The sequence below is a fragment of the Pongo pygmaeus genome, chromosome 9 (assembly GCF_028885625.2).
Source record: "Pongo pygmaeus isolate AG05252 chromosome 9, NHGRI_mPonPyg2-v2.0_pri, whole genome shotgun sequence".
NCBI lineage: Eukaryota > Metazoa > Chordata > Mammalia > Primates > Hominidae > Pongo > Pongo pygmaeus.
In genome coordinates, this window is record NC_072382.2 from 1,085,186 (window position 1) to 1,155,253 (window position 70,068).

The following is a 70,068-nucleotide window of genomic DNA, read 5'->3' on the forward strand; positions in this document are numbered from 1 at the left end:
ATTTGCATACAGTAAAATTCACTCTTGTTAGTGTATAATTCTGTCCAATTTGTTGTCTATGGAATCGGCTGCAGTTTTCTCTGGGGCCTAATGTGAGATTAATTTTGTGGCTATGGTCTCTAACAAAATACAACTGAAAATCGGTAACAAACATGTGAATAAGACAAAAGAGGCCGGGCGCGGTGGCTCATGCCTGTAATCCCAGCACTTTGGGAGGCCGAGGCAGGTGGATCATGAGGTCAGGAGATTGAGACCATCCTGGCTAACACGGTGAAACCCCGTCTTTACTAAAAATACAAAAAATTAGCCGGGCGCGGTGGTGGGTGCCTGTAGTCCCAGCTACTTGGGAGGCTGAGGCAGGAGAATGGTGTGAACCCAGGAGGCGGAGGTTGCAGTGAGCCGAGATCGCGCCACTGCACTCCAGCCTGGGCGACAGAGCGAGACTCCGTCTCAAAAAAAAAAAAAAAAAAAAAAAAAAAAAAGGCAAAAGAGCCTAAGCGGCTGGGGGTGGACCCAGCAGGGCTGTCTCTGGCCTCTCTCCTGTCTCTGGCCTCTCTCCTCTCCCCTCCCCTGGACCCTCCTTAGTCTGCAAAATGGGCCATGGGCACTTTCTGGGAAATGTCACTTTGCTCAAACGGTGTTTGCAGATCCAGGACCCCTTAAGAGATGTTACTTTGCATAAAGTGTTTGCCACTCGGGTTTTCCCTAAGGGATGTTGTGTGTTTAAGCTGCCGTTAAGGTGGAGAGTGGTAAACCTGTTACAGTCACGTGTGGTCGGCAATCGTGACCAAGACTGTCCTGGCTGTGTAGAGCCTGGCTGCTGCCCTGGCAAAGGATCACAGCTCTGTGGCTGAGCACAGCACGCTTGCGCCATGCGGCCCGGGGGTGCTAAGTCTCCAGGGTGCCTATGTGTATGCAGGTTGTATGTGCTTGTGTGTTTGCATGGTGTGTGTGTGTGTTTGCATGGTGTGTGTGTTTGCTTGGTGTGTGTGTGCTTGTGTGTGTTTGCATGGTGTGTGTGTGGACTGCTACTGCTGCCATGTCGCAGTTCAATGGGTTTGTGCGTTGTGATCACACAGTCCTGCCCGCAGAGCTGAATGGGCTATTGTGGTTTCCTTGGGCAAGTCCCAGGCTGTGTGTGGGGTGAGTGTGGGGCCTTTCTTGCACCGTTTAGCCTGGCATGCGTTGCCCTCTGTCTCTCTCCCAGGACAACATTCAGGTGCCAGGGCCTTTAATCCTGTGTCCCTCATCCTACTTACTCCCTCTCCCCAGACTGCAGGACAGGCACCTGGAGCGCACTGTGGGGGCTCCGAGATGCAGGTGGGTGGGCCAGGCCTGCCAAGGGGAGGTGAGCCGAGCAGAGCCCTTTGAGGGTGATGGAGCTTGGCTGGCCCCACGGCCCGAACCCACCTGGCCTGGGGCGTGGCTCAGAGCAGGTGTACACAGGGCTTATTCACCTGCAGATTCTTCAAACAGTCCAGGTGTGAGCATGAGGCTGTGAACACACTGGGGGTGTGTCTGCCAGGCGGGGCCCTGGGCGGGGTGGTCCCCAGCACCTCTGGGTTTCCAGCCCCCAAAAGTGGGTGTCTCTGGGCCCACCTGCTCCTGGAGCTGGGCTCGCACCGGCCCTGGGAAGGCAGCCTCCCCTGGGCATTTTGGGGATGCTGGGCCCAGCCCATGCCTCATGGCTCAGCTCCCCTCAGCCAATACTTTCGAGACATGTATTTTGAGACATCCCTGGAGACATGGCCAGTATATTTGTATTTTATATGAACCCGGAAGGCTGGACCTGAAGAGGCCCCCCTGGGCGAGGGGGCCAGGCTGAGCTCGAGTTCCCCAGGGCCTCCAGCAAGAAAGGCACCCAATGCCTCCTTACAGGAGGAGCAGGCGCGTGTCCACAGAAGATCTGAAAAGACACCATCAAAATATTAGCGGGTGTCTTCCTAAGACGAGGGAGGCAATTTTTGCTTTACATTTTGTTCCAATTTTTTATTGTTGTAAAAAACACAGAACATAAAGTTGACCATCTTTGCCTCTGCAGTGCTGTTAGGACATTCACACCTGCCGTGCAGCCCGCAGAGCCACCATCTCCAGAACATCTTCGTCTTGCACAACTGAAGCTCTGTGTTGTTAAACACCAGGTCCCCACTCCCCGTGCCCAGCCCCTGCCCAGCCCTGGCAGCCACCATCTGCTTTCTGTGTCTGTGGATTTGGCGGCCCCAGCCCCTGGTGTAGTGGAACCGCGTAGCGTTTGCCCTTCCGTGGCTGGCTTGTCTCTCTGAGCCAATGTGCTTGGATCCGCCTGTACTGCCACCTATGCCAGGGTCTCGTTCCTTTCGGGGGCTGCCTGGTGCTCCCCGGCACAATGGGCCTCACCTTGTTTTCCCCCAGATCTGTGGACAGACACCAGGCTGCTTCCGCCTCTTGGCTCCGGTCAACAAGACTGCTGACCCTGCTTTCAATTCTTTGTGATTTTGCACTGAGAAAAATACCTTTTAAATGCACAGTCAGCATTTGGTGGACAACATCCCAACCTGCACATGCATTTGGGGGACACCCCACCCTGCGTATGCATTTGGTGGACAACGCTGCACCCTGCGTATGCATTTGGTGGATGATGCCCCACCCTGTGTTGATGCCCCTCTGTCCTCTCAGGGGTCAGAGGTGCTAACCTGTGCCCCAATGCCCTGGTTGGTCTGGGACCCTGGAAACCACAGCGAGGGCAGCACACTCTGGCTGGTCCTCTCCCCGAGGCCGACCTGGATGGGGATCCATGGTGCGCACGGCCTGGTAGGACCCCCTACCCGGGAGGGGCAGCATGTGCATGGCGGAGCAGGGGGGCGGGGGACTAGCTGGCAGCGTCCCCTGACTCTCATGGGCCTTTGGGGCTACCGGGGTCAGGGGAGGGGCCCAGGAAACTGGCTGGGCGACGGACTGAAGGGGATTTGGGGTCCACAGATCTGCCCCAGAATCTGTGATCCCCCGAGTCCCCAGCCCCAAATTACTCACAGGTGCATGTGCACTCAGGGGCCCTGCTGAAGGTGCCTGGGGTCCAGGAGATGTGACAGCAATAGGGGAGCCACAGGCATGGGGGCCGAGGGGCGGGGGAGGGGGATGAGGAGGCCGGGGCTCCCAGGAGCTGAGCTGGACCCAGGCACAGGAGGGGCCCCAGCACGGAGCATCGCCACCCGGCTGCCCGCCCGGGAAGATGAAGACGGAAGCAGGTGCAGATGAGCGGCTCTGCCACATGGGAAGTCCACGGAGCCGACAGCCACTCCTGGGGGTCAGTGTGGCCCTTGCTGTGGACATGGGTGCAGGGAACTGATGCTTTGGCCAGAACCGTGGGCCTTGGGGGCCAGAGCTTCAGTAGCCCAGGCCAGATCTTGGGAGGAATTCTGTTTGTCCAGTGATTCAGAGAAAATAAATAAATGTAGGGAGGCTCCAGATCACGCAGCCCCGCCACAAAATCAAATTTACTCTGCCCCTCCCCGCCCAGAGGGCCCAGCAAGATCTCAGCTCCCTCTGGGCAAGGGCCACCCAACCCCGCCATGGGCACGTCCGCCACAGCTCTCCCTCGGGCCCCCTGGTAAAGCCGGGAAGAAATTTAAGCCTCCTTCCTCCTTATTGTGTAAGATCCTGCCTTGGTAAAAATCCGCCGCCGAAGCCTGCTCTTTGTGTCAACAGCCTCTGATAATTCGTGTGTCAGTTTCCCAGCCCCGCCCAGGGCGCCTCCCCTTCCAAAGCTGGAGCGTATCCTGGTCCCAGCACTGAGAAACTCTATTGTCTTTCTGTGAAATCATTCTCCAATTCCCACACGAAGGCTAATCAGGCTTCCTGATTCTGCCACGTCCCCCAGAACATGGGCTGTCAGAGGCCCGGCCAGGGGCTGTCCTGGACCCCACGGCCCACCCCGGCCTCGGCGAGACTGAGGGTTACAGGTGCTAAGCTACCATCATTTTCTGAACCACCAGGCATGAGAGAGGCTATGTTCAGAGCATGGAAGTGGCAGAAATGGCAGAACATGGCGGCTCCATCCTGTTTTGTGGATGAGGACACAGGGGCTTTGCAGGCCCCCAGTGGCCCCAAGTCTAGGAGGAGGGTGGGGCGGGCTGGCACTGAGCTCCCCTCTGGACCCAGCATGCCTGGGCACTGTAGGGGTGCATGGCTGGGTTCCTCCTAGGGCAGCAGGGCTCTGAGCAGTGGGCTCTAAATGAGCCATTTAACAGATGGTACAGGAAGGTAACGCGCGGGCTCAGGGCCCCACAGCGGGCGCTGCCGGAGTCCTACGCCACCCGCTGCCTGGAAGGGAAGATGTCTGCTCCACAGAGCCCTGGGGTCCCCTGTGGGCAGGGTGTGTGGAGCTGCGCTCCCCTGGTCTCCTGGGGACAGACCCCCGCCCTCCACCCCAGGTGCCTTAGGGTGGGCGTGGCCTTCCCAGGTCCTGCCAGCCAGAGCCAGGCTGACCCCAGCAGCCCTGCAGGTCACCTCCTAGGGGCTGTGCCTGGAAACTGGGATGGAAGCGACAGGCTGGGGGCAGAGTGTGAGCCTAGCCCAGGGCTTGCAATGTTGAAACCAGTGGTTCCCTCCCCTGCTCACCTTGCCAGTAACCACCGGGCTGGGGGTCGTGGCCGGGCTCAGGCTGGGTTGGGGGCCTCTCCTGATGCTGCTGGAGGGCAGACTGGGCCAGGTGCCCCCAACAGTGTGCGCTGGGCCTGGTGGGGCTAAGAAACCTGGAACATACACACCTGTGGGGGTGTCCGAGGGGCTCCCAGGGAGTTCTGGGGGGTCCTGGGGAGTCCTTGGGAGCAGGACCCTCTTCACTCTCTCCTCCAGGGGAAGTGGCCCTGGGATACCCCAGGCTGTTCCCCCAGCTCTATGGGGCCGAAGCCATCCACAGGGGTCTTTCCCCACCGGATGCGGCGCGGGCTGTGGTTAATCTCACTTGAGTTAGTCACCCAGGACAAACGGCTATCCGACGCGATTCCTCCCAAGTCCAGGGGGCCAGAGGCGGGGTCAGCACCTGGCGGCAGGAGACAGCGCTGCCCTGGGATGCGGCCAGGCCTCCCTCCGTTCCCAATCCCATTGTCTCTGTGGAGCTCCTATCAGGCCCGCGACCCCCGCCCTTTCTCCAGTGCCCTCCTGTCTGCATTCACCTGTCAGATCCCAGGGAGAGAGAGGCACTGGCAGCCGCCCAGGACCAGAGCTATGGGGCCTCCCGCATCACAGTGCAGTGAAGGTTTGTGGGCTGCGGTCCCGGCGGAGCCCACGTGCCACCCCCATGCACAGCCTTCCTCCTGCACATCCCACAGAAGCAAAAGCTCCCACCCTCCCGGCACTGTCCCCACCCTGGAGACCCTCCTGTAAGCACTTTCCAGATGACAGGCAGCTGCTGGTCCCAGGCACACACCTTCCCTGAAGGTGCCTCTCACCTGAGCATGCAGGTTCAAGTCAGGAGGGTGGACTCCTGCCTGGTGGGGTCATCACCCTTCTCAGGGGCTGAGGCAGGGTCTGCTTTAAGGGATGCACCTGCTTTTCAGACACCGGCCCCCAGGCCCCTGCTGCAGCCCCACCCGGACCACACGTGCAGCCGTGCCGGCTAAGTGTTCAGCGCCGCAGGCAGGGTGGACGGGGCATCAGGGTTCCAAGATGCAAGTGCTGTGCTCGGCTACCACGGGGGGTCGGGAGCTCACGGGGGAAGAGTGATCCTGATTTTGAGGCCAAGTCGCTGGTCTTACACCTGTCCTGGCTGCCGGTCTCAGAGCTGACACTGGCCCCAGGCTGGGGGAAGGTATTCAGCCGGCCTGGCCAGGGCCCCTGCTGGGAGGCAGCAGGAGGAGTTGTTGTGCTGGATGGGGGCTGGGAGCTGAGGGGGCTGGAGATGGCATGGAGCCCTCCAGTGGGTGGGACTCCCGGGCATATGCTGAGAGCTTTAGGCCTCAGGGAGGGTTCCCAGGAGCCAGGTGGCTGCACCACGGCTTGGCCGGCCCTGCCTGCACCCTGTGAGAGCCCCCAGCAAGCCTGCAGTGACCACCACCTCAGATTCCCCTCTGAGGCCTGTGGCGTGGCCGGGACCTCACTGCCCCTGGGGACACACAGGAAACCCCCACAGGGCTCAGAAACAAGGCCCAGTGGGTTTTCTGGAAAGTTCTGGGTGTGTGGAGCCTGGGGCTGTAGGCTCTGGAACTGTAGGCACTGGCTTCAGACCTCCTGAGGCCTCGGCCTGGTGGGGTTTTCATGGGACCAGGCGGTCAGCTGAGACCTCGGCCAGTGGGGTTTTCATGGGGCCAGGCGGTCAGCCCGTGGCCCATGCCCAGAAGTTTTGGGTGCCTGAGCCCAGGCCCCAAGAGGAAGCCCAGCACAGCCAGGGGTCACCAACACTGGCTGGGGGAAGTCACCCAAGCCTGGACCCCAGCAGCGGCCCTGGGTGACGTCTGGCTGAGGGAGGAGAAAGCTGTGGCTGGGACGGCAAGGCCTGGGTGGCCAGTTGGCCAGGTGCCTCGGGGCTTGGCCCAGCCTCAGACACGCAGGGGGCACTCCCCTCTGAGGGCCAGGCTGGTGACTCAGACTGTTCAGAAGTCACGGTATGGACTGGGCCAGTGACTCAGGCCTGTCCTCTGCTGGGGGCTGGACACTGACTCACCCGTTGCCTCCTGTCTATCTGAGGCGTAAGGAGGGCAGGCCTGTGGTCACTCACATGTGGCCCTGGCCAGGGTCCCAGTCACACCTGCAGACCCTCGAGCCCTTCCCTATGCCCCACTGACATAACCCCCTGGCCCTGGGATCTGGTCCCACCACGGTGCCCATTGTCCACTACCAGGATCCTCCTCTGCCTTCATCAGCACCAGACAACCTGGTGTCCAGTCCTGGGCCAGGGCAGGGGAACCCTGGCTACACCTGGTCGGGTCAGACCTCCTGAAGTACCAGTGGCTGGGGTGGTCCACCTAACCCTGTCAGCCGCTCAGCCTCCAATGTGATCACTCGCTCAGTTATCCACTCACTCACTCACTCACCCACTCACTTATTCACTCACTCACCCACTCACTTATTCACCCATTCATTCACTCACTTATTCACTCACTCACTCATTCATTCACCCATTCACTCACTCACTTATTCACTCACTCTCTCACTCGTTCATTAATTCGCCCATTCACTCACACATTCACTCACTCACTTATTCACTCATACACTCATTCACTCACTCATTCACTCATTCATTCATTCACCCATTTACTCACTTATTCATTCATACACTCATTCACTCATTTACTCACTCATTCACTCATTCATTCACCCATTCACTCACTCACTTATTCACTCATAGACTCATATACTCACTCACTCATTGACTCACTCACTCATTCACTCACGCATCCACTCATTCACTCACTCATTTACCCACTCATTCACTCATTCACTCACTCACTCATTCATTCACCCATTCACTCACTCATTCATTCACCCATTCACTCACTCACTGACTCATTGACTAATTCCCTCACTCATTCACCCATTCACTTACTCATTCACTCATTTCCTCACTCTTTCACTTATTCATTGACTCACTAACTCGTTCACTCTCTCATTCACTCACTCACTGACTCATTCACTCATTCACTCACTCACTCATTCACTGGCTCACGCCTTCACTCACTCACTCATTGACTCACTCATTCACTCATTCACTCACTGACTCATTCACTCATTCATTGCTCACTTATTCACTCTTTCACTATCTCTCTCATTCACATTCATTCATTAACTCACTCACTCATTCACTCTCTCATTCACTTACTCATTTACTCACTCATTTACTCATTCACTCACTTGTTCATTCACTCATTCACTCACTTGCTCACTCATTCACGTTCATTCATTTTAACTCACTCATTTACTCATAGACTCACTCATTTATCCACTTACTTATTCACTACCTAATTCATTCACTCACTCAATCATTTTCCCTTTCCCCACACTCCTGCCACATGTGAAGTGCTCTTTTTCCAGGCACCTGGGCTGAGACAGGACATGGGGAGGGAAAGGCACAGCAATGGAGAAGTAGGCGATCATAAGGAGCTTGGGATGGGTCCCTAGAAAGCTGGAAGCAAGTGCTCAGAACAGCCTTGAGGCACCTCTTCGACCCTAATCCCTCTGCAGCAGGGCAAAGGGCCCAGCCCAGCCTCTCCCTTTCCTGCCATTCCTCCCATGGGGGACCTTCTGGTTGGACCCTCCATGTGGGCAGTGGAGCAGCCGACCTTGGCTGGGGAGTGTGTGGCTGCCTGGGAGCGAGAGTCCCGCCCCAGTGTCCAGCCACACACCCGTGGTCTGGGCAAGTGTTCATCACACAACAGCACCTTCTCAGCCAGAGCCCTTCAGGCCAAAGACGCATTGAGACCTTTCTGTGCTGGGACTGCTTGGACCAGTCAACAGCTTCCTGCCCGGAGGGCACTGAGCATTTCTGGATCTTGGTGGCCAGAGACCATCATGTGAATTGAACCAGCCCTGCCCGCCTGGGGCCAGGAGAGAGAAGCACAGGTGGACTCCTGGGCAATGCTGGGAGGGGGCTGCATGGTGAGGGAGGGGTTCTGTCACTTGCCTGGAGGCTGCTGCCAGGATCCCCTCTCCAGGGAGGGTGAGGCTGGCTGGCGCTACTTCAGTGGCAGCATGTGGCTGGCCTCAGGGATGCCTTGGCTCACTCACTCAATCACTCATTCACCCATTCATTCACTCACTCAATCATTTTTCCTTTCACCACACTCCTGCCGCATGTGTGCTCTCTCCAGGCACCTGGGTAAGACAAGACATGGGGAGGAAAAGGCACAGAAATGGAGAAATAGGTGACCATAAGGAGCTTGGGACGGGGCTGGGGCTGGCCTCTCCCTCCCAGGCAGCCACACGTTCCCCAGCCAAGGTCGGCAGCTCCACCGCCCATGTGGAGGGTCCAACCAGGAGGTCAGCTATGGGGGGAATGGCAGGAAAGGGAAAGGCTGGGCTGGGCCCCCCGTCCTGCTGCAGAGGGATTAGTGTCAAAGAGGTGCCTTAAGGCTGTTCTGAGCACTCACTTCTGGGCACCAGGAACTCACAGGCTGCCGGGCATGGCACGGTGCCCGGGGAGAGTCTAGGGTGGGGTATGTGGGGAGGACCCCTGCAGGCCAGAGCTTGGGGGGGCCCTTGGAAACTGGGCTCTACCCAGCAGACACACCCATCTCCGCCTGCCACCGGCCACTGGCCAGCCCGCAGTGAGCACCCACTGTTTACTTGGGTGAGGGGGAACCATAGGCCCCGCCCTGCCCACCCACGTGAAGCACGGGGCCGGAGCCAGCTCTGGGGCTACAAAAGGCTCCTGTCACCTCGGGTCCCTCCTCAGAGGCTGCCGAGGGACAGGGCACTCTTCCCCGCCGTCCACACGATGAGTGTTGGCCGGAGGAAGCTGGCCCTGCTCTGGGCCCTGGCTGTCGCTCTGGCCTGCACCCGGCACACAGGTACGGCTCAGCCCCTGGCCGCTCTACTGGTCCTGGGTGGTGCGGTACTGAGTGGGCCTCGGGCAGCTCAGTCTTTGCCCTGGGTTCCGGGCAGGCTGCATGTGCCATGAACGGCTCCCAGCAGCATAGCCCCTGCCTGTGGCCTGGCCGCCAACGAGCAGTTTCCCCTCGTGGGGTTGGGAAGGGATCTCTGGGCTTCCGGGACCTCTGAGGCTGGACCATTCCCTGAGGCAGGGAAGTAGGAGCTCAGGTCTCCGGCTTTCCCTCCCGGCCTGGATCCCTGCACCTGTCCCCAGAAGCCGACAGCACCTGGCCCACAGTATCTCCAGCTGCTCATGGCCCCTGCTGGGCCTGGTCAGGGCATCAGCCCCAGGCACCTGCCCTTGCACACCCCACATGTGCCCAGTTCGCCAGCTCACGTTCCCTGTCTGGGCCTCGATGGGGATCTCCCTGGGGGAGGGTCTCAGCCTCTGAGCTGGGATGTGATGGTGAGGTCCACAGGGGAACTGTTTCACCCCCGGCCTGAGGCTGAGAGGGTGATGGGGGAGGCTCCAGGTCCTGTGGTCTGGACTGCCCCTTGCTGGGCCAGCAGGTCCCTTCTTCTGCTTCTGAGGGACACCTGGGCCCAGGTCTGCTGGTGACCATGTGCCCCCATGGGGTAATGCCTGGGGTTGGAGGGGGGTGGGCGCTCCTGGGCTCCTGGAACAGCAGGGCAGGGACCTCAGCACTGCTGAGACTGCCACATGGCCCACCCAGGTCCCTCGCCCAGCTCTGTCCCCAGCCTCTGGCCCTCTGCCAGGCAGTCTCAGAGCAAGAAGAACCCTCTCCCGGTGTCTCCGTGCCACCCTCCGCTAGGCAGTGGCCTTGTCGGACTCTGCCCCGCCGTCCCTCGTCTGTACCACCCTCATCTCAGAAGCAGGAATTCTGTCCCGGGGCTGCTCCCAGGAGAGGGCGGGGCTGGGGCTGGGGCCTGCAGGGGCTCAGAAGGTGGGGGCAGGCCTGGGCCGGGACTGGATAAGGGAAGCTCAGGCCGTCATCTCCGTCTCCCGCACTGGGCTTGCAGATGCTAACGCCCCCGGCGCCCACTGACGGATTTGATGCAGTGGGCCCCACTGGGGCGAGAGGGTGTGAGGGCGAGGGAGGTCTCCCAGCCTGGCCTGAGGACCCCTACGCCAGTTGCGGGAACTGGAAAGCTGGGGCTGGGGTGCAGGCGAATCACAGCTTTCCCCAAGACCCCTCTCTGCAGGGTCCTGGGCTGGGCCAGGCGCCCCTCCCACCATGCTGGGGCTGTGCGGGGCTGTGCGGGGCTGTGCGGGGCTGTGCGGGGCTGTGCGGGGCTGTGCGGGGCTGTGCGGGGCTGGGGTCCGGTCCCACCCTACTGGCTCTGTGCAGGGCTGTGCTGGGCTGTGGTCTGGTCCCAGCATGCTGGTTCTGTGACGGGCTGTGCGGGGCTGGGGTCTGGTCCCACCATGCTGGTTCTGTGCAGGGCTGTGCGGGGCTGTGCGAGGCTGGGGTCTGGTCCCATCATGCTGGTTCTGTGCAGGGCTGTGCGGGGCTGGGCCGGGCTGAAATCTGCTGACATTCTGCACGTTGGCACAGTCTCTATGGACCCTGGAGATCAGCCTCCTGCAGGGTCTACTGCTTGTAGGGAGGCAGGGTCCTCCAGGTGGTCTTGGGGCCGACCCCTCCCATGCCTTTGACTGCTCCAGCCCCTCAGTGGGATCACTGTACTGGACAGGGGTCCCGAGCGTGGGAGCATGGAGGCCAGGGCCTGGCACGCTCGGCAGTGAGTGGGAATGAATAGATGGGGATGCCAGATCGGGGCGAAGGGTCCTGACGCCACCAGCTCCATGGGGCCAGGCTGAGGGGATGCTCCTGGAGGGTCTGGGCTCAGACTTCCGACTCACATGGACAGAGGCCTCCTAGGACCCCCCAACCCAGCACAGAGAGAGCCCTCGCCACGGGCCACCCCCACGCACTGTGGCCTCCCGTCTCTCTGGTGTCCGTGCTGCATCTATGGCTGCAACCTGAGCCCCCTCAGCCACCCTGAATCTGGGCTCAGCCCCCCTCCTCTTTCTGCAGGCCATGCCCAGGATGGCTCCTCCGAATCCAGCTACGAGCACCACCCTGCTCTCTCTCCTATCGCCCGGGGGCCCGGTGGTGAGTCTGAGCGTCTGGCCCCCACCCTAAGCCTGTCAGATTCCACCCTCCACTGCGTGGCACGGCCCCCAGGGCCACTGGTCTTAGGGTGGCTCCCCAGCGGGCCACTGCTGAGGACCAAACCTGGGGGGACAGGAGGACACCCCCACGTCCATGGCCCTGCTCAGTCACACTACCTGCCTCTCCTTGGGCCAGCCCCCTGCAGCTCTCAGGCTCTGAAGGAGCTGCAGGGCGGGACAGACTGGCTGTGCCCATGTCCCGTGGGAGCCGGTCACCCTCCGGGGATCTGGAGCTGGGTCCTGCCTCGGTATCCCCCCCGTTCACCTCCTGACGCTTCAGCAACACGGGCATCTCCCTTGGCGCCAGCCGTACCCGTGTGGCTCATGCTAGCGGGAGCCCCTGGAGGCCCGGCAGCCCTGGCAGAGGCGGGGCAGGCGAGGGCAGCCAGGGCAGGGGGCTTTGGTCAAACTCTCAGATTGCATTTCTCCAAATCGGGCCAGACATGCCTAATCTCAGCACCTAAGAGATTGTCTTGAGCCGCTGATGCAGACTCAGGTTCTGAGGCCCCACAGGCGTGTGAGAGCTGGCAGCCCCTGGGGGCTTCTACCTGGTGACAGCCGGGAGGAATTAGAAAGTCACCAAACGCAGGGTGTGTGGCCACAGGCACACAACGTGCAGATGGTGGGTGGGTGGGAGGGGGCCCAACACGCAGCAGAATCCAGAGTCGGCTTTGGAGCCAGGAGCCAGGACCTGCTGACTCTGGAACGTCTCCTCTGGCTGCGGAGCCCCCGCCCCACATGGGGCCGTGCGTGCATCCTACCAGCCCCTGTCTCCGCAGGGGTCCCACTCCGTGGGGTGACTGTCTTCCCATCTCTGAGGACCATTCCTGTGGTACGAGGTGAGTGGAGCCCGGATGCCTGGGTGGGGAAGGGGCATAGCTTTGCTGAGCTCCCCGCTCAGGCCTGGAGGTGCCGGGTGGAGAGGGGCCCCAGCTTTCTGGGTGGCCACTGGGTCGGTATTGGAGCCAGAGGGCCCAGCATCTCCCTGCACACGTTTCTGGGACTTCCCAGACGCAGGAAGGACCCCTGGGTGCCACATCCAGGGCAGCAGCACCTCCTGCAGGACCCTGGGGAGGGGCAGAGGTACAGGGCAGGGGCAGGGGGTGCAGGGCGAGGACGAGGGCGATGCCCCCAAATGCCATGCTGCTTCCACTGCAGCCTCCAACCCGGCGCACAACGGGCGGGTGTGCAGCACCTGGGGCAACTTCCACTACAAGACCTTCGACGGTGACGTCTTCCGCTTCCCCGGCCTCTGCAACTACGTGTTCTCTGAGCACTGCGGCGCCGCCTACGAGGATTTCAACATCCAGCTACGCCGCAGCCAGGAGTCGGCGGTCCCCACGCTGAGCAGGGTCCTTATGAAGGTGGACGGCGTGGTCATCCAGCTGACCAAGGGCTCCGTCCTGGTCAACGGCCGCCCGTGAGTCTGGGCTCTGGGATGGTGGAGGCCACGCGGTGTGTGGGGTGGCATTTCCGGGTGGTCACGGGGTTTCGCGGTCCTGGGAGGGATGTGGACTTCTCAGGAAGCCCCTGAGAGTGGAGCTGGACATGGGCCCTACCTTGTCACCCGAGTGGCCCACCTGCCCCTCCTGGGGTCCCCAGGCTCTTATTCTGCCCCTTCCTAGCTCCTCGTGACCCCAGAGCTCCAGAGGTCAATGTCCCCATCCCAGATGCGACTTCACAGTCACGATGACCGTGTCACATTTGCGACCACAGGCATCTGCCCTGCCTGGGGTCTCTCCTCACTGTGCTCCCAGCCCCTCAGCCCTGCCTTCCTCCGCAGGGTCCTGCTGCCCTTCAGCCAGTCTGGGGTCCTCATTCAGCAGAGCAGCAGCTACACCAAGGTGGAGGCCAGGCTGGGCCTTGTCCTCATGTGGAACCACGATGACAGCCTGCTGGTGAGGCTGGGTGGGGGTGTCCCAGTGTGCAAGTCCAGCCCTCGAGGGCTGGCCTGCTCCCACAGCCTCTCCAGAGAGGGTAGAAGGTGCCCTGGGCCCAGTCAGGGTCAGACTCCACCTCACACAGCAGGCAAGAACAGGTGCCCAGACACCAATGGTGTCCCGGGGTCTGTGTCCCCAGGATGGAGACTGCTTTCGGGGGTGTCTCTTCTGTGGACCTCGGCCCCTCCTTGGAAATCTCAGGCTCGAGCCTCATCTGTCCATCTGCCCCTGGTGGGAATGGGTGTCTGATGTCTCTCCCATTGCAGCTGGAGCTGGACACCAAATACGCCAACAAGACCTGTGGGCTCTGTGGGGATTTCAACGGGATGCCCGTGGTCAGCGAGCTCCTCTCCCACAGTAAGGCCCCACGGCGCCATCAGCCTCTTCTTCAGTGTCCCCTGGGGGCTCAGTGTTGAGCCTCCGACACTCTGGGCACACCCTCTGACACTCCGGGCACACACATGCACAGATGCACGGATGCAGCTGCCCTCCCTCCCAGCACAGCACACGTGCACACACGCGATCCCGCAACCCTGGCCTGTCTCAGGGGTGCAGGCGGGGAGCAAATTGCCCATTGCGCCCCTTGCTCTGTGTGGCTGCTCTGGGTGGCGACCCCTGACCACATGCCCTCTCCTGAAATGACAGACCTGCCTCCTTCTTGATCTTTGAGTCTCTGCCACCAGGCAGTGGCCTTGCAAATGTGACCTGCACCAGCCAGGGCGCCACTCCCCGCCTCCCCCTGCCAGGCCCATGAAGCCCCATACAAGCTCCGAGTACGGGGTGTCCCTCTGTGGGGAACTGAGTCTGCCTGGGTGTCCAGCAGCCCTTGGCGAGGCAGGCCCAGCGCTGGGTTGGCTGGGTTCTGTGGACTGGGAGGTGCTCAGGCTCCAGCCAGCCTGGCAGGAGAAGACCAGGGTCCTGGGTCAGTTGAAGCTTCAGCTGGTGGCACCCTGTGGCCCGGACACCAACCTCCTGGGCTGTTTCTCCCCATCATTCCAGACCCCCTGAGGGTCCCAGCAGCATGCATGGGGTGGCCAAGCGGGTGCAGTCAGGACAACTCAGGCATCTGGAGGGAGCAGGAGCCACCGATGGCCCTTCAAACCCCACCCCAGGGACCCGGCCCTGGGGGCTCTGCTGCTCGGGTGCTGGGCTGACAGGTACCGGGACCTGCAGGCAGAGTCTGCCTCTGTGCTTCCCGCAGACACCAAGCTGACACCCATGGAATTCGGGAACCTGCAGAAGATGGACGACCCCACGGAGCAGTGTCAGGACCCTGTCCCTGAACCCCCGAGGAACTGCTCCACTGGCTTTGTAAGGCTTGGAGGGAACAGAGGGCCTGGCAGGTTGAGCAGGAGGGGTTGTGAGCCTGGGAACCGGTCCAGATCCCCCACCGAGGACTCAGACGGGCTGTGGCCTTTGTCCTAGGGCATCTGCGAGGAGCTCCTGCATGGCCAGCTGTTCTCTGGCTGCGTGGCCCTGGTGGATGTCGGCAGCTACCTGGAGGCCTGCAGGCAAGAACTCTGCTTCTGTGAAGACACGGACCTGCTCAGCTGCGTCTGCCACACCCTCGCCGAGTACTCCCGGCAGTGCGCCCATGCAGGGGGGCTGCCCCAGGACTGGCGGGGCCCTGATCTCTGCCGTGAGTGTCCCGGCCCCCTGTCCCCCAACCCCTCTGGCAGGGAGGGCAGGGGCGGGCGGATGTGAGCCGTCTCTCTGCCTCCCACAGCCCAGAAGTGCCCCAACAACATGCAGTACCACGAGTGCCGCTCCCCCTGCGCAGACACCTGCTCCAACCAGGAGCACTCCCGGGCCTGCGAGGACCACTGTGTGGCCGGCTGCTTCTGCCCTGAGGGTGAGGCTCCCCCGCCCCTGGGAAACACAGGTGCACCCCAGGAACTAGAAGGCTGTGCTCCCATGGCCAAGCCTCGAAAGAAGGACCCCAGTCCTAGTGTCCCAGGCCCCTGAGGCTGGGTGAGGACCCTGTCCTGGGCCCCCGAGGCTGGCTGAGGCCCCTGGCCCAAGGTGTCCCAGGCGTCTGAAGCTGGCTGAGGCCCCTGTCCTGGCCCCTTGAGGCTGGCTGAGGACCCTGTCCTGGGCCCCTGAGGCTGGCTGAGGACCCTGTCTTAGGCCCCCTGAGGCTGGCTGAGGCCCCTGGCCCAAGGTGTCCCAGGCCCCTGAGGCTAGGTGAGGACCCTGTCCTGGGCCCCTGAGGCTGGCTGAGGATCCTGTCTTGGGCCCCTGAGGCTGGCTGAGGCTCCTGTCCTGGCCCCTTGAGGCTGGCTGAAGCCCCTGGCCCAAGGTGTCCCAGGCCCCTGAGGCTGGGTGAGGACCCTGTCCTGGGCCCCTGAGGCTGGCTGAGGCCCCTGGCCCAAGGTGTCCCAGACCTCTGAGGCTGGGTGAGGATCCTGTCCTGGGCCCCTGAGGCTGGCTGATGCCCCTGGCTTGAGGTGTCCCGGTCCCCTGAGGCTGGCTGAGGCCCCTGTCCTGGCCCCCTGAGGCTGGCTGAGGTCCCTGTCCCGGGCCCCTGGGGCTGGCTGAGGCCCCAGCTTGCTGTAGGGCCGCCGTGTTGTTCCCCTGCAACACCCACTGCGTGGACACAGCAGGCGCCCATCATAGGCCTGCCTGACCCCTGCAGGGACGGTGCTTGACGACGTCGGCCAGACCGGCTGTGTCCCTGTGTCAAAGTGTGCCTGCGTCTACAACGGGGCTGCCTATGCCCCAGGGGCCACCTACTCCACAGACTGCGCCAACTGGTAGGTCCCGGCCCCCCTCCAGGTCCCCAGGATGTGCTATGGGACGGACCCGATGGGGGCTGTGACCCAGGCCGGCAGGCGCCCTCGTCTGGGCTGCGGTGTAGGCAGGCCTGGGTGAGACCCGGTCAGCCTCCTGATGCGGAGGCTAGAGGCTGGTCTCCTGGGGCCGGCACCCACGTGGCACCATCTCTTGTTCTCAGCACCTGCTCTGGAGGCCGGTGGAGCTGCCAGGAGGTTCCGTGCCCGGGTACCTGCTCTGTGCTTGGAGGTGCCCACTTCTCCACGTTTGACGAGAGGCAATACACGGTGCACGGGGACTGCAGCTATGTGTTGACCAAGGTACGGCCTGGCTGCCTGGGGTGCTCGCCGGACAGAGGGGGCCCACGGCCAGCCTCCCACAGGCTCCCCCAGCTCGGTTGCATGTCACTGCTGCCCCTGGGGTGACCGTTGGGGGTCCCTGATGGTGAGATCTCAAGGAAGCACTCCAGCTCCCCAGCGCTAGTCCTCATAGGACCATGAAGGCTGCAGATCAGAGCCGCCAGCACCCACCCAGCACTGGGCCCCACCCAGCACTGGGCCCTCTGCACCTTGGGCTGTTTATTTAACAGACTTTACTCTTGAGAATAGTTTTAGGTTTACAAAGAAATTGAGCACAAAGCACTCCTGCCCCAACACACAGTCTCCCGGATGAGACACTGCACCCAACACAGTCTCCCCCGATGAGACCCTGCACCCAACACAGTCTCCCCCGATGAGACCCTGCACCCAACACAGTCTCTCCACAATGAGACCCTGTAACCAACACATAGTCTCTCCCAGATGAGACCCTGCACCTAACACACAGTCTCTCCCAGATGAGACCCTGCACCTAACACAGTCTCCCTTGGATGAAACCCAGCACCAAATGACACAGTCTCCCTGAGATAAGACCCAGCACCCAATACACAGTCTCTACCAGATGAGACCCTGCACCTAACACAGTCTCTCCCAGATGAGACCCTGCACCCAACACACAGTCTCCCCAAGATGAGACCCTGCACTGGGGTGGAGGCTGCACTGGCACCCTCACCTCCTAGGTCATGGTTGACATCGGGGCCCCTCGTGGTGGTGAAATTCCACAGGTTAGGACGGATGTGCAGTGTCTTGTTCCTGCCAGGCAGTTTCACGCAGACGGCTCCACTGCCCTGAAACCCCTTGGAGCTCCTCACCCCTCTCTCGCCCAGCCTCTGGCAGCTGCTGGCATTTGCACCTTCCGAGTGCTGTCTTTCCCAGAGGGTCCTGTAGTTGGCGTTGCAGAGTGTGGCCTCCCCAGGGTGCATGCAGATTTCTCTGTGTGCCTGGGTGTCCACACCTGGGGCCCTCCTAGCACACCTCCCTCTCGGGGACTGGGATGGTGGAGTGGGGGTTTCTAGTGAGGGAGAGGAGCACAGCCGGGTGGAGGGGCAGGGCCAGGCGGGCTGGGCGTTGGGTGGAGCGTGAGGATCCCTGGTGTGTCCTGTTCCACAGCCCTGTGACAGCAGTGCCTTCACTGTACTGGCTGAGCTGCGCAGGTGTGGGCTGACGGACAGCGAGACCTGCCTGAAGAGCGTGACACTGAGCCTGGACGGGGCGCAGACGGTGAGTGGAGCCTGGCAAGGCAAACCCCGGGAAGGGGGAAGGGGCCTGTCTCTTCTGCAAGTCACCTCTGCCCAAGCCCTTCATCCCTGGCGTGAACAGCGAGAGGCGGGGACCCTCCGGCAACACTGGCTGTGTCCATTACTTATGGGTCCATGTGACTGTCCCTAAAGGGACCAGATCAGGGCCGGGCCGCCCGGGCCGCCATACCTGGCCCGAGGGGCCCCAGGAAGGAGGGACTGGGCGCATCTGCGGCCAGCATGGCTTCTCCACTGAAGTCAATTTATTTTTAGTTAATAACTTTGGTTTTTACTAAAGAATAAAAGGCATGGTCCTCACAGAAAATTCAGAAAATCAGGGTAAGCACAAGGCCACCTTGTAGGACCCACAGCCGCAGGGAAAGGCCTCCCAGGCACCTGCAGGCGCATTTCACAGCCTCTGCGGGGCTGAGGTGCCGCAAGCCTGCCCCGCGCTCACACATCTGTCTGGTTGTCCTCAGGTGGTGGTGATCAAGGCCAGTGGGGAAGTGTTCCTGAATCAGATCTACACCCAGCTGCCCATCTCTGCAGGTGAGGTGGCAGCCTCTTCCCCACCCCGGGGCTGCCTGGGGTCCCGCCCCACATCCCCCCAGCAAAACCCTTGTCCTTTGTGTCCCCAGCCAACGTCACCATCTTCAGACCCTCAACCTTCTTCATCATCGCCCAGACCAGCCTGGGCCTGCAGCTGAACCTGCAGCTGGTGCCCACCATGCAGCTGTTCATGCGGCTGGCGCCCAAACTCCGCGGGCAGACCTGCGGTAAGAGGGCTGCCTTCTGGGCCTGGAGCCCACCCACTCTGGCCGGGGCACATGGTCCTCAACCTGCCTAACCCGCCCCAGGTCTCTGTGGGAACTTCAACAGCATCCAGGCCGATGACTTCCGGACCCTCAGTGGGGTGGTGGAGGCCACAGCTGCGGCTTTCTTCAACACCTTCAAGACCCAGGCCGCCTGCCCCAACATCAGGAACAGCTTTGAGGATCCCTGCTCCCTGAGCGTGGAGAATGGTACGTGTGTCCACGGCTCGCCTCTGTGCTGGCCGCCTGGCGCTGGTTCACCCGCTTCTATTTGGCGCTTCAGGCAGCGAGGCCAGCCCTGCGTGTGCCTGTGAGCCGGGTGGCGTGGCTCACGAAGGGGCCCAAGGACAGGCTCATGGTGGGCGCCTACCCAAGCTTATGTGGAGCTTCAGGAATGTGGGGCATCTGCTTCAGGGTCAAAGAAAGGGTGCAAGTCTCTGTTGGTCAACATCGGCCCTGACCGCCTACCCCTGCACAGCGTGGGGTGGTGGGGACGTGGGGAATGGATTCACCCACTCACCCACTCACCCGCCCATTCACCCATTCACTCACTCGCCCACTCACCCACCCATTCACCCACTCACCCACTCACCCACTCACCCACTCACTCACCCACTCACCCATTCACCCACTCACCCACTCACCCATTCACTCACTCACCCACTCACCCACTCAATACTCACTCACCCACTCAATACTCACTCACCCACTCACCCATTCACCCACTCACCTACTCACTCACTCACTCATCCACTCACTCACTCACTCACTCAGTCATTCACTTCGCCTTCAGAGCTTGGGCGCCAGCCATGGGGAGGTGGGACCCCATCTTGCTGGTTCTGGCCTCCTTCCTGCAGCCTGGGAAGCCAGGGTTCAGTGAGCCCAGTGGAGGGGCCAGAAGGGCCTTGGTTTGTCTGTCCACAGTGGTGGTCACTAGCGTCCCTGGAAGGTGGCACTGTGAGAGGCTGTGAGGGGCTGGGTGGGACATGCAGGAAATGAGAGAAGCCTCGGCTCTGGATGTCGTACCCTGCGTTTGGGGGAGCTTTCCCTAGGGGAGGGCGCCACACCACCTGGGCTGAGTGTGTAGCAGGATGAAGGGCCCAACGTCAGACTGCCCAGAGAAGCTGGCACCCCAAACCCCACACCAGAGGCCAAGGTGGGTGGGATGAGTGTGCTGCCTGATCCTAATCCTAACCCTATCCCTCCTCTGTCCACAGAGAAGTATGCTCAGCACTGGTGCTCGCAGCTGACCGACGCCGACGGCCCCTTCAGCCACTGCCATGCTGCTGTGAAGCCGGGCACCTACTACTCGGTAACATCTGCCGCCTCCTGGCCCAGTTGGGCTCTAGCCACTGAGCCTCACTGCTGCCTCCAGGAGGGCTGGGAGGGCACTGGGGGGCTCAGCAGGCAGGACTAACCTTTCTAGGCTGTGATGGGCACCAGGGGCTGGAAACCAGTCTGTCTGTCCAGCTCCATTCCCCACATCCCCACCCACCCATTCACTCATTCACACATTCACCACTCACCCACACACTCACCCATTCACCTACTCACTCACCCGTTCACCCATTCACTCTCCTACTCACTCACCCATTCACCCATTTACCCACTCACCCATTCACTCACTCACCCACTCATCCACCCATTCACCCATTCACTCACCCATTCACCCATTCACCCACCCATTCACCCATTCGCCCCCCCACTCACTCACCGATTCACCCATTTACCCACTCATCCATTTGCTCACTCACCCACTCACCCATTCACTCACTCACCCTCTCACCCACCCATTCACCCACTCACTCACCCTTTCACCCATTCACTTACCCATTCACTCACTCATTCACTTACTTACTCACTCACTCACCCACTCACTCTTTCACTCACTCACTCATTCATTCACTCGTTTCTTCACTGACTCATTCACTCATTTACTCACTCACTAATTCCTTCACCTACTCATCTACTTACTCATTCACTCATCCGCTCACTCATTTACTCACTCATTCACGAATTTCTTCATTTACTCATTTACTCACTCACTAATTCCTTCACTTATTCATTCACTCACTCACTCATCCACTCACTCATCCACTCACTCACTCATTCACTCACTCACTCATCCACTCACTCACTCATTCCCTCATTCATTCCTTCACTCACTCATTCACTCATTTACTCACTCACTAATTCCTTCACCTACTCATTCATTCACCCACTCATCCACTCACTCACTCACTCATCCACTCACTCACTCATCCACTCACTCGCTCATTCCCTCATTCATTCCTTCACTCACTCGTTCACTCATTTACTGACTCACTAATTCCTTCACCTACTCATTCATCCACTCACTCACCCACTCACTCATCCACTCACTCATTCATCCATTCATTACTCATCCACTCACTTCCTCATCCACTCACTGATTCCCTCATTCATTCCTTCACTCATTCATTCACTCATTTACTCACTAATTCCTTCACCTACTCATTCACTCACTCATTCATCCACTCATTCACTCACTCACTCATCCACTCACTCACTCATCCACTCACTCACTCATCCACTCACTCACTTATTCCCTCATTCATTCCTTCACTCATTTGTTAACCATGTTTATGGCGTTTTTCTTGCACCTCCATCCCTACACTAGGCCCAGGGGCTAAACTTCAGGGGTTTGTTGCCCACCTGGACCCAGGGGCCAAATGGGAATTAGGCCAAGGCTGAGCTGATGCACTGTGTCTGAGGCAAGCTGGGCATGGCTGGACCTGTTGGGTCACAGAGATGAAGGACCTGGTCCTCCCAGTAACCCCTGCTCTGCACAGTGGTTCTGCTCCATGACATGCCAAGCAATTTTGCTGAGGGGATGGGATGCCTGTGAGGACTCACAGAGGGGTCCTGGAGGCAGGAAGACCTGGGATGGGAGGACCCTGGCTGCTGGATGTGTGGCCTGCAGGGTGTGGGGGGCCACCAGGTGTGGGCTGGGGTCTCTGATGCCCCGATGACCCCCTTCCCCGCAGAACTGCCTGTTTGACACCTGCAACTGTGAGCGGAGCGAGGACTGCCTGTGTGCCGCGCTGTCCTCCTATGTGCACGCCTGTGCCGCCAAGGGCGTGCAGCTCAGTGGCTGGAGGGACGGCGTCTGCAGTGAGTGCCCGCCAAGCCCAGCCCCTTTCCCTCGCTGGGTGGCCGCGGGTCTTGGGGTGCCCCCAGTGTGCACAGGTGCTCTAAGGGCCCCCGTCCTGTGTGCTGGGCTTGAGGGCAAGGAGCGCCCAGATCAGTGCGGCCTTGGACCCGGCCGAGGAGGGGAGGGGAGGGTAGCCGAGAGGGCTGGGCTCACTCACGGCTGGCTGCCCACCGCCAGGCTGTGTGTCCTGAGAATCCCCTCTTCCTGGCATCCCACAGCGAAGCCCATGACCACTTGCCCCAAGTCGATGACCTACCACTACCACGTCAGCACCTGCCAGCCCACCTGCCGCTCCCTGAGCGAGGGGGACATCACCTGCAGTGTTGGCTTCATCCCCGTGGATGGCTGCATCTGTCCCGAGGGCACCTTCCTGGACGACACGGGCAAGTGTGTGCAGGCCAGCAACTGTCCCTGCTACCACAGGGGCTCCATGATCCCCAATGGGGAGTCAGTGCACGACAGCGGGGCTGTCTGGTAAGAGCTCCCGTTGTGGACTGGGGGGTCCCTGGCGCCTCCTGGCCTAGGGTGAGGCTCTGACCACCATCTCCTCACAGCACCTGCACACAAGGGAAGCTGAGCTGCATCGGAGGCCAAGCCCCCACCCCAGGTGAGTGCCAGAAAGGAGGCACTGTGGCCCCCAGCCTCCTCATCTCCATAAGAAATCCTGAAAAATGGCTTCAGGGTTAGCCCCACCACAAGTCAACGGGGCTGGTGGCTGTCGATCAGCTGCTCAGTGTCAGGCATGATTTGTGCCCTCTAGGCAGCAAGGGGGAAGAAAGGAGGGTGTGGGCGCACACATGACACTCACACCCACTCATGCCCACTCATGCACATGCTCACACACCCACTCAGGCACATGCACACACACACATTCATGCACACACTCTCACACTCATGCACACACACTCACATCCACTTATGCAACACTCACACGCCCACTCATACACACGCACTCACACCCACTCATGCACACACTCATACTCATGCACACGCTCACACACCCATTCATGCACACACTCATACTCATGCACACGCTCACACATCCACTCATGCACACACTCATACTCATGCACACGCACTCACACCCACTTATGCAATGCTCACACACCCACTCATGCACATGCACTCACACCCACTCATGCACATGCACCCACTCATGCACAAGCACATGGCACAGACACATCCTCCCTGAACATGGTTGAGGCACCGCAGCAGCCTGTGGCTGGGCCCCCTGACGGCCCCTCCCTCCCCAGTGTGTGCTGCGCCCATGGTGTTCTTTGACTGCCGCAACGCCACGCCCGGGGATGCAGGGGCCGGCTGTCAGAAGAGCTGCCACACCCTGGACATGACCTGTGTAAGCCCCTGAGGACTCCCCAATGACAGATCCTCCATCCGCCCCTGCCTGCTAAGGGTGCCTGCCCCCAGGGTGGGCAGCGGTGAGCCTCCGACACATGAGGGCATGGGCTGCCCCACGTCCCGGAGGACACCTGCCCACGTGCTCCCAGACTCCCTGGTCCTGTGGTCCCTCCACTGTGGTGCGGGTGAGCTGTCCCTGGGAGGACCTGGCAGACCCCGTGCCCTGCCCCATCACTCAGTGATGTCTGCTGGCCCTGCAGTACAGCCCCCAGTGTCTGCCTGGCTGCGTGTGCCCCGACGGGCTGGTGGCGGACGGCGAGGGTGGCTGCATCACTGTGGAGGACTGCCCCTGCGTGCACAACGAGGCCAGCTACCGGGCCGGCCAGACCATCCGGGTGGGCTGCAACACCTGGTATGCGGGGGGCTCAAAGCCCATGGGGGGTGTCAGGCCCAGGATACCAGAGGCCCTCCTTAAAGACGGGTGAGCCCCCAGCACAGGGGTCCCGGGAAAACGCAGGGCACAGACTCAGGGCTGGACGCCACCAGCAGCCCCAGCCAGGGAGGCCCAGTGGGTGCGTGTCTATGGTGCCAGGTCCCCCCGGGGGTAGGAAGGCTGCACCCAGCCAGGCAGGCACCCTGTGTGTGCTCTAGCCTGACCCCCAGATGTCTCCCAGCACCTGTGACAGCAGGATGTGGCGGTGCACAGATGACCCCTGCCTGGCCACCTGTGCCGTGTACGGGGACGGCCACTACCTCACCTTCGACGGGCAGAGCTACAGCTTCAACGGAGACTGCGAGTACACGCTGGTGCAGGTGAGCTGGCGCGTTTGGGGTCCTCACGGTGGCCCGCATGGCCCACAGCTGCTCACTGCCTCTGCCTCTCTGCGGCTGCCCCAGGGTGCACACAGGTTGTCCCCGCCTCATCCTCCTTGCGGGAAGAGGGCAGGGCCTGCCTGGTCCTTGATGGCCTCTGCTTCCCCAGAACCACTGTGGTGGGAAAGACAGCACCCAGGAGTCCTTCCGTGTCGTCACCGAGAACGTCCCCTGTGGCACCACAGGGACCACCTGCTCCAAGGCCATCAAGATCTTCCTGGGGGTGAGCAAGGCTGAGCGGTCGCGTGCCGTCCGGGAGGCTCCCATGGCAGCGTCTGGCCAGGTGGGCTGGGGTTCTTGCCGGGGTCCCTGAGCGACCTCTTGCCATGCAGGGCTCCGAGCTGAAGCTGAACCACGGGAAGGTGGAGGTAATCGGGACGGACGAGAGCCAGGAGGTGCCATACACCGTCCGGCAGATGGGCATCTACCTGGTGGTGGACACCAACATCGGCCTGGTGCTGCTGTGGGACAAGAAGACCAGCATCTTCATCAACCTCAGCCCCGAGTTCAAGGTGAGACCACACCCCTCGTCCAGGCCAGGGCCGGCTGGAAACCTGGAGGTGGGGTGCGCGGAACAGGTGGGCAGAGACAAGAGGCACAGAGACACAGAGAGAAACACAGAGATGAAAGTGGGGTGGGAAGTTGGGGGGACGGAGCCTTGGCAAGGGCAGCGGGTCAGGAGACTCCTTGGCTGGGTGTCAGTGTTCTGGGGCCAGAGCAAAGACCCGCACCCTGGCGGATTTGCCTGCAGCCTGGACACTGGAAGTCCAGCAGGGCATCCACAGGGGCGAGCTCTTTCAGAAGGTTCTGGGGGCTCCTTTTGGCCCCTTGCATCTGCCGGGGACCCCAGCGCTCCTTGGCTGTGGCCACATCACTTGGATCGCTGCCCCGTCTTCATGCAGCCTCCTCCCTGTGACTGGGTCTAAGTTTCCCTCTTTTATAAGGACACCAGGCATTGGATTCAGGACCCACTCATTACCTCAATCTGCAAGAGCCCATCTCCCAGTGAGGTGCCATGCACAGGCGCCGGGGTCAGGACTTAGGCGGGTCCTTCGAGGCCACATCAGCTCCTTTTTCTCCAGGAGGGGCTTGCGTCTGGCCTCGGCCCTCGGTGCTCAGCTCCACTGCCTGGGGCCTCCCCAGGTGTAGCTGGAGGTGGGAAGGAGGAAGCAGCACCTGTGGTCGCTGTTGGCCAGCTGGGTGGGGGGAGGCGGCCACGGGCCAGGGGGGCTCTGGCCTTCTCGGTTTGCTGCACCCACCTCCACCTCTCCCGGTGCCTCTGCAGGGCAGGGTCTGCGGCCTGTGCGGGAACTTTGACGACAACGCCGTCAATGACTTTGCCACGCGGAGCCGGTCCGTGGTGGGGGACGTGCTGGAGTTCGGGAACAGCTGGAAGCTCTCCCCCTCCTGCCCAGACGCCCTGGCGCCCAAGGACCCCTGCACGGCCAACCCCTTCCGCAAGTCTTGGGCCCAGAAACAGTGCAGCATCCTCCACGGCCCCACCTTCGCCGCCTGCCACGCACACGTATGCTGGCCGGGGGGCATTTCTCTGGGCCCAAGGGGGTCATGGTGACCCAAGGAGGCCCCAGAAGGGAGAAGGGAATGGGGGCTGGGGGACAGCTGCCAACCAAGGGTGTGGGCTGCTGGGACTGGCGCTGGTGTGGGCTCGCCTAGAGGGGCTGGGCTTCCAGCTCTGACACCTGTCAGCTGTGGTTTCGGGTCCCTGGGGGGTGTTAACCCCAAGGGCTGCCGAGGAAGCCCCGGGCCCTGTGGATATCCAGATGGGCCCAGCCGGCCACCTGGGGATGGGCATTCACCCTCCCTGAGCTCCACTGGAACTCGGCCCCAGTCAGTGTGCTACCATGGGCCCAGTCCCCAAGAGCCCATGGGGTAGGTGGGGGGGGTCCCTGGAACCTGAAGCCCCGTCTCCCTCAGGTGGAGCCGGCCAGGTACTACGAGGCCTGTGTGAACGATGCGTGTGCCTGCGACTCAGGGGGTGACTGCGAGTGTTTCTGCACGGCCGTGGCCGCCTATGCCCAGGCCTGCCATGAAGTGGGCCTGTGTGTGTCCTGGCGGACCCCGAGCATCTGCCGTGAGTGCCAGTGGGTGCCCGGGGCAGAACAGGAAGTGCCAGCAGGGTGTCGCTGATTCGTGGGGGTGGGGAGGTGGGGAAGGTTTCCAAATAAACAGAAACACCTGGGCCCAGAGAGGAGGGCGTGGCTGACGGAGGGGTCCCCAGCATGGTAGAACGTTCTGGGCAGAGGGGTCAGCAGAGCTGTCCAGCTCTAGAGAGGAGGGCGTGGCTGACGGAGGGGTTGCTGGCATGGTAGAACTTTCTGGGCAGAGGGGTCAGCAGAGCTGCCCAGCTTTAGCCCACACAGAGCCTTGCCGGGAACGGGCACTGCTGGAGCTGCTCTGACTGGAGACCCCACTCTGGTGGCAGCCTGTGTGGCACCCTGATGACTGGGGGGTCCCCATCTTGCAATGGCTGGGAGGTGCAGGGGAGGGAAGCGGCTTTAGAGTGGCCCTGGGGTGCGGGGCCTCTCCGAGTGAGTGCCTGGGGCCCCACCGAGCCCTCCCTTCCTCCCTGCAGCTCTGTTCTGCGACTACTACAACCCCAAAGGCCAGTGCGAGTGGCACTACCAGCCCTGCGGGGCGCCCTGCCTGCGCACCTGCAGGAACCCGCGTGGAGACTGCCTGCGGGACGTCCGGGGCCTAGAAGGTGGGCTGGGGCCGGCCGGGAGGGGTGGCCTGGGCTCCGCCGCCTGTGGCCTTCTCCTGGTCCCTCGAGGAGCCTCTGTGGCCCCAGCTTCCAGCACATTCTGGTGCTATCCGCGAGGCCCACTGCTTGGGGGCTGGGAGGAGCCCTCTGGAGCGAGGCGGACGACGCTCGGTCTGGTTGTGACTCTGGCCTCTCTGGCCCGCAGGCTGCTACCCCAAGTGCCCACCAGAGGCTCCCATCTTTGATGAGGACAAAATGCAGTGTGTGGCCACCTGCCCGACCCCGCCTCTGCCACCACGGTGCCACGTCCATGGGAAGTCCTACCGGCCAGGTGCAGTGGTGCCCTCGGACAAGAACTGCCAGTCCTGGTGAGTCGTTTGGCGGGAGGAATGTGGAGCCTGCAGCATGCAGGGGAATTTGGCCACAGCCTGGGCTTTGGGTGGGGCTGGGAGCGGCAGGGCTGGGGACCTCCCCGTTACTGGAGTTGAAGCTGTGGGTCCTGTCCTGGCCCAGGCATCTGTGACATAAGCTTCTCAGGAGCCAGCACCCCCATGTCCTGAGTCCCAGAGGCGGGACTGGGTGTAGGGCTCCTCTGGGCAGAAAACCAGCACAACCTCTGGGGAGCAGGCTCTAGGGGCTCAGGGGGCAGCAGCAGGAAGCTGGGCTGAGATGGAGCCCCAAGTTCCCCGTTAAAATCACCCCTGGAAAGTAATGGCTCCACTCTGGCACCCACCTCCCCTGGCCCCCGACTGGAGGGGCCCCACGAGGGAGGGACCTTGGGCTGACCCTGGAGAGACAACTGCTGGGACCCAGGTGGGGCCAGCCTCCTGTCCCCCAGTCCGGGGGTACAATGCAGTGCCCAGGGAACTCCACCCCTGTCGGAGCTGCTCCCTGCCCGCCGTTGGTAGCATGGGATGCCCGTGGAAGGCACACGGCCACCCCCATGCATCGGCCTGCCCTTCTTCCTTGTCTCTAGCCTCTGTACTGAGCGTGGCGTGGAGTGCACCTACAAAGCTGAGGGTGAGCGGCTGGCAGCCCCTGGGGCTGGGGTCCGGGGGTCTCTGTCTGCACCCAGCCTCTGATGGGCCTGGCCCCTCTGTCCCCACAGCCTGTGTCTGTACCTACAATGGACAGCGCTTCCACTCAGGGGACGTCATCTACCACACGACGGATGGCACGGGTGGCTGCATCTCCGCCCGCTGCGGGGCCAACGGCACCATTGAGAGGAGGGTCTACCCCTGCAGCCCCACCACCCCTGTCCCCCCAACCACCTTCTCCTTCTCCACACCCCCGCTCGGTAAGGCAAATGCGGCCGAGGAGCCCCAGGGTGAGCCCCTCCCACTGCCCGGCACAGCTGCCCTTGCTGGACGCTGAGGTCACAGCAGCTCTGGGCGTGGGCGGCAGCCCCTGAGGATCAAGAAGGGACCAAGGAGCAGGGAGTCGGGCTCGGGGATGACCTGCTGTTTCCCCGCCAGCCACCTGCAGTGGGGAGGGCCTGGCCTCCAAGTCACCCTGGCAGGCCTGGCGTCCAAGTCCTGCCCTCAGCAGCCCCCGGGGCCTGACCTCATGGGGGTGTCGGGGGTCTGGCAGCCAAGGCTGACCCCAGGGATGCACAGCTGTCACTTGCCTCACACTGCTCAGGGCTCAGGTACCCCCATGTCCTCGCCCTCTCCTGGGGGATGTCTCAGGGCCCCAAGGCATCATCTGAGCTTCTCTGAGAGTAGAAAGCTCTGGAATTCTAGTGTTCTGGGGCACAGATATGTGGACCCTGCTCAGGGCATGGCCTGGGAGCCACTTCCCTAAAACTCAGTCAGTTCGCCTGGCTCTTCAGCACCTGTGCCGCTCATGTGGGTTCTGAGCAGGGACCGTGGGTGGGGACAGGCAGATAGACCCGCTGGCGCAGCTCCAGACCGCTGACAGGGCGCAGGGAGGGGCGGGGGCGGCCCCCAAGTGCCGGCCCCTCATGCTCAGCTGCCTTCTCTTCTGCCCACAGTCGTGAGCTCCACGCACGCCCCCAGCCCTGGCCCGAGCAGCGCGCACACAGGCCCTCCGAGCAGCGCCTGGCCCACCACAGCAGGCACGTCTCCCAGGACGAGGCCGCCCACAGCCTCTGCCTCGCTGCCGCCGGTCTGCGGGGAAAAGTGCCTGTGGTCGCCATGGATGGACGTCAGCCGCCCTGGACGGGGCACGGACAGCGGTGACTTCGACACACTGGAGAACCTCCGCGCCCATGGGTACCGGGTGTGCGAATCACCCAGGTCGGTGGAATGCCGAGCCGAGGACGCCCCCGGCGTGCCGCTCCAAGTCCTGGGGCAGCGTGTGCAGTGCAGCCCGGACGTGGGGCTGACCTGTCGTAATAGGGAGCAGGCATCGGGGCTCTGCTACAACTACCAGATCAGGGTCCTGTGCTGCACGCCCCTAGCCTGCTCCACCTCTAGCAGTCCAGCCCAGACCACTCCTCCAACAACCTCCAAGACCACTGAAATTCGGGCCTCAGCCTCCTCAGCCCCCAGCAGCACATCTGGCCCCGTGGCTCTCTCTACAGCCAGGACAACACCTGCCCCAGGTACCGCTACGTCTGTCAAAAAAACTTTCTCAACTCCCAGCCCTCCGCCAGTGCTGGCAACATCAACATCATCCATGTCGACCACGGCCCCGGGGACCCCCGTGGTCTCCAGCAAGCCCACCCCCACCGAGCCCAGCACATCCTCCTGCCTACAGGAGCTTTGCACCTGGACCGAGTGGATCGACGGCAGCTACCCTGCTCCCGGAATAAATGGCGGAGATTTTGACACATTTCAAAATTTGAGAGATGAAGGATACACATTCTGTGAAAGTCCTCGCAGCGTGCAGTGCCGGGCAGAGAGCTTCCCCAACACACCGCTGGCAGACCTGGGGCAGGACATCATCTGCAGCCGCACGGAGGGGCTGATTTGCCTGAACAAGAACCAGCTCCCACCTATCTGCTACAACTATGAGATCCGCATCCAGTGTTGCGAGACGGTGAACGTGTGCAGAGACATCACCAGACCGCCGAAGACCGTCGCAACGACACGGCTGACTCCACACCCAACCAGAGCTCAGACCCAGACCACCTTCACCACACACGTGCCCTCGGCCTCCACAGAGCAACCCACAGCCACCTCCAGGGGTGGGTCCACAGCAACCAGCGTCACACAGGGCACCCACACCAGACCAGTCACTAGAGACTGTCATCCCCGGTGCACCTGGACAAAGTGGTTCGACGTGGACTTCCCGTCTCCCGGACCCCACGGCGGGGACAAGGAAACCTACAACAACATCATCAGGAGTGGGGAAAAAATCTGCCGCCGACCGGAGGAGATCACCAGGCTCCAGTGCCGAGCCCAGAGCCACCCGGAGGTGAGCATCGAACACCTGGGCCAGGTGGTGCAGTGCAGCCGCGAAGAGGGCCTGGTGTGCCGGAACCAGGATCAGCAGGGACCCTTCAAGATGTGCCTCAACTACGAGGTGCGCGTGCTCTGCTGCGAGACCCCCAAACGCTGCCCCGTGACCTCCACACCTGGCTCCACCTCTAGCAGTCCAGCCCAGACCACTCCTCCAACAACCTCCAAGACCACTGAAACTCGGGCCTCAGCCTCCTCGGCCCCCAGCAGCCCATCTGGCCCCGTGGCTCTCTCTACAGCCAGGACAACACCTGCCCCAGGTACCGCTACGTCTGTCAAAAAAACTTTCTCAACTCCCAGCCCTCCGCCAGTGCTGGCAACATCAACATCATCCATGTCGACCACGGCCCCGGGGACCCCCGTGGTCTCCAGCAAGCCCACCCCCACCGAGCCCAGCACATCCTCCTGCCTACAGGAGCTTTGCACCTGGACCGAGTGGATCGACGGCAGCTACCCTGCTCCCGGAATAAATGGCGGAGATTTTGACACATTTCAAAATTTGAGAGATGAAGGATACACATTCTGTGAAAGTCCTCGCAGCGTGCAGTGCCGGGCAGAGAGCTTCCCCAACATACCGCTGGCAGACCTGGGGCAGGACATCATCTGCAGCCGCACGGAGGGGCTGATTTGCCTGAACAAGAACCAGCTCCCACCCATCTGCTACAACTATGAGATCCGCATCCAGTGTTGCGAGACGGTGAACGTGTGCAGAGACATCACCAGACCGCCGAAGACCGTCGCAACGACACGGCCGACTCCACACCCAACCAGAGCTCAGACCCAGACCACCTTCACCACACACGTGCCCTCGGCCTCCACAGAGCAACCCACAGCCACCTCCAGGGGTGGGTCCACAGCAACCAGCGTCACACAGGGCACCCACACCAGACCAGTCACTAGAGACTGTCATCCCCGGTGCACCTGGACAAAGTGGTTCGACGTGGACTTCCCGTCTCCCGGACCCCACGGCGGGGACAAGGAAACCTACAACAACATCATCAGGAGTGGGGAAAAAATCTGCCACCGACCGGAGGAGATCACCAGGCTCCAGTGCCGAGCCCAGAGCCACCCGGAGGTGAGCATCGAACACCTGGGCCAGGTGGTGCAGTGCAGCCGCGAAGAGGGCCTGGTGTGCCGGAACCAGGATCAGCAGGGACCCTTCAAGATGTGCCTCAACTACGAGGTGCGCGTGCTCTGCTGTGAGACCCCCAAACGCTGCCCCGTGACCTCCACACCTGTGACAGCTCCTAGCACTCCAAGTGGGCGAGCCACCAGCCCAACTCAGAGCACCTCCTCTTGGCAGAAATCCAGGACAACCACTTTGGTGACAACCAGCACAACCTCCACTCCACAGACCAGTACAACCTATGCCCCTACAACTAGCACAACTTCTGCTTCTACACCCAGCACAACCTCTGCCCCTACAACCAGCACAACCTCTGCTCCTACAGCCAGAACAACCTCTGCTCCTACAACCAGCATAACCTCTGTCCTAACAACCAGCACAATCTCTGGTCCTGAAACTACTCCAAGCCCTGTTCCTACCACCAGCACAACCTCTGCTTCTACAACCAGTACAACCTTTGGTCCCGGAACTCCTCCCAGCCCTGTTCCTACCACCAGCACAATCTCTGCTGCTACAACAAGCACAATCTCTGCTCCTACAACGAGCACAACTTCTGGTCCTGGAACTACTCGCAGCCCTGTTCCCACCACCAGTGCAATCTCTGCTCCTACAACCAGCACAACCTCTGCTCCTACAACCAGCACAAACTCTGCCCCTACAAGCAGCACAACCTCTGCCACTACAACCAGCAGAATCTCTGGTCCTGAAACTACTCCTAGCCCTGTTCCTACCACCAGCACAACCTCTGCTTCTACAATCAGCACAACATCTGGTCCTGGAACTACTCCCAGCCCTGTTCCTACCACCAGCACAACCTCTGCTGGTACAGCAAGCACAATCTCTGCTCCTACAACGAGCACAACTTCTGGTTCTGGAACTACTCCCAGCCTTGTTCCTACCACCAGCACTACCTCTGCCCCTACAACCAGCACAACCTCAGCTCCTACAATCAGCACAACCTCTGCTCCTACAACCAGCACAACCTCTGCTCCTACAACCAGCACAACCTCTGCTACTACAACCAGCACAACCTCTACCCCTACAAGCAGCACAACCTCCACTCCACAGAGCAGCACAACCTTGGCTCCTACAACCAGCACAACTTCTGGTCCTGGAACTACCCCAAGCCCTGTTCCCACCACCAGCACAACCTCTGCCCATACAACAAGAACAACTTCTGCTCCTAAGAGAAGCACAACCTCTGCCGCTACAACCAGCACAACCTCTGGTCTTGAAACTACTCCCAGCCCTGTTCCTACCACCAGCACAACCTCTTCTCCTACAACCAGCACAACCTCTGCTCCTACAACCAGCACAACCTCTGCTCCTACAACCAGCACAACCTTTGCTCCTACAACCAGCACAACCTCTAGTGCTGGAACTACTCCCAGCCTTGTTCCTACCACCAGCACAACCTCTCCTCCTACAACCAGCACCAGCTCTGCTCCTACAAGCAGCACAAACTCTAGTCCTGGAACTACTCCCAGCCCTGTTCCCACCACTAGCACAACCTCTGCTCCTACAACTAGCACAACCTCTGTCCCTATAAGCAGCACAATATCTGCCACTACAACCAGCAGAATCTCTGGTCCTGAAACTACTCCCAGTCCTGTTCCTACCACCAGCACAACTTCTGCTTCTACAACTAGCATAACCTCTGCTCCTGGAACTACTCCCAGCCCTGTTTCTGCCACCAGCACAACCTCTGCTTCTACAACCAGTACAATCTCTGTTCCTACAACCAGCACAACATCTGGTCCTGGAACTACTCCCAGCCCTGTTCCTACCACCAGCACAACCTCTGCTCCTACAACCAGCACAACCTCTGCCCCTACAACCAGCACAATCTTGGCCCCAACAACCAGCACAGCCTCTGCCCCTATAACCAGCACGACCTCTGCTCCTACACCCAGAAGAACCTCAGTCCCTACAACCAGCACAATCTCTGCCTCTACCACCAGCACAACCTTTGCAACTACAACCAGCACAACCTCTGCTACTACAACCAGCACAATCTCTGCCCCTACAACCAGCACAACCTTGTCTCCTACAACCAGCACAACCTCTGCTACTATAACCAGCACAACTTCTGCCCCTATAAGCAGCACAACTTCCACTCCACAGACGAGCACCACTTCAGCTCCTACAACCAGCACAACTTCTGGTCCTGGAACTACTTCAAGCCCCATTCCCACCACCAGCACAACCTCTGCCCCTACAACCAGAACAACCTCTGTCCCTACAAGCAGCACAACCTCTACTGCTACAACCAGCACAACCTCTGCTTCTACAGCCAGCACAACCTCTGCCCCTGGAACTACTCCCAACCCTGTTCCTGCCACCAGTGCAACCTCTGCTGCTACAACACGCACAATCTCTGTTCCTACAACGAGCACAACTTCTGGTCCTGGAACTACTCCCAGCCCTGTTCCTACCACGAGCACAATCTCTGCTCCTACAGCCAGCACAACCTCTGCCCCTACAACCAGCACAACCTCAGCTCCTACAATCAGCACAACCTCTGCTTCTACAACCAGCACAACCTCTACTACTACAACCAGCACAACCTCTACCCCTACAAGCAGCAAAACCTCCACTCCACAGACCAGCACAACCTCAGCTCCCACAACCAGCACAACTTCTGGTCCTGGAACTACCCCAAGCCCTGTTCCCACCACCAGCACAACCTCTGCCCATACAACAAGAACAACTTCTGCTCCTACAACCAGCACAACCTCTGCCGCTACAACCAGCACAACCTCTGGTCCTGAAACTACTCCCAGCCCTGTTCCTACCACCAGCACAACCTCTTCTCCTACAACCAGCACAACCTCTGCTCCTACAACCAGCACAACCTCTGCTCCTACAACCAGCACAACCTCTGCTTCTACAACCAGCACAACCTCTAGTGCTGGAACTACTGCCAGCCCTGTTCCTACCACCAGCAAAACCTCTTCTCCTACAACCAGCACAACCTCTGCCTCTAGAGTCAGCAAAACCTCTGGTCTTGGAACTACTCCCAGCCCTGTTCCTACTACCAGCACAGCTTCTGTTTCAAAGACGAGCACAAGCTATGTTTCCATATCTAAGACAACCCACTCCCAGCCAGTCAACACAGACTGTCATCCCCGGTGCAGCTGGACAAAGTGGTTTGACGTGGACTTCCCATCCCCTGGACCCCACGGCGGAGACAAGGAAACCTACAATAACATCATCAGGAGTGGGGAAAAAATCTGCCGCCGACCGGAGGAGATCACCAGGCTCCAGTGTCGAGCCGAGAGCCACCCGGAGGTGAGCATCGAACACCTGGGCCAGGTGGTGCAGTGCAGCCGCGAAGAGGGCCTGGTGTGCCGGAACCAGGACCAGCAGGGACCCTTCAAGATGTGCCTCAACTACGAAGTGCGCGTACTCTGCTGTGAGACCCCCAAAGGCTGCCCCGTGACCTCCACACCTGTGACAGCTCCTAGCACCCCTAGTGAGAGAGCCACCAGCCCAACTCAGAGCACCTCCTCTTGGCAGAAATCCAGCACAACCACTTTGGTGACAACCAGCACAACCTCCACTGCACAGACCAGCACAACCTCTGCCCCTACAACTAGCACAACCCCTGCTTCTACACCCAGCACAACTTCTGCTCCTACAACCAGCACAACCTCTGCTCCCACAACCAGCACAACTTCTGCCCCTACAACCAGCACAACCTCCACTCCACAGACCAGCACATCCTCTGCCCCTACAAGCAGCAAAACCTTGGCTCCCACAACGAGCACTTCCTCAGCTCCTACAACCAGCACAACCTTTGCCCCTGCAAGCAGCACAACCTCGGCTCCTACCACCAGCACAACCTCTGCTCCAATAACCAGCACAACCTCTGCTCCTAAAACCAGCACAATCTCTGCCCCTACAACCAGCACAACCTCTTCCCCTACAACCAGCACAACCTCTGCTACTACAACCAGCACAACCTCTCCCCCTACAAGCAGCACAACCTCCACTCCACAGACCAGCAAAACCTCAGCTGCTACAAGCAGCACAACCTCTGGTTCTGGAACTACTCCCAGCCCTGTTACCACCACCAGCACAGCTTCTGTTTCAAAGACCAGCACAAGCCATGTTTCTGTATCCCAGACAACCCACTCCCAACCAGTCACCAGAGACTGTCATCCCCGGTGCAGCTGGACCAAGTGGTTTGATGTGGACTTTCCGTCCCCTGGACCCCATGGCGGAGACAAGGAAACCTACAACAACATCATCAGGAGTGGGGAAAAAATCTGCCGCCGACCAGAGGAGATCACCAGGCTCCAGTGCCGAGCCGAGAGCCACCCGGAGGTGAGCATCGAACACCTGGGCCAGGTGGTGCAGTGCAGCCGCGAAGAGGGCCTGGTGTGCCGGAACCAGGACCAGCAGGGAACCTTCAAGATGTGCTTCAACTACGAGGTGCGGGTACTCTGCTGTGAGACCCCCAAGGGCTGCCCTGTGACCTCCACACCTGTGACAGCTCCTAGCACCCCTAGTGAGAGAGCCACCAGCCCAACTCAGAGCACCTCCTCTTGGCAGAAATCCAGGACAACCACTTTGGTGACAACCAGCACAACCTCCACTCCACAGACCAGCACAACCTCTGCCCCTACAACTAGCACAACTCCTGCTTCTACACCCAGCACAACCTCTGCCCCTACAACCAGCACAACCTCTGCTCCCACAACCAGCACAACTTCTGCCCCTACAACCAGCACAACCTCCACTCCACAGACCAGCACATCCTCTGCCCCTACAAGCAGCACAACCTTGGCTCCCACAACGAGCACTTCCTCAGCTCCTACAACCAGCACAACCTTTGCCCCTGCAAGCAGCACAACCTCGGCTCCTACCACCAGCACAACCTCTGCTCCAACAACCAGCACAACCTCTGCTCCTACAACCAGCACAATCTCTGTCCCAACAACCAGTACAACCTCTGCCCCTACAACCAGCACAACCTCTGCTACTACAGCTAGCACAACCTCTGCCCCTACAACCAGCACAACCACGGCCCCAACAACCAGCACAATCTTGGCTCCTATAACTAGCACCAGCTCTGCCCCGACAGGCAGCACAATCTCTGCCCCTATAACCAGCACAATTTCTGGTCCTGAAACTACTCCCAGCCCTGTTGCTACGACCAGAACCACCTCTGCTCCTACCACCAGCACAACCTCTGCCTCTGCAACCAGCACAACATCTGGTCCTGGAACTACTCCCAGCCCTGTTCCCACCACCAGCACAACCTCTGCTCCTACAACCAGCACAACCTCTGCCCCTACAACCAGCACAATCTTGGCCCCAACAACCAGCACAGCCTCTGCCCCTATAACCAGCACGACCTCTGCTCCTACACCCAGAAGAACCTCAGCCCCTACAACCAGCACAATCTCTGCCTCTACCACCAGCACAACCTTTGCGACTACAACCAGCACAACCTCTGCTACTATAACCAGCACAACTTCTGCCCCTATAAGCAGCACAACTTCCACTCCACAGACGAGCACAACTTCGGCTCCTACAACCAGCACAACTTCTGGTCCTGGAACTACTTCAAGCCCCGTTCCCACCACCAGCACAACCTCTGCCCCTACAACCAGAACAACCTCTGTCCCTACAAGCAGCACAACCTCTACTGCTACAACCAGCACAACCTCTGCTTCTACAGCCAGCACAACCTCTGCCCCTGGAACTACTCCCAACCCTGTTCCTACCACCAGTGCAACCTCTGCTGCTACAACACGCACAATCTCTGTTCCTACAATGAGCACAACTTCTGGTCCTGGAACTACTCCCAGCCCTGTTCCTACCATGAGCACAATCTCTGCTCCTACAGCCAGCACAACCTCTGCCCCTATAACCAGCACAACCTCTGCCCCTACAACCAGCACAACCTCAGCTCCTACAATCAGCACAACCTCTGCTTCTACAACCAGCACAACCTCTACTACTACAACCAGCACAACCTCCACCCCTACAAGCAGCAAAACCTCCACTCCACAGACCAGCACAACTTCGGCTCCCACAACCAGCACAACTTCTGGCCCTGGAACTACCCCAAGCCCTGTTCCCACCACCAGCACAACCTCTGCCCATACAACAAGAACAACTTCTGCTCCTAAGAGCAGCACAACCTCTGCCGCTACAACCAGCACAACCTCTGGTCCTGAAACTACTCCCAGCCCTGTTCCTACCACCAGCACAACCTCTTCTCCTACAACCAGCACAACCTCTGCTCCTACAACCAGCACAACCTCTGCTTCTACAACCAGCACAACCTCTAGTGCTGGAACTACTGCCAGCCCTGTTCCTACCACCAGCAAAACCTCTTCTCCTACAACCAGCACAACCTCTGCCTCTAGAGTCAGCAAAACCTCTGGTCTTGGAACTACTCCCAGCCCTGTTCCTACTACCAGCACAGCTTCTGTTTCAAAGACGAGCACAAGCTATGTTTCCATATCTAAGACAACCCACTCCCAGCCAGTCAACACAGACTGTCATCCCCGGTGCAGCTGGACAAAGTGGTTTGACGTGGACTTCCCATCCCCTGGACCCCACGGCGGAGACAAGGAAACCTACAATAACATCATCAGGAGTGGGGAAAAAATCTGCCGCCGACCGGAGGAGATCACTAGGCTCCAGTGTCGAGCCGAGAGCCACCCGGAGGTGAGCATCGAACACCTGGGCCAGGTGGTGCAGTGCAGCCGCGAAGAGGGCCTGGTGTGCCGGAACCAGGACCAGCAGGGACCCTTCAAGATGTGCCTCAACTACGAAGTGCGCGTACTCTGCTGTGAGACCCCCAAAGGCTGCCCCGTGACCTCCACACCTGTGACAGCTCCTAGCACCCCTAGTGAGAGAGCCACCAGCCCAACTCAGAGCACCTCCTCTTGGCAGAAATCCAGGACAACCACTTTGGTGACAACCAGCACAACCTCCACTGCACAGACCAGCACAACCTCTGCCCCTACAGCTAGCACAACCCCTGCTTCTACACCCAGCACAACTTCTGCTCCCACAACCAGCACAACCTCTGCTCCCACAACCAGCACAACTTCTGCCCCTACAACCAGCACAACCTCTACTCCACAGACCAGCACATCCTCTGCCCCTACAAGCAGCACAACCTTGGCTCCCACAACGAGCACTTCCTCAGCTCCTACAACCAGCACAACCTTTGCCCCTGCAAGCAGCACAACCTCGGCTCCTACCACCAGCACAACCTCTGCTCCAACAACCAGCACAACCTCTGCTCCTAAAACCAGCACAACCTCTGCTCCTACAACCAGCACAATCTCTGCCCCTACAACCAGCACAACCTCTTCCTCTACAACCAGCAGAAACTCTGCCCCTACAACCAGCACAACCTCTTCCCCTACAACCAGCACAACCTCTCCCCCTACAAGCAGCACAACCTCCACTCCACAGACCAGCAAAACCTCAGCTGCTACAAGCAGCACAACCTCCGGTTCTGGAACTACTCCCAGCCCTGTTACCACCACCAGCACAGCTTCTGTTTCAAAGACCAGCACAAGCCATGTTTCTGTATCCCAGACAACCCACTCCCAACCAGTCACCAGAGACTGTCATCCCCGGTGCACCTGGACCAAGTGGTTTGACGTGGACTTCCCATCCCCTGGAGCCCACGGTGGAGACAAGGAAACCTACAACAACATCATCAGGAGTGGGGAAAAAATCTGCCGCCGACCAGAGGAGATCACCAGGCTCCAGTGCCGAGCCCAGAGCCACCCGGAGGTGAGCATCGAACACCTGGGCCAGGTGGTGCAGTGCAGCCGTGAAGAGGGCCTGGTGTGCCGGAACCAGGACCAGCAGGGACCCTTCAAGATGTGCCTCAACTACGAGGTGCGGGTACTCTGCTGTGAGACCCCCAAGGGCTGCCCTGTGACCTCCACACCTGTGACAGCTCCTAGCACCCCTAGTGAGAGAGCCACCAGCCCAACTCAGAGCACCTCCTCTTGGCAGAAATCCAGGACAACCACTTTGGTGACAACCAGCACAACCTCCGCTGCACAGACCAGCACAACCTCTGCCCCTACAACTAGCACAACCCCTGCTTCTACACCCAGCACAACTTCTGCTCCTACAACCAGCACAACCTCTGCTCCCACAATCAGCACAACTTCTGCCCCTACAACCAGCACAACCTCCACTCCACAGACCAGCACATCCTCTGCCCCTACAAGCAGCACAACCTTGGCTCCCACAACGAGCACTTCCTCAGCTCCTACAACCAGCACAACCTTTGCCCCTGCAAGCAGCACAACCTCGGCTCCTACAACCAGCACAACCTCTGCTCCAATAACCAGCACAACCTCTGCTCCTACAACCAGCACAATCTCTGCCCCTACAACCAGCACAACCTCTTCCCCTACAACCAGCACAACCTCTGCTACTACAACCAGCACAACCTCTCCCCCTACAAGCAGCACAACCTCCACTCCACAGACCAGCAAAACCTCAGCTGCTACAAGCAGCACAACCTCCGGTTCTGGAACTACTCCCAGCCCTGTTACCACCACCAGCACAGCTTCTGTTTCAAAGACCAGCACAAGCCATGTTTCTGTATCCCAGACAACCCACTCCCAACCAGTCACCAGAGACTGTCATCCCCGGTGCAGCTGGACCAAGTGGTTTGACGTGGACTTTCCGTCCCCTGGACCCCACGGCGGAGACAAGGAAACCTACAACAACATCATCAGGAGTGGGGAAAAAATCTGCCGCCGACCAGAGGAGATCACCAGGCTCCAGTGCCGAGCCCAGAGCCACCCGGAGGTGAGCATCGAACACCTGGGCCAGGTGGTGCAGTGCAGCCGCGAAGAGGGCCTGGTGTGCCGGAACCAGGACCAGCAGGGACCCTTCAAGATGTGCCTCAACTACGAGGTGCGCGTACTCTGCTGTGAGACCCCCAAAGGCTGCCCCGTGACCTCCACACCTGTGACAGCTCCTAGCACCCCTAGTGGGAGAGCCACCAGCCCAACTCAGAGCACCTCCTCTTGGCAGAAATCCAGGACAACCACTTTGGTGACAACCAGCACAACCTCCACTCCACAGACCAGCACAACCTCTGCCCCTACAACTAGCACAACTTCTGCTTCTACACCCAGCACAACCTCTGCCCCTACAACCAGCACAACCTCTGCTCCCACAACCAGCACAACTTCTGCCCCTACAACCAGCACAACCTCCACTCCACAGACCGGCACATCCTCTGCCCCTACAAGCAGCAAAACCTTGGCTCCCACAACGAGCACTTCCTCAGCTCCTACAACCAGCACAACCTTTGCCCCTGCAAGCAGCACAACCTCGGCTCCTACAACCAGCACAACCTCTGCTCCAACAACCAGCACAACCTCTGCTCCTACAACCAGCACAATCTCTGCCCCTACAACCAGCACAACCTCTTCCTCTACAACCAGCAGAAACTCTGCCCCTACAACCAGCACAACCTCTGCCCCTACAACCAGCACAACCTCTGCTACTACAACCAGCACAACCTCTCCCCCTACAAGCAGCACAACCTCCACTCCACAGACCAGCAAAACCTCAGCTGCTACAAGCAGCACAACCTCCAGTTCTGGAACTACTCCCCGCCCTGTTACCACCACCAGCACTGCTTCTGTTTCAAAGACCAGCACAAGCCATGTTTCTGTATCCAAGACAACCCACTCCCAACCAGTCACCAGAGACTGTCATCCCCGGTGCAGCTGGACAAAGTGGTTTGACGTGGACTTCCCGTCCCCTGGACCCCACGGCGGGGACAAGGAAACTTACAACAACATCATCAGGAGTGGGGAAAAAATCTGCCGCCAACCGGAGGAGATCACCAGGCTCCAGTGCCGAGCCCAGAGCCACCCGGAGGTGAGCATCGAACACCTGGGCCAGGTGGTGCAGTGCAGACGCGAAGAGGGCCTGGTGTGCCGGAACCAGGACCAGCAGGGACCCTTCAAGTTGTGCCTCAACTACGAGGTGCGTGTGCTCTGCTGCGAGACCCCCAAAGGCTGTCCTGTGACCTCCACACCTGTGACAGCTCCTAGCACCCCTAGTGGGAGAGCCACCAGCCCAACTCAGAGCACCTCCTCTTGGCAGAAATCCAGGACAACCACTTTGGTGACAACCAGCACAACCTCCACTCCACAGACCAGCACAACCTCTGTCCCTACAACCAGCACGACCCCTGCTCCTACAACCAGGACAACCTCAGCCCCAACAACCAGCACAACCTCAGCTCCTATAACCAGCACAACCTCAGCCCTAACAACCAGCACAACCTCTGCCCCAACAACCAGCACAACCTCTGCCCCTACAACCAGCACAACCTCCGCTTCTACAGCTAGCACAACCTCTGCCCCTACAACCAGCACAACCTCGGCCCCAACAAGCAGCACAATCTTGGCTCCTATAACCAGCACCACCTCTGCCCTGACAGGCAGCACAATCTCTGTCCCTATAACCAGCACAATTTCTGGTCCTGAAACTACTCCCAGCCCTGTTGCTACGACCAGAACCACCTCTGCTCCTACCACCAGCACAACCTCTGCCTCTACAACCAGCACAACCTCTGGTCCTGGAACTACTCCAAGTCCTGTTCCCAGCACCAGTACAACCTCTGCTGCTACAACCAGCACAACCTCTGCCCCTACAACCAGCACAACCTCTGGTCCTGGAACTACTCCCAGCCCTGTTCCCACCACCAGCACACCCTCTGCTTCTACAACCAGCACAACCTCTGCTCCTACAACCAGAACAACCTCAGCTCCTACAAGCAGCACAATCTCCACTCCACAGACCAGCACAACCTCTGCTCCTACAACCAGCATGACCTCTGGTCCTGGAACTACTCCCAGCCCTGTTCCCACCACCAGCACAACCTCTGCTCCTACAACCAGCACCACTTCTGGTCCTGGAACTACTCCCAGCCCTGTTCCCACCACCAGCACAACCTCTGTTTCAAAGACCAGCACAAGCCATCTTTCTGTATCCAAGACAACCCACCCTCAACCAGTCACCAGTGACTGTCATCCCCGGTGCACCTGGACAAAGTGGTTCGACGTGGACTTCCCATCTCCTGGACCCCACGGTGGGGACAAGGAAACCTACAACAACATCATCAGGAGTGGGGAAAAAATCTGCCGCCGACCGGAGGAGATCACCAGGCTCCAGTGCCGAGCCCAGAGCCACCCGGAGGTGAGCATCGAACACCTGGGCCAGGTGGTGCAGTGCAGCCACGAAGAGGGCCTGGTGTGCCGGAACCAGGATCAGCAGGGACCCTTCAAGATGTGCCTCAACTACGAGGTGCGTGTGCTCTGCTGCGAGACCCCCACAGGCTGCCCGGTGACCTCTGTGACCCCATATGAGACTTCTCCTACCAATGCCCTGTATCCTTCCCTGTCTACCTCCGTGGCATCCGCCTCCGTAGCTTTCACCTCCGTGGCATCCACCTCCGTGGCATCCAGCTCTGTGGCATCCACCTCCGTGGCATCCACCTCCGTGGCATCCAGCTCTGTGGCTTACTCCACCCAAACCTGCTTCTGCAACGTAGCCGACCGGCTCTACCCTGCGGGTTCGTGAGTGTTTCTGGTGCAATTGTTTCTGAGCTCACCCTGGTCAGTTTTTCATCCATGAATGCCAAGCTGTGATGGAGTTGAGAGGAGTCTCTGCTCTTTGTGGCACAGGCTCATTGTCACAGAGTGGCTGCTGGCATTCTCTGAAATTTTTTCCCATTACACAGGTGGCAGAAAGTTCCCCTCTGGCTCACTGAGAGGGTTTTCCTTCTTCTTTGAGCAGGACTCCACTAAAGGCTGCCATGTCCCTTCCTCCTGTAGGATCCACCATATACCGACACAGAGACCTCGCCGGCCACTGCTATTATGCCCTGTGTAGCCAGGACTGCCAAGTGGTCAGAGGGGTTGACAGTGACTGTCCGTCCACCACGCTGCCTCCTGCCCCAGCCACGTCCCCTTTGACATCCACCTCCGAGCCCGTCACTGAACTGGGATGCCCAAATGCGGTTCCCCCCAGAAAGGTAATCCCCTACTTCTCACTCTTCTGAAGGCTCAGGGGCCCCTACAGGGAACTTGAATGTCTTTGCAATTAGTCTTCAGCTGCAAGGTCTTGAGAAGGTCACTGGCGCTAGTGGAGGTGGCCTGGCTGTCAGGAGAGGGCTGTGCTGTATGTAGCCTGGGGTCTCTGATCCCCCTGGACTTCCCAGGCACGTGCTTTCTAGACACTGGGTGTGTGGGGCCCAAGGCTGAGGCTGTGCTGAGGACAGCCAGGGCCAGAGCAGCTGGATGAGGCTGTGGCCCCAGCTGCACAGCCAGAGAGTGTGGCAGAGCCCAGGGAAGAGCAACTCCCACACCAGAGGCCCCTGCCCCGGGCCAGCTTGGTGTCTGGGGTGGGTGCTGAGGGTGGGGCGGGAAGGAGACTGGGGCACAGCCACCCTCCCCTGTGCCCACACGGGACTCTCGGGACTGTGACCCCGAGAACCAAGGGGTGCCCCGGAAATCGGGAGAGGCCAGACCCTGCAGGTCTCTGTGCTTCTGCAGAAAGGTGAGACCTGGGCCACGCCCAACTGCTCCGAGGCCACCTGTGAGGGCAACAACGTCATCTCCCTGCGCCCGCGCACATGCCCAACGGTGGAGAAGCCCACCTGTGCCAACGGCTACCCAGCCGTGAAGGTGGCTGACCAAGATGGCTGCTGCCATCACTACCAGTGCCAGTGTGAGTGGAGCGCCAGGCGGGAGCCGGGGCACCCGGGGCAGCCACTCCCCACCCAGGTGGAGATGGGTGGGGCAGAGGAGGGGGCTTGGCTGAAGCAGAAAAGAATTGGGTGGGACAGCAGGAAGGACTTCCCAGCATCAAGGCGGGGCTGCATGGGGCTGAGCCTCCCCCCTTAGGGGTGCTGAGTGAATCCCTGTGAGCCTCAGAGCAGCCTGGCTGGAGAAGGTGGAGGGGTCTGTCCCTGCCTCGCTCCAGCCTTGTCAAGCACCCGCTGGATGGAGCTCTGTGCAGACGCTGGCCACGTGTGTTCTGATGACGTGGAGGGTCTCGTGCGCCCTGTGAGGCGAGACGGTGGGGGGTCAGGGACAGATGTGACCTGTTGAGAGGAAGCCCCAGGGCCATGGTGCCACCACCCGAGCCGCCCGTAAGGCTGCCCCTGGGGCCTGGCAGGTGTGTGCAGCGGCTGGGGCGACCCCCACTACATCACCTTCGACGGCACCTACTACACCTTCCTGAACAACTGCACGTACGTGCTGGTGCAGCAGATCGTGCCCGTGTATGGCCACTTCCGCGTGCTCGTCGACAACTACTTTTGCGGTGCGGAGGACGGGCTCTCCTGCCCGAGGTCCATCATCCTGGAGTACCACCAGGACCGCGTGGTGCTGACCCGCAAGCCAGTCCACGGGGTGATGACCAACGAGGTGGGGGCGCGCCTGGTGTGCCAGGGAGGGGGTGGGGGACGCGGCTTTCCTGGCAAGAGCCTGAGCAGCGGCTGACCGCCCGCCCCCCTGCCTTCTGATTTCCCGTCGACTGCACCCTGCGTCCAGATCATCTTCAACAACAAGGTGGTCAGCCCCGGCTTCCGGAAAAACGGCATCGTGGTCTCGCGCATCGGCATCAAGATGTACGCGACCATCCCGGAGCTGGGAATCCAGGTTATGTTCTCCGGCCTCATCTTCTCGGTGGAGGTGCCCTTCAGCAAGTTTGCCAACAACACCGAGGGCCAGTGCGGTGAGGCTACAGGGCTCCCGGGCATCGTCTGGCATTCGCGGGGGCGGGGGGTGCTGGGCAGGGACGAGGCCGCCGCATGCCGCGTGTGCTGGTGTCTCCGCTTTCTGGCTGCTCTGCTGAGAGCAGGCCACACGCATGAGGCTTACGCCTGCCGGTATCTGCAGCTCCCCGGTACCATGGGGACTCTCCCAGGGTTGTTCTCGGGGGACAGCGAGGCACAGGCAGGGCCCGCTGCAGTCCACCAAAGTGTGACCCTGAGACGCCAGGGTCCTGTGCCCCAGCTGGGGGTGCCAAGCCCCACGGGGGGTGGAGCCGGCCGGCTCTGCTGTCCAGCAGCCTCACCCCCACCGCGTCTGCCCAGGCACTTGCACCAACGACAGGAAGGATGAGTGCCGCACGCCTAGGGGGACGGTGGTCGCTTCCTGCTCTGAGATGTCCGGCCTCTGGAACGTGAGCACCCCTGACCAGCCAGCCTGCCACGGGCCTCGCCCGACGCCCACCACAGTCGGGCCCACCACAGTTGGGTCCACCACGGTCGGGCCCACCACACCGCCTGCTCCGTGCCTGCCATCACCCATCTGCCAGCTGATTCTGAGCAAGTGAGACTTGGGTGCAAGGGAGGGAGGGTCAGTGCCGCCGCCCCACCTCCCACCCTTCCAAGGGCTGGAGAGGAAGAGGCGCATTTTCAGGGGGCTCCTGAGAGGAAACGAGAGCTGCTGGTGCCACAGGCCAAGGAGGGGCGGGTGTTGGGGAGAAGTGGGTGCTGGGGAGGGGCGGGTGCCAGGGAGGGGTGGTCGTGGCTGGAATGCTGCCAAGGGGTCTCCAGGGCTGGCCGGCTGGGCCGTCTCTGAGGCTCTCTGCTGGCTCAGGTGTATGGACGGGGGCATCAGTCACCACCCCCAGGCAGCTCCCAGGTTTGCAGGGCAGGGGTGGGGGGGAGGCCAGGAAGAAGAACTTGCAGAAATAAATGGATGATGCCATCTGGACCCCCACCCCCAGCCCCCAAGCACACAGAATGTGTGGAAGGAGCCTGTCCGGGGACACAGGAGGGCGGCCGCACACTGGCGGCTGCTATGGGACTCGCCTCGCCTGGGGACTGCCCTGAAGCCTGGGAGCCTGACGTAGAGCAGGCAGGTGGCCGGAGAGGCTGCACCCAGCACCCCACCCATCCCTCCCACAGGGTCTTTGAGCCGTGCCACACCGTGATCCCCCCACTGCCGTTCTATGAGGGCTGCATCTTCGACCAGTGCCACATGACCGAGCTGGATGTGGTGTGCTCCAGCCTGGAGCTGTACGCGGCGCTCTGCGCGTCCCGAGACATCTGCATCGACTGGAGAGGCCAGACCAACCACATGTGCTGTGAGTGCCACCACTGTCCTCAGGGTCCCAAGTCGCTTGTGAGGGGCACAGGCACGCCGGGCGGACCATCAGGGTGGGACCTGGAGGAGGAGGGGGCAGCCCCAGGGCAGAGTGCACCCGGTTCCCTGGAGAGAAAGGAGGGCGTCCACATCGGGGAGCCCGTGGCAGGGCACCGGGGTGTGGGAGGCCGTAGCCAGGCCCAGGCCCACGGGTGGCTGCGGGCAGCTCCGGAGCAGATGTCGGTGCCCAGCGGCCCGCATTGCTCTGGGTGGGTGCCCTCCCGCCCTCTCAGGTGTGGCTTCCCCTCCCCACAGCATTCACCTGCCCAGCAGACAAGGTGTACCAGCCCTGCGGCCCGAGCAACCCCTCCTACTGCTACGGGAACGACAGCGCCAGCCTCGGGTAGGCACCCTCCCTCCTGGCTCTGCCATGGGCTGCTGGAGCCACCCAGCCGCCAGCCTCCTGCTGCATCTCCCACTCCCAGGCTGGGGCCCTTCCCACCCGGAGGGAAAAAGGACACCCACCAACCCTATGCTCTCCACAGGGCTCTGCCGGAGGCCGGCCCCATCACCGAAGGCTGCTTCTGTCCGGAGGGCATGACCCTCTTCAGCACCAGTGCCCAAGTCTGCGTGCCCACGGGCTGCCCCAGTATGTGCCCCAGGCCAGGGCTGGGGGGTGTGGCAGGACTGGGCCTGTGACTGTTGGCCAGGTCCTGGGGTCTGCCCCGGCCCCAATATGGGACCCTGCCCCTCGCCCCTATTGTGGCGGCTGACCCCCCAGTGACCTCAGATCTCTCTCCTTCCAGGGTGTCTGGGGCCCCACGGAGAGCCGGTGAAGGTGAGCGGCAGGCATGGCCCAAGAGGGCACTGGGGTCCAAGAGCCCGAGGAGGGAGGCTTTTGGAATACTGGCCCCAGAAATGGTCAGATGGGGCTCAGGGGTTGGGGTGTCCTCTCCCTGCCAGTGGCCCAGAGAAAGGGCCGCGGGAGGAGCCAGGCTCCCAGAAAGACTCAGGATCTCCCTTCCCAGGTACCCACTCTGTCCGCATCAGGGACGGTGCCGGGGCCTCTGTCCTGGTGTTGCTCTGTGGGTGCCGGCCCCGAGGCTGGCTGTGCTCCTCCCTTCCTTGGGACCCCCCTTCTGCCCAGCCGAGACTGTGGAGGTGTGAGGTAGGGGGCGCAGGCCAGTCACCCCACAGCCTGCCCACCTTGCAGAGCTTCGTGCCCATCCCTGGGCCCTACCCTGCACTTTTGAAGCCCTACTCCTGTGGGGTCCTCAGCTGCAGGCCACACGGCCTCCACACCTGGCCGCCCCGGCACTGCATGAGCCGGCCTGGCTGCTGCACCCCTGGGTGGAGCCACTGCGGATGCTGGACCTCAGTCCCCTCCCTTGCAGATGGGCCACACCGTCAGCATGGACTGCCAGGAGTGCACGTGTGAGGCGGCCACGTGGATGCTGACCTGCCGACCCAAGCTCTGCCCGCTGCCCCCTGCCTGCCCCCTGCCCGGCTTCGTGCCTGTGCCTGCAGCCCCACAGGCCGGCCAGTGCTGCCCCCAGTACAGCTGCGGTAAGCCCTTTGTTGGGTGGGGGGTATGACGTGGCAGGCAGGTGACCCGGAGCCCACTCGGCCCGGCCTTTGCTGCTGCCTTGGGGCGTGCACCTGGGGACAGTGCCTACGAGGGTGTCCCCTCCCCCGCTCCTGCAACAGCCTCATCTGGAGAACCCCGAGTGGGCTGTCTAGGCGGTCTGCAATCCTGGAGACCCCTGGGGGTAGGCCTTCGGGAGGGGGCGGGGGACAGACTCCCAATTGCCTCCCTCCCGCCCCCGCAGCCTGCAACACCAGCCGCTGCCCCGCGCCCATGGGCTGTCCTGAGGGCGCCCGCGCGATCCCGACCTACGAGGAGGGGGCCTGCTGCCCGGTCCAAAACTGCAGTGAGTGGCCTGGACCAGGCCCTGTCAGGGGCCGTGGGCTGGGGTCTCCACCTGGGATTTTGGGGGGCCATAACCAGATGCCCCTGAGGCTTGTCCACCGCCGGTCTCTGGCTGTGGGCTGAGCCTTCCGCAGGGATGAGGCTGGACAAACCGCAGTGGCGAGCCCGGGAATGAGGTGCCCAGGAGGCTGCAGGGGTGGGAATGCTGAGGGTGGGGGAGGGTGGGCAGCGGGGGGTGCAGCTGCTTGTCTTCTCCTGGGCAGGCTGGACAGTGTGCAGCATCAACGGGACCCTGTACCAGGTAAGAGCCGCGGAGCTCAGACCCCCTCAGCCGCAGGGACGGAGCTTCCCACTGACCCTGAGGCCCAGGTAGACTTTGGAGCAACTGCCAACTCCGGCCAGGGCCAGGGACTCGAGTCTCTGCAGACACAGCCCACTATCAAGTGTGGCTGAGGCCCGAGGTCAGCCCCAGGTCCCGGAAGTATGGACATCTACATCCTGGCGTGCCTGGCTCCAGGGGGCTCTGGGGGGCTCCGGGGGCTTTGCCTCTCCTGGCACCACAGCGCAGCCAGGCCTGGATCCCATGGCTCTGTCCTGAGCCGGCTGAGCATGTGGCCCTGCAGAGTGTGTGGCCTTGTTGGGCACCCCATCCATGGGGGTGCAGCGTCGGGCTCTGCCCTAGGGATGGGGACCCTGGGCTGTGGCCTCTGCACCAAGAGGTGCCACCAGGAGTCACCCCAGGGGTGCAGGTCGGCCTGGTAGGAAGCGGCCTGGAGGGGGATGTCTGGGAAGGTGGGGGCAGCAAGCCAGTGGGGAGGCAGGGGTGGGTCTCCCCAGGACCCAAGCTCATGAGCGTCTGCTGCCCTGGCTCTCCCCAGCCCGGCGCCGTGATCTCCTCGAGCCTGTGTGAAACCTGCAGGTGTGAGCTGCCGGGCGGCCCCCCGTCAGACACGTTTGTGGTCAGCTGTGAGACCCAGATCTGCAACACACACTGCCCTGTGGTGAGCGCCCCTGCCCTGCCCCGCCCCCACCCTGCCCTGGCTCCCGGGGAGGCCGTGGTCCCCTAGACTCTGGCCACATGTCCATCCCTCCCGCAGGGCTTCAAGTACCAGGAGAAGAGCGGGCAGTGCTGTGGCACCTGTGTGCAGGTCGCCTGTGTCACCAACACCAGTGAGAGCCCCGCCCACCTCTTCTACGTGAGTGGCGGCTGCCACAAAGAGGAAGGGCAGGGTCTGGGAGCACTGGGGCATTTGGGGACCTGTCATTGCCAGGCATGCGTCTGGCAGAGGCTGGGGACTCTCTGGAAGCCCACGGGCTGGGGTGCAGATAGAGGGACAGATGGAGGGAGGGTCACTCACCCTGGGGCCTGGCCTCCCTCCAGCCCGGCGAGACCTGGTCAGACCCCGGGAACCACTGCGTGACCCATGAGTGTGAGAAGCACCAGGACGGGCTCGTGGTGGTCACCACAAAGAAGGCGTGCCCCCCGCTCAGCTGTTCTCTGGTGAGGTCCAGGACCCCCGCTCCAGCCAAGGGGGCTTCACCCCCAGACGGGTCTGGGGGGCTGTGATCATCCCTGCCGCGCCAGGAGACACCCCCTCCTGCTTGGGGCTGTCCACTCCTGAGCCTGGCCCCATGTCCCCGTCCCCCACCTCTGCGGGGGCCGCCGAGCGCCTCGGCACTGAGGGCCCCCCTCTGTCGGCACAGGACGAGGCCCGCATGAGCAAGGACGGCTGCTGCCGCTTCTGCCCGCCGCCCCTGCCCCCATACCAGAACCGTGAGTGCCGAGCCTGCTGGGCGGGGCGGGCTCCACCCTCAGAGGTCCAGGAGCAGCTGGGCTGGTCCTAAACCCTGTGTTCCTCCCCAGAGTCGACCTGTGCTGTGTACCATAGGAGCCAGATCATCCAGCAGCAGGGCTGCAGCTCCTCGGAGCCCGTGAGCCTGGCTTACTGCCGGGGGAACTGCGGGGACAGCTCTTCCATGTACGTGCCTGGGCAGCAGGCAGGAAGATGCGATTGGCTGTGGGGTGCAGTCAGGGCCCCCAGGGCTCTGGGTGCCAGACAGACGAGGGGCAGGACCATGAGGGGCCAGGCAAAGGGCTCTGAGGGTGAGGCGGGAAAGGGGTCCTGAGATGGCAAAGGTGGGGCCGGGGTAACTACAGCCCCAGAGCCTGTGTCGGCATCACGCTCTCCTGTTTACTGAGCTCCGCCAGGAGCTTGCCGCAGCTGCCCCGGGTCTCCCTCCCTCCCATCAGCACGGAGCTGGAGTCGGCCCTGGTGGGACTGTTGGTGCCTGAGGAACTGGCAAAGGAGAGCTGGTTGTCAGACACTGGCAGCACGCCTCCAGGAGCAGGGAACACGATGAGGCCGCCTGGAGCTTGGCACGGTGCCGGCTTGCGGCAGGAGGCTGGGGCGGCCCCTGCGAAGCAGCTGGTGCTGAGCAGCCCCTGCCCACAGGTACTCGCTCGAGGGCAACATGGTGGAGCACAGGTGCCAGTGCTGCCAGGAGCTGCGGACCTCGCTGAGGAATGTGACTCTGCACTGCACCGACGGCTCCAGCCGGGCCTTCAGCTACACCGAGGTGGAACAGTGCGGCTGCATGGGCCGGCGGTGCCCTGCGCCGGGCGACACCCAGCACTCGGAGGAGGAGGAACCCGAGCACAGCCAGGAGGCAGAGAGTGGGAGCTGGGAGGGAGGCGTCCCAGTGTCCCCCATCCACTGACCAGCACCGCCGCCCTCCTGACCCCCAAGGAGAACCTCCCATATGTCCTCTGAGCTTGGCTTCCAAGGCCAGTGGAACTTGTGCCCCTGTCCAGGTGGCTGCAGCTTTGAACACACTGTCCATGCCCGCTTTCTTGTGGAGGGTGTGGGCTATGGGTCACCTGCTACCTGGAGGAGGGGCCCTTACCCACCCTGCCTGCAGCCACCTCTCAGGACCAGCCCCGGGGCCGGCCAGGCTCCTCTGGCCATGCATCCAGCCTGCTGTTCTGGGGACTTGAGCATCACCTGAGGGTCTCAGGAGTGATGCTTGGACGTGGTGATCGGCTGCCTGGTGGCTGCAGGAGGAAGAACCTCACTCCTACCTCAGCCCTCAGCCTGCGCTTCCCTCCTCAGGACACGGCCAATCTGTTGCATAAATACACTTGAGCATTTTGCAATTTGTGGACTGTGCATTTTTTGAGATTTGTTCATAAAACCCAGGAATAGGGTGGGGGCAAACCAGGGCCCTGTGGGGTGCACACCTCAGGCCAGCCACCCAGTACTGGGCAGCCCTGCTGCCTCTGTGGGCTGGGTGGGACAGTGTCCATCTGCTCAGAGAGGAGAGGCCAGAGCTTGGATCTACTCCAAGAAGAGACCACCACCCTGCAGAGGTCATTGAGGGCTTGGCTGCAGTCTAGAGTCCAGGATGCATCTGTTCAGAACACAGAGAGTGAGTGAATGAGAGTGAGAGAATGAATGAGTGAATAAATGAGTGAATGAATAAGTGAGTGCATGAGTGAGCGAATGAATAAGTGAATGTGTGAGTGAATGAGTGCATGTGAGTGAATGAGTGAATGTGAGTGAATGAATGTGAGTGAATGAGTGACTGAGTGAATGAGTGAATGAATGAATGAGTGAATGAGTGAGTGAGCGAATGAGTAAGTGAATGAGTGAGTGAATAAGTGAGTGCATGAGTGAGTGAATGAATAAGTGAATGTGTGAGTGAATGAGTGCATGTGAGTGAACAAGTATGTGAGTGAATGAGTGACAGACTGAGTGAATGAGTGAATGAATGAATGAGTGAGTGAGCAAATGAGTGAGTTAAATGAATGAGTAAATGAGTGAGCGAATGGGTAAGTGAATGAGCGAATGAGTGAGAGAATGAGTGAGTGAATGAGTGAATAAGTGAATGAGTGAATGAGTGAGTGAATGAATGAGTGAGTGAGTGAATAAGTGAATGAGTGAGTGAATGAGTGATGAATGAATGCGTGAGGGAGGGAGTCAGCAGGGAATGGGGCCAGCCCAGGCATCCAGGGCACCTCATGGCCCAGGCGAGGGCCTCTGACATGGGAGGGCTGCCCCTGGTGATGGAGGCGTTCTGGGATAGGGGGTTCCATCTTTGTGCAGTTCCTAGATGCGCCATTCTGAGGCTGAGCTTGGGGTGTGCACACTCCTGAGTGTATCTGCAGGCAAGCGGGAGGTCGGCAACCCCACGGAGCGTCTGCTGGATGCTCTGCAGAGGGTGGGCTGGGCCCTGGAAGCTTGTCACTCAGTCCTCTCTGACCACCGCCACCCCTCCCCAGAGCCTCCATGTTCCTGATGCCCAGTGTTCTCTTCTTGGAGGGCTCCAGGGAGTCCGCAGATCCCCCAGGACACACCGGCCTCAGGCTGGGCCCTGCCTCAGCCACACAGCAGCACCAGGAGAGTGGGCGGCACTGGCCCGGCATCCCAGGAGTGGGCAGAGGGGTCTGGAGGAGCCCAGGCTGAGCCGGGTGGGGCTGGGGAGCCCACTGCCTAGACAGGGCCAGCGCAGGGCAGGGGAAAGACAGGGAGGGCTGTGGTCGGCCCTGGCCGGGCCTGTGGCCCACACAGGAAGGCCCAGGAATGTCTGGAGCCCCCCATGCCTGATGGTGGGACAGGTGGGTGGGAAGCTGCGCCCAGAGTGGAGGCGGTGACGTGGCGGGCACCAGCTCCCTGGTGACTCTCTGGGGCTCAGGGTCGTGCCTGGGCCTCCCACGGCTTCAGGTGGCCCCAGTGTCCCTCTGGGCCAGAGAGGGTCTCAGGGACCTGTGCACCCTGGGCGTGGTGTGGAGTGGCTGAGGGGCTGGCAGGGGGATTCTCCATCAGCAAGGTGGACGTAGGGGCCCGGCCTCGTGTGCCTGTCTGGGTGGGCGCTTTTCCCAGCCCTCCTGGACTTCGGCCACGCCCATTGCTCCAACCTCTCCCAGCCTCCCTTTCAGGCGCCAGGCCCGGCGGGGTGGGGTCTGGGGAACTGACCTTCCATTCTGAGGCGTGCAGCCGCACTCCCTGCAGCTGCCGCGAGGTGGCAGCACAGTCGGGCCCGGCACCTACCGGCTCAGGCCTGGGCTCCAGGCACCGCAGAACCAGGGGAGTCCCGGGTCTCGGCCCACATCCCTCAAGGCCTGCCCATGGCCCTGGGAGGCTGAGGACACCCCTCATGGCTTACAAGCACATGGCAGCCTGGAGGGCTTGGGCTGGGCCGGAGGGCCGCCGCCCCTCCTGCTACTGTGTGCCTGGCCCTGTGAGGAGGCCCGGCCGGTCCCAGAGTCCCTCTTGCCCGCGAGCCACGTCTGCAGGTACTGGGAGGTCAGAAGGCAAGGCGGGCCCAGTCCCTGCACCAGGATTTTTGACCTAATGGCAGGCAGCGAGGCCTCCGTGGCTCCACTCTTGGCTCACATCTGGGGGTTGCTCTGACAGGTCTCAGGGCTGGGGTGCCCAGGACCCCCCAGGTCCAGTTCCCCAGCTGCCCGCCCGCCCTGGCCCAGTGTGTGCTCCCAGACACCTGGGCAGTGGGGCTGCCTCCAAGCCTGACTCCTGGGGTGAGCAGGTGGGGCAGAGGGGGCTCCCCAGCCTCGACCCATGTCCTCTTGGCAGCCAGGCGGAAGCACAGCCCGGGAGCTCCCGCTGTAAGAACCATCGGCTCCAGCGCTCGGCTGACCCCCTGACCTCACAGCCGCAGGGCACCCTAACCAGCACCACTGTGCCCGGGGTGGATCAGGTATCCTAGAAAGCTGCCAATTCCTCTCAGGGTAGAGTGGGAACCGCTGACTAATCCCCCACCCCCTGGGGTGAGCTTGGCCCCACCATCTCCTGCCCGGCCCTCCCTGCCTGGAACACGGCAGAGTGGCCGGAGGTAACCGGATAGCAGGTCCCTGGGAGGGAGCAGCCGCCTCCCTGCCGCCCACCTGGGTCGCCACAGCCCCTGGCCCCGGTTATGCAAGTCGCCATTCCGGAAAGAGCCACAGAGCTGGGTGTGGCCCCAAACACCTTGGCAGCGGCCAGCCTGCCCCTGCTCCCCACTCCTCCTGGACGTGAGCGGGAAGAGGCCAGGGCTGGCCTGGGTGGCCACTGCCCCACCCTCCCCGCTCCCATGCCAGGAGGCTGCCTGGAGTATAGCCTTGGTGGAGGCGTCACGTCGAGGCTGGACACTCATGATTCTGGGACCCCTCCAGGAGCCAAAATTTCCCCCAGGCTGATGGAGAAGGGGTGTCCTGCCACGTGCCCAGGGAGTCCTTATCGGGGCCCATACTGGGCCAGGCTCCCGGCCATGGGTAGCAAGATGGACAGAGATGCAGGGCTCAGGGGTCTGTGACCATGGAGGGTGGGCTGTGCTCTCAGCCCCCTCCCAGCTCTCCCCAGCATGGCGGCACCCAGGGCTCCTGGGGAGCTGGGTCCCCGCAGTCGGCCACATCTTGGGGTGTGCACAGGCAGCAGCTCCGAGCTCCGGGCAGCAGGGTGGGTCCCCGTGGTTGGCCACATCTTGGGGTGTCCCCAGCAGCAGCTCTGAGCTCCGGGCAGCAGAGTGGGTCCCCGCGGTCGGCCACGTCTTGGAGTGTCCCCAGCAGCAGCTCTGAGCTCCAGGCAGCATGGTGGGTCCCCACGGTCAGCCACGTCTTGGGGTGTGCACAGGCAGCAGCTCTGAGCTCCCGGGCAGCAGGGTGGGTCCCGGCGGTCGGCCACGTCTTGGGGTGTGCACAGGCAGCAGCTCTGAGCTCTCGGGCAGCAGGGTGACTTCTCGGAGCAACCAGAGATCCAGGGCACCTGCCTGGCCCAGGCCCAGAGAGACGGACGCTGCGGTGGCAGGGATGCCAGCTGAAGCCCTGGGAGCAGAGAGACCTGAGGATGATTTTAAGGAGGCTGGGGCCAGTGTGGGGAAGCAGGGCAGCTGCCCGGGGCTGGCCACTCACCCTGCTCACAGCTCCTGCCCCGAGGTGTGCCTGTGTTCAGGACGGGCACCGACTGTGTGCTCGAATGTCCCTAGGCAGGACCCGGAACGTGTTTGACCCAGGGACAGCCTCGTGGGGGACAAAAGACTGCAGAAGAGATGACCACCTATGTAGAGAATCCGACTGAACCAACAGAGGAGCCATGGGTGCCGACGGGACAGCCCCACAGAGCCTTGGCTAGAGCCGCCCGAAGTCAGCGCGGCTCTTCCACACCTTGGACCACCACCGGAAAACGACCACGTCTCTGGCTGTGTGAAGCTGCGTGGTGAATGTCCATGTCTCCAGCAGCGGGCTGGAGGGATGCAGAGGAGGACTCAGAGAGGGAAGGGGCATTGCACACACAGGCGTGGCTCCCCCAGGCCGACGGCAGCTGGTGAGAGCTTTGGAGGAAGTTGGCAAACTCGTAGAATCTACCCGGGCTGAAAAAGGTCCTCAAATATCCAGGTGGATTTTGAAAGGCATGAGCAAAGAGTACAGTGCCCTGCCACCCAGGCGGGCTCCCCGGCAATCATTGCAGGGAAAGTGCCCCTCCCCCTGGGTCACAGTGGCTTCCAGCAGCCGCGCTGTGTGGACCGCCCCACGCAGGCCAAAGGGACCCACTGAGGGCCCGGTGAGGTGCCCGTGTCCCCGGGGCCTCGCCGTGTTGCAGGAGCAGTGTGCAGGGCTGTCGGTTCCTGAGCATCTGCTGGGAGGTCTGCAAGGTTTGGTCACTGAGCGTGCACAGCCCAGAGCCCAGGGATGGAGCCTGGCCCTCACAGTGAGCAGAGCAGATGAGATTACCCGGTGGAAGGCACCCCACACTGGAGCTACAGGGCAACATAAGCAGAAAAGGAGAATTCAAGATATTGGGGCTAGAACTGTGTGTGTGCTGACCAGAGCCTGCGGGAGCCCGGGGTGCATGTGGGGTCGGGGGTGGCAGGACAGAGAGCCCCGCTGGGAGCAGGGCTGCGAGAGAGCCCCTGGCCAGGGTGGCTGGACCAAGGTGGGCCAGGAGGGGTGGATACAGAAGTGGCCAGGCCAGGCCGAGGGCGGTGGGCTTTGGAGGTCCCAGTAGAGGCACCTCGAAGTCTGCCTCAAATCCTCCTGCTTCTCACTCACCCTGGGGCTTTCTCAATGCTCATAAAACCCACCTGGAGATCACACCCAGGCTGCTGTATTTTTACAGAATAGAATTTAAAAAGTCAGAGGGTGACTGTGACAAAGTATGTGCATCCTGGGCCCTGGAGAAAGACATTTTTATGACTGAGGTTCTGGGAGGCGTAGACACGGCAGCCCGGAGGACATGGAGAGCAGCATCCCAAACCATCCAGACCCATCCCAGGCCAGCGTCCCACTGGTTCCTCTCTGGCTGGGCTGAGCCAGAGGCTCATTCCCACCTGGGCAGGGTTGGGGGGGCTGCTCCTCTGACTGTCCTACCCAGAGGGAGACCAGCCCTGATGCACCACCCCTGCAGGCCCCGGCGGCTCAGGCTGCCTCGCCCAGCACCCACCCTGGAGGCCTCAGATGCCTGGGCGGGGGCTGGCAGGAGGGTGCCATGGAAGGGCCCCCAAGCTGATGTCCCCAGTCAATGGCTCTCAAGCTTCCACCCTCCCACGAAAGGACGGTTCAGAATTTAGTGAAAACTGAGAATCCACGTCCTGCCGGGAGGGGCCCTGGCAGGCTGGCTCCAGCTCACAGGGTCCAGGAAGAAGCCCCTGGGGGCAGGGAGGTCACCAGGCCACACCCTGGTGGTTGGATGTGCCTTAGGTCCCCAGAGCCAAGAGGCACTATGGCCTTGCTCCTGGCACCCCACCCCGCCTGCCGTGGACCCGTGCACCTGTGCGCAGCTCAGGAAGCCACTGGTAGCTCCACTGAGACCAGCCTCCTCTCCTGGGGTGTCTCAGCTGTCCTCGGGGCCATGTCCCCCCCTCCACTTGAGTCTCCACAGCAGCGCCGGCCGAGCTGGTTTGCAGACTCTGCCCTTGGAGTATCGTGGGCGGTGGCTCCTGTTTGCCTATGTGTGTGCTGCATGGACAGAGCTGCAAGGCCCCGGGTGGACGTGCAGACATACGGACGTAGATACACAGAGGCTTGGAAATGCCTCTTCAGCCCTGCTAAGAGCTGGGCCTGGGGCTTTGCCCCCTTCCCTGGAAGCAGAGCGTGGGGCTGCTCAGGTGGGCAGAAGCCCATCCATCTAGAGGCTCAGCAACTCCAGGGCAGGGCCCCTGCCGACCCCAGGCGAGTCCCACCATCCTCCTGGACGATAAAGGGTCGGTGCTGAGTGACCTTAAGTTCTGAGAAAGGGGCCTGGCAGCAGCTTTCAGCCAAACTTTGCCAAAGCCTCAGGCCGGCCATGGGCGAGGCTGCCCCTTGTGTCCCCGCAGCTGGACAGAGCTGGGCGTGAGGCCTTGGTCTGGTCGCCAACCTCCCCCCCACAAACAAGTCCTCATTGTGCCCCTTGAGCCTTTCTGACCACCCTGACCTCTGAATGGGGTCGTAGGTCAGAGTTCAGAGTTCACTCACCACTGTCCTTGGAGCAGCTCTGACTCTTTACCCCACAGGGGTGTGGGCGCATTCACCGCCATCTGCTCAGACCACACAGGCTTTCGGAACGTCAGCCACATCCCAGATGTGGGACAGTCAGGGCCCTGGTGAAGCTGAGTGCACAGACAGGGCGGCCGGGCCCGAAGGTACAAGGGGTGGGGATCACGCCTGGGCCTGTGTCCCGTGAGGGTCAGGCCCTGCAAGTGGGCTGCCCCTCTGCTGCTCGGCCTGCCCCATCCTGGCGCCGGAGTCAGGACCGTGGTGGGTCCCTTGGGCTGGGCCTGGATCTCCCTTTCCCAGTTCCTGCAGGGGCCCTGGGGCCAGGTGGGGCAGGAGCCAGTGGTAGCAGGAGCCTATAGGGCTTGGATGTGGGTGCTGGTCTTGGTATCAGGTGCCGAACCCAGCACCGGGCCACTGGGGAAGGTGGCCTCGGCCACACGGGGCCACGTTGGCCCCTCTGCCAACCCCGCAGGTGCTAAGTCAACACTGGGGTTCCTGGAGCGAAGGGAGGGCCTGTTTGCCGCTGACACTTGGCAGGGAACCGGACAACGTGCGCCCCACTCCTGTTTGCTCTGACTCGAGTTGTCTTAATCCTGAGCAAATGCGGCCAAGGGGCCTGCCTCGGCCTTGTCCTCTGTCCACACCCTGCCCGCATCCTCGCCTGCCCGCCACACTGAGGTCACGCCTCTTGCCACACTGAGGTCATGCCTGCCCGCCACACTGAGGTCATGCTTGCCCGCCACACTGAGGTCACGCCTGCCCGCCACACTGAGGTCATGCCTGCCCGCCACACTGAGGTCACGCCTCCCGCCACTGTGAGGCACCCCAAGACCCTGGCCCTGCATGGGGGTGCTGCTTCCCCAGGAGACTGTCAGTGCTGGGGAGCTACTAAGCATCCACAGTGCTGGGGCCGGGACACTCCCGACACTGGCCTTAGAGCCTGGCCATGGTGCGCCAGCCCCTTGCATCCCTGTTGCCTGCTCAGGCTGGCTATGCCATGTCCCCCTCCTCCTCCTCCCACACGTGTCCCCTCCACTTCTCCCTTTTCCCTTTGTCCCCCTTCACTACTGCACCCCTGCATCCAGGCCCCACTGGGCTACTGCAGGGGATGCACTCTGGCAGCGTCACACCTCTGGAGAAAGTCCTCCTTCGCTGTGGTTCTGAACTCGCAGGTAAGTTGAATGAGTGGAACAGAGACCTCCTCCAAGCCCTTCCCCAGGCTCCGGGGCTTGCATTTTGTTCCAGGGACTTTGCTATTTGCTGTCTGTAGCTACATATTTTTCTGAACCTCTGGTGTTTGAGAAGCATGTCCCTTCATCCTTATATACACAGACGTGTCACCTAGAAACAGCAGGGGTCACAACCAGATGGGTCGGTGACGTGACATCATAGCCCAGAGGCAGACCCCTCCACTGTCCTGCCCACGTCCATCACAGCTTTCATCTTTCCCACCCCAGGATTTGGCATAGGACCACCTGTCTCACCGCTGCCTGCTCTTCAGTCTCCTTGTATCTGGAATCTGTCCTCAGCTTTTCTGTTTCTTGACTGTGGTCTTTTGAGGAGAGCAGGCTGGTTATGTTGCGTGGCACCCCTAAGTCTGTCTGAGGTTTGCTCGTGCTCTGTCTGGGTTGTACCCTGGCAGGGTCACCACGGGGAAGCTGTGCGTGTCTCCAGAGGATGTGATGTCGACTGGACCCAGCACTGGGATGCCAGCCTTCATCACTTGGTTCAGGGGTGTCTGCCAGTTTTCTCCACTGGAAAGTTGTTGGGAACAGGCTCCCCAAAATCTGCCCATAAACTGGCCCCAAAACTGGCCATAAACAAAATCTCTGCAGCACTGTGACATGTTCGTGATGGCCATGAAGCCCACGCTGGAAGGTTGTGGGTTTACTGGAATGAGGGCAAGGAACACCTGGCCCACCCAGGGTGGAAAACCACTTAAAGGCGTTCCTAAGCCACAAACAATAGCATGAGCGATCTGTGCCTTAAGGACATGCTCCTGCTGCAGATAACTAGCCAGACCCATCCCTTTATTTCGGCCCATCCTTTCATTTCCCATAAGGAATACTTTTAGTTAATCTATAATCTATAGAAACAATGCTTATTGCTGGCTTGCTGTTAATACATACATGGGTAAATCTCTGTTCGAGGCTCTCAGCTCTGGAGGCTGTGAGATCCCTGATTTCCCACTCCACACCTCTATATTTCTGTGTGTCTTTAATTCCTCTAGTGCGGCTGGGTTAGGGTCTCCCTGACCGAGTTGGTCTTGGCAGAAAGTTGCCATCTCCTCCCTTGGAGCTAAGGAGTCTCTTGTGGGAGGTGCTTCAGGACCATGTAGTTATTCTATTCCTCCCTAGCTGCTGTGCCTTAACTAGTGTCAATATCCATCAATGACTCTAATTCCTCCCACTCTTTTTAGTCTTTCTCTCTAAAAACTGGGAGAGCTCCCAGCATTCAAGGAAATCTCTGTCAAAACATCAGCTGAACATGAGCTAAAGGAACACAGACTTCATGATCACACATGACAAGAAATAGTCTTTGGCAGCCAGGTGTGGTGGCTCACGCCTTCAGTCCCAGCACTGTGGGATGCTGAGGAGGGCGGATCACCTGAGGTCAGGAGCTCAAGACCAGCCTGACCAACATAGCAAAACCAGTCTCTACTAAAAATACAAAAAATTAGCCAGGCATAGTGGTGGGTGCCTGTAATCCCAGATACTTGGGAGGCTGAGGCAGGAGAATTGCTTGAACCCAGGAGGCAGAGGTTGCAGTGAGTGTGCCATTGCACTCCAGCCTGGGCAACAGAGCAAGACTCTGTCAAGAAAAAAAAAAAAAAAACACCAAGAAATAGCCTTTGCAAAATTCACTTAAAAACATCTCAAATGGATCACTACAGCCTTCAATAATAAAAAAAGAAGAAAAAAAACCCAGCTGACACTAGAAAAAGGGGGAAATCTGATTTCCAGAGTTACCACATTATAATAGTTAAGTACCCAATTTTCAACAAAAAAATCACAAGACTTACAAAGAAACAATATAGCCCATTCAGAGGAACAAAATAAACTGGGAGAAGTTATCCCTGAGTAAATTCAGACATCAGTCTTACTAGCCAATGATTTTAAAGCAACTGTCTTAAGTTGCTCAAAGAACTAAAGCAAAAGATGGACAAAGAACCAAAAGAGGTCAGTAAGACAATGCATGTACAAAATGAGAATACTCACAAAGAGACAGAAATAATTTTAAAAAGAACCAAACAGATATTCTGTACTTGGAAATTATAATAACTGAAATGAAAAAAATCACTAGAGGGGTTCAACAGCATATTTGAGCAGTCATAAGAAAGGCTCAGCCAAACTTGAAGACAAGGCAATTGAAATGATCAAGTCTGAGGAGCAGAAAGAAAAAAAGATTGAAGAAAATGGATAGAGTCTCAGATACTTGTTGACCACCAAGCGGGTCTTACAGGAGGACAGAAAAGGGGAAATTATTCAAAGAAACTCAAAAAAATTCAAAGGAACAAAAATGGCCAGAAGCTTCCTAAAATTGATGAAAAACATGAATCTACAAATCCAAGGAGTTCAAGAAACTCCAAGTAGGATAAACTCAAAGAGATCCACACTGAGACACATTATAATCAAACAGTTGAAGGATAAAAGCAAAGAAAGAATCTCAAAAGCAAGAAGAGAAGTGACTTGTCATATTCAAGGGATCTTCAGTAAGATTGGCAGCATATTTACCATCAGAAACCTTAAAGGCCAGCAAGGTAGTGGATGATAACATTTAAAGTGCTGAAATTAAAAAACAACAACAAAACTGTCAACCAAGAATTCTATATCTGACAAAACTGTCCTTCAAAACTTAGGGTGAAATTAGGACATTACCAGATAAACAAAAGGTGAGGGATTTGTTGCCACTAGCCAAGCCCTGCAAGAAATGCTACACAAAGTTCTTCAGGTTGAAATAAAAGGACACTAGACAGTAACTCAAAGCTGTAAAAAGAAACAGATCTTCACTGAAACTACAGACATGGCCAAATATAAAAATCCAATATTACTGTAAATTTGATTTTAATCCACTTCTTCTTTTCTACAGGATATAAAAGGCAAATGCATAAAAATAACTATAAATCTATGTTATTGAATACACAAGGTATAAAGATGTAATTTGTGACATCAATGAAATAAAGGGAGGGGTGGAGCTGTGTAGAAGGAGGGTTTTGTGTGCAATTAAAGTTATGTTGATATCAATTCAAACTAGACTGTTATAACTTTAGCATGTTATATGTCATCCCCAGGGTAACCACAAAGAAAATGCTATAGAATATACACAAAAAGAAATGAGAAGGGAATAAAAATTTGTCACTTCAAAAAATCAGCTGAACACAAAAGAAGGCAGTGATGGAGACAATGAGGAACAAAAAAATTAGAAGACATACAAAAAAATAGTAAAATGGCAGTGGTAAGTGCATCCTTATTAGTAATTACTTTAAATGCAAATAGACTTAGACTCTCCATTTAAAATGCAGAGACTGGTTAAAATCAATTTTTAAAAAACCATGATTGGCTGGGCATGGTGGCTCACGCCTGTAATCCCAGCACCTTGGGAGGCCGAGGCAGGCGGATCACGAGGTCAGGAGATTGAGACCATCCTGGCTAACATGGTGAAACTCCATCTCTACTAAAAATACAAAAAATTAGCCGGGCGTGGTGGTGGGCGCCTGTAGTCCCAGCTACTCAGGAGGCTGAGGCAGGAGAATGGCATAAACCCGGGAGGTGGAGGTTGTAGTGAACCAAGATTATGCCACTGCACTCCAGCCTGGGAAACAGAATGAGACTCTGTCTCAAAAAAAAAAAAAAAAGTCAACTCAACAAGAAGATACAACAACTATAAATATATACGAACCAAACAACAGAGCCTCCAGATGTATGAAGCAAACATTGTCAGAATGAAGGGAGAAATACATAGTTCTATAACAATAGCTGAAGACTTCAGTACCACACTTTCAATAATCAGTACAACAACGAGACAGATCAATAAGGAAACAGAGGACTTGAACAACACTATAGACCAATTAGACATAATGTACATGCACAGAACACTTCACCTACCAACGGCAGAAGACACATTTTTTCCCAAGTGCACATGAAACATTCTCCAGGATAAACTATATGATAGGATCCAAAACAAGTCTTAATAAATTTTAAAAGATTGAAATCACACAAAGTATTATACAAAGGAATGAAGCTAAAAATCAATAATAAAAGAAAAACTAAAATGTACAAATATGAGGAAATTGAATATCACACCCTTAAATAACAAACAGGTCAAAGAAGAAATCACCAAAGATATTAGGCATTCTTAAAGCTTGAATGAAAACAAAACCACAATGTATCCAAACTTATAAGACACACAAAGGTAGTAATAAGAGGGAAATGTATAGCTAGAAACAACTAAATCAAAAAAGAAGAAATATCTTAAATCAATAACCTAATTGTATACCTTAAGGAACTAGAAAAAGAATAGAAAACTAAACCCCAAGCTACCAAAAGGGAGGACATAATAAAGGTTACAGTAGAAATAAATAAAATAAGGAATTTTAAAAAATAATAGGAAAAAAAAGCCTTCAATGAGACCAAAAGTTGGTTCTTTAAAAAGATCAACCAAATTGACAAACTTTTAGCTAGATTGGCTAAGAAAAAAGAGAAGATTCAAATTACTAAAATCAGAAATGGAAAGGATATTACTACAAATTTTACAGGAACAAAAACGATTATAAGAGAATGCTATGAACGATTATCTGCCAACAAATTTGGTAACTTAGAAGAAATAGGCAAATTCCTCAAAAGCACTCTATGTAGCAAAACTGCCTCATGAAAAAATACGCAAACTGAGTAGATGTAGAAAAGGCGATTAAGTCAGTAATCAAAACCGTCCTATGTAAAGAAAATCACAGGGCCTGACGGCTTTACTGGTTAATTCTAACAGACATTTAAATAAGAATTAACACCAATATGTATCAAATTCTTCCAAAAGATTGGAAAAAAAGGGCAACAGTTCTGTATTAGTCCATTTTCATCCTGCTAAAGAAATACCTATGACTGAGTAATGTATATTAAAAAAGAGGTTTAATGGACTCACAGTTCCACATGGCTGAGGAGGCCTCACAATCATGGTAGAAGGCAAAGAAGGAGCAAAGGCACATCTTATATGGCAGCAGGGGAGAGAGTGTGTGCAGGGGAGCTGCCCTTTATAAAACCACCAGATCTCTTGACACTTACTCACTGTCCTGCGAACAGCACCCACATCAGCTTCCTAACTCATTCTATGAAGCTAGCATTACACTGATATCAAGGAGACAAAGACAAAACAAGTCAAGAAAACTAAAGACCAATATCCCTTAAAAATATTGATGAAAAAATCCTCCACAAAATACTAGCAAACTGAACTCAGCAGCTTCTTAAAGGGATTCTACACCATGATCAAATGAGTTTTCTTCCTGGGCTGCAAGGGTGGTTCAAGATATGAAAATCAACCATTGAAATACACCACATGAATAGAATGAAGCGGGAAAAAAACCCATGATCATTTCAATTGATGCAGAAGAAGCATTTGCCAAAATTCAACACCATTTCTTGGTTAAAAATAAACCAAACCAAACCAAAACAACCAACTAGAAATAGGAGGAAACTACTTCAACATGATAAGGGCCATATGTAAAAAGCCCACAGCTGACCTCATATTCAGTGATGAAAGACTGAAACCTTTTCCTCTAAAATTGGGAAAAAGACAACAAGGCTTGTATTCACCATTTGTATTCAACATAGAGTTCGAAGTTCTAGCCAGAGCAATAAGGCAAGAAAGAGAAATAACAGAAAGGAAAATTGGTAAGGACGATGTAACATTACTATGTTCACAGATGACATGACGTTATATATAGAAATCCCCCAAAATTCCACCCCAAAACTATCGAAGCTGATTAAAGCATTCAGCAATTGCTATACACTAGCCATGAACAATGGGAAAAGGATATTAAGAAAACAATTCCATTTACAGAGCATCCAAAAGAATAAAATGCTTAGGAAATAAACATAACTAAAGAGGCAAAACATCTGTACACTGAAAACTACAGAACATTGTTGAAAAAAATATTTAAAGACATAAAGTGGAAAGACATCCTGTGTTCATGGGTTTGAAGACAATACTGATAAGGTAACAATACTACCCAAAGGTAGTACAGATTCCATGCAATCCTTATCAAAATTCTCATGGTACTTTTGTAGAAATAGGAAAATCCATGCTAAACTTTGTGTAGAATCTCAAGGGACCCTGAATAGCCAAAATAGTCTTTCAAAAGAACAAAATTGGAGGACTCATACGTCTTATTTTTAAAACACGTGACAACACTACAGTAATCAAGCCGCTGTACTGGCATAAGGACAGCTATATGGACCAATGGACTGGAACAGAGACCCAGGAATAAACCTTGGCATATATGATCAATTGATTTTCTTTTTTTTTTTTGGAGACAGAGTTTCACTCAGTTGCCCAGGCGGGAGTGCAGTGGCACAATCTTGGTTCACTGCAACCTCCACCTCCCAGGCTCAAGTGATTCTCGTGCCTCAGCCTCCTGAGTAATTGGGATTACAGGCACCTGCCACCACGCTTGGCTAATTTTTTGTATTTTAGTAAAGACGGGGTTTCACCATGTTGCCCAGCGTGGTCTCGAACTCCTGAGCTCAGGTGATCCGCCGGCCTCAGCCTCCCAAAGTGCTGGGATGACAGGCATGAGCCGCCGCGCCCGGCCATGGGATGACGGGCATGAGCCACCGTGACTGGCCTGGTCAGTTGATTTTCAACTTGTGTGCCAAGACCACTTAATGGAGAAAGGGCAATCTTTTTGACAAATGGCTCTGGGAAAACTGTATATCCACATGCAAAAGAGTGCAATTGAACACTTACCTTATGGCAGTTTTTTAAAAATCCTCGAAATAGATCAAACACCTAAACATGAGAGCTAAAATTATAAAACCCTAGAAGAAAACATAGGAGAAAATCTTACGACATTAAATTTGGCAATGATTTCTTGAACATGCAGCAAAAGCACAGGCAATAAAATAGGCAAATAAGACTTCATCAAAATTAAAACCTCTTGTGCATCAAAAAGAGAGTGAAAAGACAAGCCCAGGAGAAAATATTTGCCAATAATATATCTGATAAAGAATCAATATCTAGAACATATAAAGAACTCCTAAAATGTAGCAACAACAAGAAAACCCAATAGACCCAACTAAAAAATTGACAAAGGACATGAATGGACATTTTTCTTTTTTCTTTTCTTTTCTTTTTTTTTTTTTGAGAGGGAATCTTGTTCTGTCACCCAGGCTGGAGTGCAATGGCGCTATCTCGGCTCACTGCAACCTCTGCCTCCCTCGTTCAAGTGAGTCTCCTGCCTCAGCCTCCCGAGTAGCTGGGATTACAGGTGCTCATTGCTATGCCTGGCTAATTTTTATATTTTTAGTAGAGATGGGGTTTCACCATGTTGACCAGGCTGGTCTCGAACTCCTGAAAGTAATCCACCCGCCTCGGCCTCCCAAAGTGCTGGGATGACAGGTGTGAGCCACTGTGCCTGGCCTGAATGGACATTTTTCCAAAGGAAATGTGTGAATGGCTCACGAGCACATACAAAGACACTCGACATCACTATTAGGGAAATGCAAGTCCAGACCACAGGGAAATATCACGTGGTGATTTTTTTTTTAAAGATAACAAGTGTTGGTGAAGATATAGAGAAATTGGAACCACCGTGCACGGCTGGCGGGAGCGTAAAACGGCACAGCCGCTGTGGAGCAGTCTAGCAGCTGCTCAGAAAGCCAAACATAGACTTACCGTGTGACCCAGCCATTCCGCTCCCAGCCAGAGGGACTCCTAGCTGAGGAACTGGAAACAGGGACTCGGACTCCTGGGCACATCGCAATGTCCATTGCAGCCTCATTCACAAAACCAAAAGGCAGAAGCAGCCCGAGGGTCCACTGACAGGCGAATCAATGAACCCAGTGGGGCCCATCCACGCAGTGGAAAATGACTCTGCCTTAAACAAGGAAGGAGTCCCAGACATAGGCAATAACACGGATGAAACTTGAGGACATGGTGCTCCATGAAACAAGCCAGTCACATCAGAACGGGTATTGTATGAGTCCATTTATACGAGGTCCTCTAGAGGACCAAACTTACGGAGAGAGGTGAGGTTGGTGGATGTGTGGGGCTCGGGGAGGGGAGCGGGAGCTGGTGTTTCATGGGGACGGAGTTTCAGTGCAGGACGATGGGAAAGCTCTGGGGATGGTCGGACAACAGTGTAAGTGGACTTAATGCTCCTATATTCATTTAAAAATGGCAAAATGGGCGGCGCGGTGGCTCACTCCTGTCATCCCAGCACTTTGGGAGGCTGAGGCAGGCGGATCACGAGGTCAAGAGATTGAGACCATCCTGGCCAACATGGTGAAACCCCGTCTCTACTAAAAATACAAAAATTAGCTGGGCGTGGTGGTGCACACCTGTAGTCCCAGCTACTTGGGAGGCTGAGGCAGGAGACTTGCTTGAACCCAGGGAGCAGCAGTGAGCTGAGATCGAGCCACTGCACTCCAGCCTGGCGACAGAACAAGACTCCATCTCAAAAAAAAATTGCAAATTGGGGGGTGTGGTGGCTGACTCCTCTCATCCCAGCACTTTGGGAGGCTGAGGTGGGAGGATCACTTGAGGCTGGGAGTTCCTGACAGCCTGGACAACAGAGTGAGACCTCGCCACTACAAAAACAAACAAACAAGGCTAAAATGATCAATGTTATGTCACATGCATTTCACCACTGTTTTAGAAAAAGTGTCCTATAGTTTTCCTGCTTTAAATGATCCGATCAGTTCGCCCCACTCCCCCAGGCTCCTCCTCACACCTGACCCTGCCCTCACCTCTGGCTCCCCTCAGCCCCCTGTACCCCAGCCCCAGCCACACCAGGTGCATTTGGACCCTCCAGGGAGCCGAGTTCGTCCCTGCCTCGGCGTCTCTGCACCTGCTGTTCCCTGGTTTACAGCTCAACCGTCATCCTCCCACCCCACCCAGAGGACTATCCTCTTTCGTTCCTTGGAAGCTGGTGCTGCTGCTGCAAAGCCCATGCTACTGGAAGCCTCGAAGTAGGGGGGACTCTGTTCTAGTCTTTGTCAAATCCCACTGCCCATGGCAGCACCAGGACCCAGTTGGGGCTCCTCGGAACTGGCAGGAAGGAATCCGGTGGGCAGACAGGCAGAGAAGGAGGTCTGTGCAAAGACCAGGAGAAACCAGAGACAGGTGGTGGGGGTGCTGAGGCCTTCACACAGGGCAGGGGCCGTCCCGGGGTGGGGGGGGTCTCCTTGTCTTGCAGTCCCTGTGCAGGGCATCCTCAGAGCAAGGGCAGCGCAGGGCACCAGGACGCCCAGGTGGAAGGTGACCTGCCACCCCGCAGCTTCACTTCCTGCCGGGTGATTCGGCACCCCCAGTTGTGCCTGTCGCTCAGTGGGCCGGGGTCTAAGGGCCGTGAAGACCCAACATGCCCCCACCTGCTACTTCTGGACACCAGGCACTGGCTCTGAGACCCCCGGGCCTTGCTGGACACCTCCCCAGGTGTACTGGGCCAGGGGACGGGGGCCTGGCCATCCCAACAGCCAGGAGCAAGCAGCCCGTCACCTGCCCAGGGCCCCGAGGCCTGGAACACCTTCCTGCTGGGCCCACCCAGCCCTAGATCTGTCCCACTCGGTCACACACTGGGACCCTCGGCCCATCAGCAGGTGAGCCCCCAGGAGCGTGCGTGTGGCCTGGTAAGGCCACCACCCCAGGAGTTGGGGGGCTCCCGTGCCAGGGAGCAGGAGGCTGCCAAGGTGGAGGGTCCCACACAGCCACCACTCCCAATCCCCAGCACAGCCTGGGGCCTGGCTCTGAGTAGACCAAGAGCCCATCCCTGCTTTGTGACCCCCTGAGCTGTGCCTGACACCCCAGGTGTCCAGCGTGGAGCTGGGGCCTGGCTCAGTGCCCAAGGGCTGATGGACCCTGGGGCCTGGCTCAGTGCCCGGTGGCTGATGGATGCTGGGGCCTGGCTCAAACCTGCACTGATGTGGTTGGGGGAGGGGAGGGCTGAGCCACGTGGGGACCCCAGCCCCAGTGACGACTCTTTGCAGTGGCCAAGCCCTCCAGGTGTCCCCCCAGAACTGAGGGGCTGGGCTTGGGGCAGCTGGTGACAGCAGATGGTGGCCCTGATCACTGGTGCCTGGACGGCCTCTGGAGGGGTCTGTGGGGTCCTGGACGGGTCCCCATTCATGGCAGGATTAACCCCCCTCGGGTTCTGTGTGGCCCAGGCCGCCCCTTTGTCCCCACTGCCCCCTGGCCAGAATGAGGGACAGTGACCCACCCAGGGCTGGGCCTGGCTCAGACTCCGTCAGAGCCGCAGGGCAGGTTCCTGGCACGTCCGAGGTGGGAGGCTCCTCTGCGCTCCGGGAGGCTGTGCCTGGCCCCCCTTCCCGGCAGGAACCGGCTGTGTCCCTTTCCTTCCTTTATCTTCTGTTTTCAGCGCCTTCAACTGTGAAGAGGTGAACTCTTCAAACACGCTGAGCAAACAGGCCCGACTCCCAGGGCCGCATCCGGGATGTCTCAATAGCTGTGGCCTTGACGTCCACCTCGGACCCCTGCCCCGGACCCAGCCCAGTTCCCAAGGGGCCCTCTGCCCGGGGAGGTGGCTAGTGGGAGGGACGAGGGCAAGGTCAGGGCCCCCACTTGTTTGGTGTCACTGCGTGCCAGCGTCCACAGGTGGGCGAGGCTGTTCCAGGGTGGAGGCGGGGAGGGTTGGACCACAGGCACTGAGCGGGGACAGAGGAGCTGCCTGAGGGTCGCAGCTCTGCCACGGAGAAAACGCTATCTCGCTGATGCAGAGGTGCCCGGCCCGCTTGAGCTGGGGGTGAGGGGGCTGCTCCCCAGTGGGCCGCCAGCCCCCATGAAGGC

At 58.9% G+C, this 70,068-nt stretch overlaps 1 protein-coding gene across 1 annotated transcript; it reads left to right on the top strand.

The window, feature by feature from the left end:
- Positions 1 to 9,409: 9,409 nt before the first annotated feature.
- MUC5AC (mucin 5AC, oligomeric mucus/gel-forming) lies at positions 9,410 to 51,308 on the top strand. Its single transcript, XM_063672214.1, has 58 exons — positions 9,410 to 9,482; positions 11,565 to 11,642; positions 12,481 to 12,540; positions 12,860 to 13,121; positions 13,485 to 13,599; positions 13,908 to 13,998; positions 14,843 to 14,952; positions 15,067 to 15,280; positions 15,368 to 15,493; positions 16,277 to 16,394; positions 16,595 to 16,733; positions 17,901 to 18,011; positions 18,508 to 18,577; positions 18,667 to 18,804; positions 18,886 to 19,050; positions 20,058 to 20,152; positions 21,867 to 21,993; positions 22,252 to 22,507; positions 22,588 to 22,640; positions 23,287 to 23,387; positions 23,650 to 23,801; positions 24,064 to 24,202; positions 24,372 to 24,485; positions 24,595 to 24,774; positions 25,548 to 25,787; positions 26,198 to 26,354; positions 26,856 to 26,984; positions 27,190 to 27,352; positions 27,961 to 28,004; positions 28,093 to 28,281; positions 28,978 to 32,198; positions 32,391 to 32,692; positions 32,789 to 33,084; positions 34,525 to 35,257; positions 35,354 to 36,435; positions 38,527 to 39,739; positions 39,836 to 40,084; positions 40,691 to 40,965; positions 41,602 to 41,616; positions 41,776 to 43,134; positions 43,397 to 43,596; positions 44,117 to 44,291; positions 44,742 to 44,992; positions 45,119 to 45,302; positions 45,664 to 45,901; positions 46,483 to 46,661; positions 46,976 to 47,063; positions 47,206 to 47,309; positions 47,467 to 47,498; positions 48,055 to 48,226; positions 48,490 to 48,591; positions 48,854 to 48,891; positions 49,469 to 49,591; positions 49,688 to 49,786; positions 49,972 to 50,091; positions 50,295 to 50,364; positions 50,455 to 50,569; positions 51,044 to 51,308. Exons 1-58 carry the CDS (start codon positions 9,410 to 9,412, stop codon positions 51,306 to 51,308), a joined length of 15,309 nt encoding a protein of 5,102 aa, XP_063528284.1.
- Positions 51,309 to 70,068: the final 18,760 nt, after the last annotated feature.

Excerpts from the sequence above, each read along its gene's own strand:
- MUC5AC (XM_063672214.1), top strand. The coding sequence starts at position 9,410 with ATGAGTGTTGGCCGGAGGAAGCTGGCCCTGCTCTGGGCCCTGGCTGTC. Across the intron at positions 18,578-18,666 it reads CCAGCTGCCCATCTCTGCAG|CCAACGTCACCATCTTCAGA; the intron begins GTGAGGTGGCAG and ends TTGTGTCCCCAG. Across the intron at positions 24,775-25,547 it reads ACCTCAGCCCCGAGTTCAAG|GGCAGGGTCTGCGGCCTGTG; the intron begins GTGAGACCACAC and ends GTGCCTCTGCAG.